This window comes from Arachis ipaensis, chromosome B02 (genome assembly GCF_000816755.2).
Source record: "Arachis ipaensis cultivar K30076 chromosome B02, Araip1.1, whole genome shotgun sequence".
Classification (NCBI taxonomy): Eukaryota; Viridiplantae; Streptophyta; class Magnoliopsida; order Fabales; family Fabaceae; genus Arachis; species Arachis ipaensis.
This window is the reverse complement of record NC_029786.2, coordinates 3,515,271-3,586,247: the sequence shown is the minus strand read 5'-3', so window position 1 is coordinate 3,586,247 and position 70,977 is coordinate 3,515,271. Positions and strand designations below refer to the sequence as shown.

The 70,977-nt window shown below is 33.2% G+C and overlaps 5 protein-coding genes and 2 long non-coding RNA genes across 13 annotated transcripts; 3 read left to right on the top strand and 4 right to left on the bottom strand.

Moving 5' to 3' along the window:
* On the bottom strand, positions 19,207-19,707 carry LOC107626637. The gene is made up of 2 exons (XM_016329532.1): positions 19,653-19,707; positions 19,207-19,562 (listed from the first exon to the last, which is right to left on the bottom strand). The coding sequence occupies exons 1-2, from the start codon at positions 19,705-19,707 to the stop codon at positions 19,207-19,209; spliced, it is 411 nt and encodes a 136-aa protein (XP_016185018.1).
* Positions 30,869-48,995, bottom strand: LOC110269136. The gene is made up of 4 exons (XM_021116789.1): positions 48,904-48,995; positions 31,148-31,256; positions 30,936-31,057; positions 30,869-30,889 (listed from the first exon to the last, which is right to left on the bottom strand). The coding sequence occupies exons 1-4, from the start codon at positions 48,952-48,954 to the stop codon at positions 30,869-30,871; spliced, it is 303 nt and encodes a 100-aa protein (XP_020972448.1). The 5' UTR covers positions 48,955-48,995.
* On the bottom strand, positions 49,772-50,441 carry LOC110268639. Its single transcript, XR_002356911.1, has 2 exons — positions 50,311-50,441; positions 49,772-50,220 (listed from the first exon to the last, which is right to left on the bottom strand). It is a non-coding gene; the product is annotated as an uncharacterized LOC110268639 (long non-coding RNA).
* On the top strand, positions 51,026-55,132 carry LOC107623281 (nuclear pore complex protein NUP62-like). 5 transcript variants are annotated; one of them, XM_016325497.2, is made up of 7 exons: positions 51,026-51,352; positions 51,447-51,569; positions 51,693-51,770; positions 52,573-52,627; positions 52,782-52,869; positions 52,948-53,046; positions 54,378-55,132. In XM_016325497.2, the coding sequence occupies exons 1-5, from the start codon at positions 51,344-51,346 to the stop codon at positions 52,799-52,801; spliced, it is 285 nt and encodes a 94-aa protein (XP_016180983.1). In that variant the 5' UTR covers positions 51,026-51,343; the 3' UTR covers positions 52,802-52,869; positions 52,948-53,046; positions 54,378-55,132. The 5 variants fall into 5 exon arrangements, with proteins under 5 accessions (XP_016180983.1, XP_016180990.1, XP_016180978.1 ...); XM_016325504.2 differs by lacking the exon at positions 54,378-55,132 and adding an exon at positions 53,559-53,938; XM_016325492.2 differs by lacking the exon at positions 54,378-55,132 and adding an exon at positions 53,511-53,938.
* Positions 57,985-61,248, top strand: LOC107623274. Of its 3 annotated transcripts, none has more exons than XM_016325474.2 (4): positions 57,985-58,377; positions 59,004-59,139; positions 59,723-59,816; positions 60,842-61,248. In XM_016325474.2, exons 1-4 carry the CDS (start codon positions 58,262-58,264, stop codon positions 61,147-61,149), a joined length of 654 nt encoding a protein of 217 aa, XP_016180960.1. In that variant the 5' UTR covers positions 57,985-58,261; the 3' UTR covers positions 61,150-61,248. The 3 variants fall into 3 exon arrangements, with proteins under 3 accessions (XP_016180960.1, XP_020970852.1, XP_020970851.1); XM_021115193.1 differs by lacking the exon at positions 60,842-61,248 and adding an exon at positions 59,964-60,197; XM_021115192.1 differs by lacking the exon at positions 60,842-61,248 and adding an exon at positions 59,949-60,197.
* LOC107626636 (nuclear pore complex protein NUP62-like) lies at positions 61,609-65,442 on the bottom strand. The gene is made up of 8 exons (XM_021116788.1): positions 65,430-65,442; positions 64,437-64,534; positions 63,987-64,109; positions 63,792-63,869; positions 62,936-62,994; positions 62,691-62,778; positions 62,514-62,612; positions 61,609-62,023 (listed from the first exon to the last, which is right to left on the bottom strand). The coding sequence occupies exons 1-8, from the start codon at positions 65,440-65,442 to the stop codon at positions 61,958-61,960; spliced, it is 624 nt and encodes a 207-aa protein (XP_020972447.1). The 3' UTR covers positions 61,609-61,957.
* LOC110268638 lies at positions 65,525-66,892 on the top strand. The gene is made up of 3 exons (XR_002356910.1): positions 65,525-65,816; positions 66,472-66,534; positions 66,661-66,892. It is a non-coding gene; the product is annotated as an uncharacterized LOC110268638 (long non-coding RNA).

Sequence of the window (70,977 nt, the reverse complement as noted above, 5' to 3'; positions counted from 1 at the left end):
TCTACATTATTACTTAATAGACCAAAAATTACAGCAGGTGGATAGCTTTTTGTCATCTTCCGAAGCAATCACTCAATATTTCCTCACAACATCCTTCATTATTTTCCTTCCATCTTTTGTTATATGTCCATTCCCGATTTCTCTATATTTAAAGATCAAATTAAAATTATGATTAAAAATCAAATATTTCAAATTTAAACAATAAATTTTAAGAGGCTAAATTGGAATAAATTAAAATAGTTTGAATACCTTACGAATAAACTATGTCAAAATATGACAAATTAGAGGATTGGAAATTGAGTGTGACTAACTTACATCCTATATATGTATATGTTATAAAAATTTGTTATAGGTGGGTATTAAACCAAGGATCTCTCACTTAGTGCAAAACCCTAAAAAATACCCTAAAAAATCCTGAAAAATCCTAAAGAATCCTAAAAACAATAAAAAAATCCTAAAAAACCTTAAAAATCTTAGAAAGTTTTAGAAAATCCTAGAAAAAACTTAGAAAACCTTAGAAAATCGTTGAAAACCCTAGAAAATCCTAGAAAAATCCTAGAAAACCCTAAATAACACTAGAAAATCCTCGAAAACCCTAGAAAACCCTAGATAACCCTAAGAACCATAAAAAAACTCTAGAAAAAACCATAGAAAACGCTAGAAAAACTATAAAAAACCCTAGAAAACGCTAAAAATCATAGAAAATCCTAGAAAAAACTTAGAAAACCCTAGAAGATCTTAGAAAACCCTAGAAAAACCATAAAAATCCTAGAAAACCCTAGATAACCCTAAAAAAATCCTAGAAAACCCTAGAAATCCATAAATAACACTAGAAAATCATTGATAACCCTAGAAATCCCTAAAAAATCTTAGAAAAATAATAGAAACCCTAAAAACCCTAGAAAATCCTAGTAAATCTTAAAAAATCCTAAAAAGTCCTAGAAAATCCAAGAAAATAATAGAAAAATTTTAGAAAAATCTATAAAACCCTAGAAAAACCCTGAAAAATCCTAAAAACCATAAAAACACCCTTGAAAGTCCTAAAAATCCTAGAAAATCCTGGAAAACTCTAGAAAAAACCTAAAAAACACTTGAAAACTCTAAAAAACTAAAAAAAAAAAAACGTTAGAAGATTCTAAAAAATCCTAGATAACCCTAGAAAACCTTAGAAAAACATAAAAAACCGTAGAAAACCCTAGATATCCCAAGAAAAACCTTAGAAAACACTAAATATCCATAGAAAACCTTAGAAAATACAAAAAAAATCCTTGAAAATCCTAGAAAACCCTAGATAACCCAAGAAAACCCTTGAAAAACCCTAGAAAATCCTAAAAATGCTAAACACCCTAGAAAAATCCTAGAAAAATCCTAGAAAACCTAAGAAAAAATCTAGAAAATCCTTGAAAACCCTAAAAAACCTTAAAAAATCCTAGAAAAAATAAAAAAAAATCATAAAAAATCCTAAAAAATCCTAGAAAACCCTAAAAATCCTAAAAACCCTAGATAGACCTAGACAAAACCTAGAAAATCCTTGAAACCCCTCAAAAACCTAAGAAAATCCTAAAAAACCTAGAAAACACTAGAAAAACCCTAAAAACCCTAAAAACCATGAAAAAAAGGTCTAGAAAATCCTAAAAACCATAGAAAACCCTAGAAAATACCTAAAAAACCCTAGAAAACCATAAAAAATCCTAGAAAACTCTAGTAAAACCCTAAAAAAACCATATATAATACTAGAGAACCCTAGAAAACCTTAGATAACCCTAGAAAATCCTAGAAAAATCCAAAAAAACCATAGAAAATCCTAAAAAACTCTAAAAAATCCAACATAATATCATTTGCAACATCCATGTACAGGTCTCCAACATTCATTAAAAGCTTTCACCTATCGTATTTTAATCTACATTGTTACTTAATAGACCAAAAATTACAGCAGGTGGATAGCTTTTTGTCATCTTCCGAAGTAATCACTCAATATTTCCTCACAACATCCTTCATTATTTTCCTTCCATCTTTTGTTATATGTCCATTCCCTAGCATTTAGCAACATGATACATATATAGAGATATCTTTTAATTTAGTCATCACAATGTGTTTTTAGATTCCCTTTATATAAATGAATATCTCAACTTTTCTTTCTTCCTTCTTTCTTTCTCTTTTTATTTCTTTCTCTTTTTTTGCTTAAATCATTTTCTTCCTTGACATCTTTTGATTGAAACTATTAATTTTGTTTTAATCCAAAATGGGACGAAAATTAGTTTAACAATATTTCTTTATATTTAAAGATCAAATTAAAATTATGATTAAAAATCAAATATTTCAAATTTAAACAATAATATTTAAGAGGCTAAATTGTAATAATTTAAATTTTTTGAATACCTTACGAATAAACTATGTCAAAATATGACAAATTAGAGGATCGAAAATTGAGTGTGACTAACTTACATCCTATATATGTATATGTTACAAAAATTTGTTATAGGTGGGTATTAAACTAAGGATCTCTCACTTAGTGCAAAACCCTAAAAAATCCTAAAAAATCCTAAAAAACCCTAAAAAATCCTGAAAAACCCTAGAAAACCCTAAAAAACTCTAGAAAACTCTAGATAACCCTAGAAAACTTTAGAAAAACCCTAGAAAACCCTAAAAAAAACCTAAGTACCCTAATAAACCCTAGAAAACCCTAGAAAATCCAAGAAAAATCCTAAAAAATCCTAAAATACCCTAGAAAATTCTACAAAACCCTAGAAAATCCTAGAAATCCTAAAAAACTAGAAAAATCCTAGAAAACCCTACAAAACCCTAGAAATTCCTAGATAACGCTAGAAAACTTTAGAAAAACCCTTGAAAATCCTAGAAAACAATTGAAAAATCCTAGAAAACCTTAGAAAAATCTAGAAAATCCTAGAAAAACCCTAAAAATCCTAAAAACCATAAAAAATCCTAAAAAAATCTAAAATTCTTAGAAAGTTTTAGAAAAACCTAGAAAAAACCTAGAAAACCTTAGAAAACCCTTGAAAACCCTAGAAAACCCTAGAAAATCTTAGAAAACCCTAAATAACACTAGAAAATTCTCGAAAACCCTAGAAAACCCCAGATAACCCTAAGAACCATAAAAAAACCCTAGAAAAAACCATAAAAAACCCTAGAAAAATCATAAAAAACCCTAGAAAATCCTAGAAAATCTTAGAAAAATCTAGAAAAAACTTAGAAAACCCTAAAAGATCCTAGAAAACCCTAGAAAAATCATAAAAATCCTAGAAAACCCTAGATAACCCTAATAAAACCTAAAAAATCCTAAAAAATTCTAGAGAAACCATAGAAAACCATAGAAAAACTTAGAATATCATAGAAAACTGTAGAAAAATCATAGAAAACCCTAGAAGATCCTAAAATATCCAAGAAAAACCTAGAAATCCATAAATAACACTAGAAAATCTTTGATAACCCTAAAAATCCTTAAAAAATCTTAGAAAACAATAGAAATCCTAAAAACCCTAGAAAACCCTAGTAAATCTTAAAAAATCCTAAAAAGTCCTAGAAAATCCAAGAAAACCCTAGAAAAATCTAGAAAATCCAAAAAAATAATAGAAAAATTTTAGAAAACTCTAGAAAAATCTATAAAACCCTAGAAAAACCATGAAGAATCCTAAAAACCATAAAAACACCCTTGAAAGTCCTAAAAACCCTAGAAAATCCTGCAAAACTCTAGAAAAAACCTAAAAAACACTTGAAAACTCTAAAAAAAACGTTAGAAGATTCTAAAAAACCCTAGATAACCCTACAAAATCCTAGAAAACCCTAGATAACCCAAGAAAAACCTTAGAAAACACTAAATATCCATAGAAAACCTTAGAAAATACAAAAAAACGTAAAAACCCCCTAAAAAAACCATAGAAAATCCTTAAAAAATTCCTAGGAAACCCTAGAAAATACAAAAAAAACTCTAGAAAATCCTAGAAAACCCTAGATAACCCAAGAAAACCCTAGAAAAACCCTAGAAAATCCAAAAAATGCTAAACACCCTAGAAAAATCCTAGAAAAACCCTAGAAAACTTAAGAAAAAATCTAGAAAATCCTAGAAAACCCTAAAAAACCTTAAAAAATCCTAGAAAAAACAAAAAAAATCCTAAAAAACCCTAAAAAAATCATACAAAATACCATAGTTTAAAAATAAATAAATTCAATTCACAGAGGAAGAGGAAAAAAAAATATTTAGATAAAATCAAACAAGAGACACAAATTTAGGTTTCAAATTGAGAAATGACAACAAATAGAAGATAAAAATGGAGAACGCATACCTAATTTTCTGAAGGAAGGAGATGTTCGTTGCAGTGCTGGCAGCAGAGTTTGCAGGCGGCGGCGGAGGCTGCTAGTGGATAGAATAGTGGCGATGTGCGTAGAAAAAGCAAAAGGTTGGAGAGGGAATACAGAGTAGAGAGCACAGCAACAGGGAAGAGAGGAGAAGTGAGCAGATCGGCATCGAGCTCAAAGGTTGCAGCCTCAACAGTAATAGTAACGGTGTACAATGAAGATATCAGAGGGATGCTGGAGAAAGAAGTGGCTGCCGTTCTGGTCTATGACAGGGTGGGAGACTGAGGGGCTGTGGAAGAAGAATATTGGAGATTTGAAAGTAGTGGATATTGTTGGGTAAGCAAAGAAAAAATGGGATGTCATAGTCGTTGGGGTATTTTTTTGGGGGTTTGTCACTCATGTATTAATTTGAAATCTTTAGATTTTTCATTTTTGTTAATAGTTTATTAGTTTAACAATATTTCTTTATATTTAAAGATCAAATTAAAATTATGATTAAAAATAAAATATTTCAAATTTAAACAATAAAATTTAAGAGGCTAAATTAGAATAAATTAAAATAGTTTGAATACCTTACGAATAAACTATGTCAAAATATGACAAATTAGAGGATTGAAAATTGAGTGTGACTAACTTACATCATATATATATATATATGTTATAAAAATTTGTTATAGGTGGGTATTAAATCAAGGATCTCTCACTTAGTGCAAAACCCTAAAAATACCCTAAAAAATCTTAAAAAATTCTAGAAAACTCCTAAAAAACCCTAAAGAATCCTGGAAAGCCCTAGGAAATCCTAAAAAACTTTAGAAATCTCTAGATAACCCTAGAAAACTTTAGAAAACTTCTAGAAAACCCTAAAAAAACCTAAGTACCCTAACAAACCCCTAGAAAACCCTAGAAAATCCAAGAAAAACCCTAAAAAATCCTAGAAAACCCTAGAAAATCCTAAAAATCCCAAAAAACACTAGAAAAACCCTAGAAAACCTTACAAAACCCTAGAAAATCCTAGATAACCCTAGAAAACTTTAGAAAAACCCTTGAAAATCCTAGAAAAGAATAGAAAAATCCTAGAAAACCTTAGAAAAATCTAAAAATTCCTAGAAAAACCCTAAAAATCCTAAAAACCATAAAAAATCCTAAAAAATCCTAAAAATCTTAGAAAACTCTAGAGAAAACCTAGAAAATCCTAGATAACCATAAAAAATCCTAGAAAACTCTAGTAAAACCCTAAAAAACCCTAGATAATACCAGAGAACCCTAGAAAACCTTAGATAACCCTAGAAAATCCTAGAAAAATCCAAAAAAAAAAACCATAGAAAAACCTAGAAAACTCTAAAAAACCCTACATAATATCATTTGCAACATCCATGTACAGGTCTCCAACATTCATTAAAAGTTTTCACCTATCGTATTTTAATATACATTATTACTTAATAGACCAAAAATTACAGCAGGTGGATAGAATATACATTATTTTAATATATATTATTACTTAATATACATTATTTTAATATACATTATTACCTATCGTATTTTCTGAAGGAAGGAGATGTTCGTTGCAGTGCTGGCAGCAGAGTTTGCAGGCGGCGGCGGAGGCTGCTAGTGGATAGAATAGCGGCAGTGTGCGTAGAGAAAGCAAAAGGTTGGAGAGGGAATACAGAGTAGAGAGCACAGCAACAGGGAAGAGAGGAGAAGTGAGCAGATCGGCATCGAGCTCAAAGGTTGCAGCCTCAACAGCAATAGTAACGGTGTACAATGAAGAGATCAGAGGGATACTGGAGAAAGAAGTGGCTGCCATTCTGGTCTAGGACAGGGTGGGAGACTGAGGGGCTGTGGAAGAAGAATATTGGAGATTTGAAAGTAGAGGATATTGTTGGGTAAGCAAAGAAAAAATGGGATGTCATAGTCGTCGGGGTATTTTTTGGGGGGTTTGTCACTCATGTATTAATTTGAAATCTTTAGATTTTTCATTTTTGTTAATAGTTTATTAGTTTAACAATATTTCTTTATATTTAAAGATCAAATTAAAATTATGATTAAAAATCAAATATTTCAAATTTAAACAATAAAATTTAAGAGGCTAAATTGGAATAAATTAAAATAGTTTGAATACCTTACGAATAAACTATGTCAAAATATGACAAATTAGAGGATTGGAAATTGAGTGTGACTAACTTACATCCTATATATGTATATATTATAAAAATATGTTATAGGTGGATATTAAACCAAGGATCTCTCACTTAGTGCAAAACCCTAAAAAATACCCTAAAAATCCTAAAAAATCTTAGAAAACTCCTAAAAAACCCTAAAGAATCCTGGAAAACCCTAGAAAATCTTAAAAAACCTTAGAAAACTCTAGATAACCCTAGAAAACTTTAGAAAAACCCTAGAAAACCCTAAAAAAAATCCTAGAACACCCTAGAAAATCCTAAAAATCCTAAAAAATACTAGAAAAACTCTAGAAAACCCTACAAAACCCTAGAAATTCCTAGATAACCCTTGAAAACTTTAGAAAAATCCTTGAAAACCCTAGAAAACAATAGAAAAATCCTAGAAAACCTTAGAAAAATCTAGAAAATCGTAGAAAAATCCTAAAAATTCTAAAAACAATAAAAAATCTTTAAAAACCCTTAAACTCTTAGAAAATTTTAGAAAACCCTAAAAAAACCTAGAAAACCTTAGAAAATCTTTGAAAACCCTAGAAAACCCTGGAAAAATCCTAGAAAACCCTAAAAAACCCTAGAAAATCCTAGAAAACCCTAGAAAATCCTAGATAACCCTAAAAACCATAAAAAAACCCTATAAAAAACCATAAAAAACCCTAGAAAACCCTAAAAAAACCCTAAAAAAACCTAAGTACCCTAACAAACCCTAAAAAACCCTAGCAAATCCTAAAAATCCTAGAAAATCCTAAAAATCCTTAAAAACACTAGAAAAACCCTAGAAAACTCTACAAAACCCTAGAAATTCCTAGATAACCCTAGAAAACTTTAGAAAAACCCTTGAAAACCCTAGAAAACAATAGAAAAATCCTAGAAAAGCTTAGAAAAATCCTAAAAATCCTAAAAACCATAAAAAATCCTAAAAAACCCTAAAAATCTTAGAAAATTTTAGAAAATCCTAGAAAAAACCTAGAAAGTCTTAGAAAACCCTTGAAAACCCTATAAAACCCTAGAAAAATCCTAGAAAACCCTAAATAACCCTAGAAAATCCTTGAAAACCCTAGAAAATCATTGATAACCCTAAAAACCATAAAAAACCCTAGAAAAAACCATAAAAAACCCTAGAAAAACCATAAAAAAACCTAGAAAACCTTAAAAACCATAGAAAACCCTAGAAAATCCTAGAAAAAACTTTGAAAACCCTAGAAGATCCTATAAAACCCTAGAAAAATCATAAAAACCCTAGAAAACCCTAGATAACCCTAAAAAATCCTAGAAAATCCTAAAAAATTTTAGAAAAACTATAGAAAACCATAGAAAAACCTAGAAGATCATAGAAAACTGTAGAAAAACCATAGAAAACCCTAGAAGATCCTAAAAAATCCTAGAAAACCATAGAAATCCCTAGAAATCCCTAAATAACACTAGAAAATCTTTGATAACCCTAGAAAACCCTAAAAAAAATCTTAGAAAACAATAGAAATCCTAAAAACCCTAGTAAATCTTAAAAAACCCTAAAAAATCCTAGCAAACCCTAGAAAATTTAGAAAATCCAAGAAAACAATAGAAAAATCTTAGAAAACTCTAGAAAATTCTATAAAACCCTAGAAACACCCGGAAAAATTCTAAAAACCATTAAAACACCCTTGAAAGTCCTAAAAACCCTAGAAAATCCTAAAAAAAACCTAAAAAACACTTGAAAACTCTAAAAAATCCAAAAAAATATTAGAAGATTCTAAAAAACCCTAGATAACCCTAGAAAATCCTAAAAAAACATAAAAAATTCTAGAAAACCCTAGATAACTCAAGAAAAACCTTAGAAAACACTCGATAACCATAGAAAATACAAAAAACCTAAAAAACCCCTAAAAAAACTATAGAAAATCCTAAAAAAATTCCTAGAAAATCCTAGAAAATACAAAAAAATCCTAGAAAATCCTAGAAAACCTTAGATAACCCAAGAAAATCCTAGAAAAATCCTAGAAAATCTTAAAAATGCTAAACACCCTAGAAAAACTCTAGAAAAATCTTAGAAAACCTAAGAAAAAATCTAGAAAACCTTAGAAAACCCTAAAAAACCTTAAAAAATCAAAGAAAAAAACTCTAAAAAACCATAAAAAATCTTAAAAAACCCAAAAAATCCTAAAAATCCTAGATAGACCTAGACAAAATCTAGAAAATCCTTGAAACCCCTCAAAAACCTAAGAAAATCCTAGAAAACCTATAAAACACAAGAAAAACCCTAAAAAATCCTAAAAACCATGAAAAAAAAGTCTAGAAAATCCTAAAAATCCTAAAAAACCCTAAAAAACCTAGAAAACCCTAGATAACCATAAAAAAATCCTAGAAAACTCTAGTAAAACCCTAAAAAAACCCTAGATAATACTAGAGAACCCTAGAAAACCTTAGATAACCCTAGAAAATCCTAGAAAAATCCTAAAAAACTATAGAAAAACCTAGAAAACTCTAAAAAACCCTACATAATATCATTTGCAACATCCATGTACAGGTCTCCAACATTCATTAAAAGCTTTCACCTATCGTATTTTACTCTACATTATTACTTAATAGACCAAAAATTACAGCAGATGGATAGCTTTTTGTCATCTTCCGAAGCAATCACTCAATATTTCCTCACAACATCCTTCATTATTTTCCTTCCATCTTTTGTTATATGTCCATTCCCTTTGTAGCATTTAGCAACATGATACATATATAGAGATATCTTTTAATTTAGTCATCACAATGTATTTTTAGATTCCCTTTATATAAATGAATATGTCAACTTTTCTTTCTTCCTTCTTTCTTTCTCTTTTTATTTCTTTCGCTTTTTCTGCTTAACTCATTTTCTTCCTTGACATCTTTTGATTGAAACTATTAATTTTGTTTAAATCCAAAATCGGACGAAAGTGATCCTAGAGATAGTGTTTCTTCAACTTCTCAACTTTTTTCAATGGATAATAATATTCTGTGTGATATGATATATTTCAATTAACAAATTAACATAGACAATAATAAAAGACAGGAATATAGTTAGTCTAACAAGCAGTCATCAATTGCATAGCTATAAAGGAGTCTCATTACGTGAATAAAAGATAAATTAAGAGTTGAAAACAATCATATGCAAGACACTTATTACATTGTATTTAATGAAGATGGATTAGTGAACCAAAATGGTAAGCAACGAAGTAAACTAAGGCCTTCATTCTTCCATTTGTCTTTAATTAAATTCAAATCACAAGCAAATTAAGGCCCCAGAATGTTAGCTAGTTAATTCTTTTATAAAGTAGCAAGGTTTAATCATACACAAGCAAATTAAGCCTCTATTTGGAAAGAACACATCACACATATTAAAAAGCTCTCACTAAATTGAATAAAGTTTAATCACACTGTATTTTTATCTCATATAGTGGCAACCCAGAACTATCCTGATAAAAAAGATAGATAAACAAAGAAATTTAAAAATTGAACTAATCCATATTCTTAACTGATCAAGTCATCAATATTCAATAATCAATTAATCAAAAATCAAGAGATGCACAAAAAAGTATAAGAAAAAATACGTCATCAATGTCCATTTCATTAAGCAAATTCTAGTGCCAAAGCTCTATCATTCGAGAAAATGACACAAAACAATCATACACAATACCATAGTTTAAAAATAAATAAATTCAATTCACAAAGGAAGAGGAAAAAAATATTTAGATAAAATCAAACAAGAGACACAAATTTAGGTTCCAGATTGAGAAATGACAACAAATAAAAGATAAAGAAGGAGAACGCATACCTAATTTTCTGAAGAAAGGAGACGTTCGTTGCAGTGCTGGCAGCAGAGTTTGCAGGCGGCGGCGGAGGCTGCTTGTGGATAGAATAGCGGCGGTGTGCGTAGAGAAAGAAAAAGGATGGAGAGAGAGTATAGAGTAGAGAGCACAGCAGCAGCGAAGAGAGGAGTAGAGAGCAGATCGGCATCGAGCTCAAAGGTTGCAGCCTCAACAGCAATAGTAATAGTGTACAATGAAGAGATCAGAGGGATGCTGGAGAAAGCAGTGGCTGCCGTTCTGGTCTATGACAGGGTGGGAGACTGAGGGGTTGTGAAAGAAGAATATTGGAGATTTGAAAGTAGTGGGTATTGTTGGGTAAGCAAAGAGAAAATGGGATGTCATAGTTGTTGAGGTATTTAAAGATCAAATTAAAATTATGATTAAAAATCAAATATTTCAAATTTAAACAATAAAATTTAAGAGGCTAAATTGGAATAAATTAAAATAGTTTGAATACCTTAGGAATAAACTATGTCAAAAATATGACAAATTAGAGGATTGGAAATTGTGTATGACTAAGTTAGATCCTATATATGTATATGTTATAAAAATATGTTATAGGTGGCTATTAAACCAAGGATCTCTCACTTAGAGCAAAACCCTAAAAAATACCCTAAAAAATCTTAGAAAACTCCTAGAAAATCCTAAAAAACCCTTAAAAATCCTGAAAAACCCTAGAAAACTTAAAAAAACCCTAGATAACCCTAGAAAACTTTAGAAAAACCCTAGAAAACCCTAAAAAAAAACCTAAGTACCTAACAAACCCTAGAAAACCCTAGAAAATCCAAGAAAAACCCTAAAAAAATCTTAGAAAATCCTAGAAAATCCTGAAAAATCCTAAAAATCCTAAAAAATACTAGAAAAACCCTAGAAAACCCTACAAAACCCTAGAAAACCTTAGATAACCCTAGAAAACTTTAGAAAAACACTTGAAAACCCTAGAAAATAATAGAAAAATCCTAGAAAACCTTAGAAAAATCTAGAAAATCCTAGAAAAATCCTAAAAACCACAAAAAAAGCTAAAAATCCTTAAAAATCCTAGAAAATCCTAGAAAACCCTAGAAAAAACCTAAAAAACCTTAGAAAATCCTTGAAAACCCTTGAAAACCCTAGAAAAATCTTAGAAAACCCTAAATAACCCTAGAAAATCCTCGAAAACCCTAGATAACCATAAGAAACCCTAGAAATACCCTAAAAAACACTAAAGAACCCTAGGAAATCCTAGAAAATCCTAAAAACCCTAGAAAACCCTAAAAAAACCAAAGTACCCTAACAAACCCTAGAAAACTCTAAAACACCCAAGAAAATCCTAGATAACCCTAGAAAATCTAAGAAAAACCCTAAAAAATTTTAGAAAACCCTACATAACACTAGAAAACCCTAGAAAACCCTAGAAAACCTTAGAAAATCCTAAAAAAATTCTAGAAAACACTAAAAAACTCTAGAAAACCCTAGAAAATCTTAGATTACCCTAGAAAATCCTAGAAAACCCCTAGAAAATTGTAAAAATCATAGAAAACACTTGAAGATCCTAGAAAAACTCTAGAGAATCCTAAAAAATCCTAGGAAACTAGAAAATTCTAAAAACCCTAAAAACCTAAAGAAACTCTAAAACCCATAGAAAACTTTAAAAAAGTCCTAGAAACCCCTAGAAAATCCTAGATAACTCTAGAAAACCTTAGAAAAACTCTAGAAAAACCCTAAAAAAAACCCCTAGAAAAACCTATATAACTCTAGAAAACACTAACAAACCCTAGAAAGTCTTAAAATATCCTAAAAACCATAGAAGAACCTAAAACCCCTAGAAAATCCTAGATAACCCTAGAAAATCCTAGGAAAACTTAGAAAATCCTAGAAAATCTTAGAAAATCCTAAAAAATACTAGAAAACCATAAAAAATTCTAGAAAAACCCTAGAAAACTAAAAAAACCCCTAAAGAATCCTAAAAAAACCCCTAGAAAATCCTAAAAAACCCTAGAAAACCCTAGATAACCCAAGAAAACTTTAGAAAAACTTTAGAAAAACTCTAGAAAACAGTAGACAAATAATAGAAAAATCCTAGAAAATCCTAGAAAATTCTAGACAAATATAAAAAACTCTAGAAAAACCATAAAAAACCCTAGAAAATTCTAAAAACCCTGAAAAACACTAGAAAATCCTAGAAAAAACCTAGAAAACCCTAGATAATCCTAGAAAATCCTATAAAATCCTAAAAACCTTAGAAAACTCTAGATAACCCTCGAAAATCCTAAAATACCCTAGAAATCCCTAAAATATCCTAGAAAACCATACAAAAACCCTGAAAAACCATAAAAAAAACCGTAAAAAAATCATAGAAAATCCTAGCAAATCCTAAAAATCCTAGAAAATCCTAAAAGCCCTAAAAAATCATAGATAACCCTAGAAAACCCTAGAAAAATATAGAAAATCCTAGAAAGTCCTAAATAACCCTAGAAAACCTTTAATAACCCTAGAAAAATCTTAGAAATCCTAGAAAAACCTAAAAACTCTAGAAAAACCTAAAAACCCTAGAAAAACCCTAAAAAGTCATAGAAAACCCTAGAAAATTCTAAAACCCCTAGAAAATTCTAGATAACCCTATAAAACTCTAGAAAAACTTAGAAAATCCTAGAAAACCTAAAAACCCTAGAAAACCTAAGATAACCCTAGAAAACCCTAGAAAAACCCTAGAAAAACATAAAAAACCCTTGAAAAATCCTAAAAAACCCTAAAAAATCCTAAAAACCTAGAAAACCCTGAAAAATCCTAGAAAACCCTAGATAACTCAAGAAAATTTTAGAAAAACCCTAGAAAATCCTAGAAAACACTAGAAAAACCCTAGAAAACCTTAGAAAATAATAGAAAAACCCTAGACAATCCTAAAAAACCCTAGACATATCTAGAAAACCCTAGAAAAATCATTAAAAAAACTATAGAAAATCCTAAAAACCTCAAAAATCCTAGAAAAATCCTAGAAAATCCTAGAAAAAAACCTAAAAAACCCTAGATAATACTAGAAAAACCTAGAAAACCCTAGAAAAATCCTAGATAACACTAGAAAATTCTAGAAAACCCTAAAAAATTCAAGAAAAATCATAGAAAATCATAGAAAAATCTAGAAAATCATATAAAACTGTAGAAAAACCATAGAAAATCCTAGAAGATCCTCAAAAGCCCTAGAAAAAGCTAAAAATCCTAGAAAATTCTAGATAATCCTAGAAAACCCTAGAAAAACCTAAAAAACCCTAGAGAACCCTAAATAACCCTAGAAAACCTTTGATAACTCTATAAAATCCTTAAAAAATCTTAGAAAAACCTAGAAAAACCCTAGTAAATCTTAAAAAACACTAAAAAGTCCTAGAAAACTCCTAGAAAACCGTAGAAAATAATAGAAAAATCCTAGAACATTCTAAAAAAGTCTAGAAAACCCTAGAAAAACCCAAAAATATCCTAAAAACCATAAAATAAACCCTAGAAAGTCCTACAAAACCTAGAAAATCTTAGAAAAACCTAGAAACCCTAGAAAAAACCTAAAAAACACTTGAAAACTCTAAAAAATCCAAAAAACCCTAGAAAAGCCTAGATAACCGTAGAAAACCCTAAAAAAACCTTAGAAAACCCTTAAAATCCTAGAAAACTATAGATAACCTTCGAAAAGCCTAGAAAAACCGCTAGAAAACACTAGATAACCATAGAAAACCTTAGATAACCCTAGAAAAACCCAAGAAAATGCTAGAAAATCTTAAAAACACCTTAAAAAACTATAGAAAATCCTAAAACAATTCCTAGAAAACCCTAGAAAACACTAAAAAACCCTAGAAAACCCTAGAAAATCCTAGATAACCCTAGAAAACCCTAGAAAAATCATAGAAAATCCTAAAAACCCTAGAAAAACCCTAAAAAAATCCTAGAAAACCCTAGAAAAAACCTAGAAAATCCTAGAAAGCCTTAAAAAAATCCTAGAAAAACCCTAAAAAATCCTAAAAAATCTTAGAAAAACTTAGAAATCCTAAAAACCCTAGATAGACTTAGACAAAACCTAGAAAATCCTAGAAACCCCTAAAAACCCAAGAAAATCCTAGAAAACCCTAGAAAAAGCATAAAAAACCCTAAAAACCATAAAAAGTCTAGAAAATCCTAAAAACCATAGAAAACCCTAGAAAAACCTAGAAAACCCCAGATAACCAAAAAAACCCTAGAAAACTCTAGAAAAACCCTAGATAATACTAGAAAACCATAGAAAACCTTAGATAATCCTAGAAAACCGTAGAAAAACCCTAGAAAATTCTAAAAAACCTACAAAATATAATTTGCAATATCTATGTACAGGTCTCTAACATTCATTAAAAGTTTTCACCTATCGTATTTTAATCTACATTATTACTTAATAGACCAAAAATTACAGCAGGTGGATAACTTTTTGTCATCTCCCGAACCAATCACTCAATATTTCCTCACAACATCCTTCATTATTTTCCCTCCATCTTATGTTATATGTCCATTCCCTTTGTAGCATTTCGCAACATGATACATATATAGAGATATCTTTTAGTCATCATAATATGTTTTTAGATTCCCTTTATATAAAAGAATATCTCAACTTTTCTTTCTTCCTTCTTTCTTTCTCTTTTTATTTCTTTCTCTTTTTTTGCTTAACCCATTTTTCTCCATGACATCTTTTGATTGTAAACTATAAATTTTTTTAATCCAAAATGGGACGAAAGTGATCCTAGAGATAGTATTTCTTTAACTTCTCAACTTTTTCAATGAATAATAATATTCTGTGTAATCTGATATATTTCAATTAACAAATTAACATAGACAATAATAAAAGACAGGAATATGGTTGGTCTAACATGCAGTCATCAATTGCATAACCATAAAGAAGTTGCACTGTATTTTTATCACATAAAGTGGCAACCCAGAACTAACCTAATAAAAAAGATAGACGAACAAAGAAATTTAAAAATTGAACTAATCCATATTCTTAACTAATCAAGTCATCAATATTCAATAACCAATTAATCAAAAATCAAGAGATGCACAGAAAAGTAGAAGAAAAAATACATCATCAATGTCCATTACATTAAGCAAATTCTAGTGCCAAAGCTCTATCATTCGAGAAAATGACACAAAATAATCATACAAAATACCATAGTTTAAAAATAAATAAATTCAATTCACAGAGGAAGAGAAAAAAATATTTCGATAAAATCAAACAAGAGCCACAAATTTAGGTTCCAAATTGAGAAATGACCACAAATAGAAGATAAAGAAGGAGAACGCATACCTAATTTTCTGAAGGAAGGAGACATTCATTGCAATGCTGGCAGCAGAGTTTGTAAGCGGCAGCGGAGGCTGCTAGTGGATAGAATAGCGACGGTGTGCGTAGAGAAACCAAAAGGTTAGAGAGAGAGTACAGAGTAGAGAGCACAGCAGCAGTGGAGAGAGAGGAGAAGAGAGCAGATCGGCATCGAGCTCAAAGGTTGTAGCCTCAACAGCAATAGTAACGGTGTACAATGAAGAGATCAGATGGATGCTGGAGTAAGAAGTGGCTGCCGTTCTGGTCTATGACAGAGCGGGAGATTGAGGGGCTGTGGAAGAAGAAGATTAAGGATTTGAAAGTAGTGGGTATTGTTGGGTAAGCAAAGAGAAAATGGGATGTCATAGTCGTTGGGGTATTTTTTGTGGAGTTTGTCACTCATATATTAATTTGAAATCTTTAGATTTTTCATTTTTGTTAATAGTTTATTAGTTTAACAATATTTTTTATATTTAAAGATAAAATTAAAATTATGATTAAAAATCAAATATTTAAAATTTAAACAATAAAATTTAAGAGGCTAACTTGGAGTAATTTAAAATTGTTTGAATACTTTAAGAATAAACTATGTCAAAATATGACAAATTAGAGGATTGAAAATTGAGTGTGACTAAGTTACATTCTATATATGTATATGTTATAAAAATATGTTATAGGTGGGTATTAAACCAAAGACCTCTCACTTATTGCAAAAACTTTAGAAAACCCTACAAAATCCTAAAAAATCCTACAAAAATCATAGAAAACCCTAAAATACCCTAAAAATTCTGGAAAACCCTAGAAAACCCTAGAAAACCCTAGAAAATTTCTAGAAAATAGTAAAAAACCTAAAAAACCCTAAAAAAATCTAGAAAACCCTAAAAAACCTAAAAACCATAAAAAAATCCTAGAAAACTTAAAGCCCTAGAAAACCTTAGAAAATTCTAAAAAATTCTAAAAAAAACCCTAGAAAATCCTAGAAAACTCTAGAAAACCCTAGATAATCCTAGAAAATCCTAGAAAAATACTAGAGAATCCTAAAGAACACTAAAGAACTCTAGAAACCCCTAAAAACCCTAGAAAATCCTAAAAACTATAAAAAACCCTAGATTACCCTTGAAAACTCAAGAAAACCCTAAAAAAAAACCTAAGTACCCTAGACAAACCCTCGAAAACGCTAAAAAAAATCCTAGAAAATCCAAGAAAAGCCCTAAAATACTCTAGAAAACCCTAGATAATTCAAGAAAACCCTAGAAAAATTGTAGAAGACCCTAAAAACCCTAGAAAAACCATAGAAAACCCTACAAAACCCTAGGAAACCCTAGACAACACTAGAAAACTTTAGAAAAACCCTAGAAAATACTAAAAAACAACAGAAAACCCTATAAAATCTTAGAAAAATCTAGAAAACCCTAGAAAAATCCTAAACAGCCCTAAAAACCATAGAAAACCCTTGAAAACCCTAGAAAAAGCTTAGAAAATCTTAGAAAACTCTGAAAAATCCTAGAAAAACCCTAAAAATCCTAGAAAACCCTAGATAACCCTAGAAAATCCAAGAAAATCCTCTAAAATCCTAGATATCCCTATAAAATCCTAAAAAACCTAAAAATACTAAAGAACCCTAAAAAACTCTAGATAATCCAAAAAATCCTAGAAAAATCCTAGAAAATCCTAAAAACCCTAGAAAACTCTAGAAAAACCCTAGAAAACCCTAAAAAATAATAGAAAAACCCTAGAAAATCTTAGAAAAATCTAGAAAACCCTAGAAACCCTGAGAAAAACCCTAGAAAACTCTGAAAAATTCTAGAAAAATCCTAAAAAATCCTAGAAAATCCTAGATAACCCTAGAAAATCCTAGAAAATCCTCTAAAATCCTAGATAACCCTATAAAACCCTAGAAAACCTAAAAAACACTAAAGAACCCTAGAAAACTCTAGATAATCCATAAAACCTAGAAAAACACTAAAAAATCCTAAAAACCCTAGAAAACCCTAGAAAACTTTAGGAAAACCCTAAAAAATAATAGAAAAACCTTAGAAAATCTTAGAAAAATCTAGAAAACCCTAGAAAAATCTTAGAAAACGCTAGAAAACCCTAGAAAAACCTTAGAAAATACTAGATAACCCTAGAAAACCCTAGAAAATCCTCGAAAATCCTAGAAAACTATAGAAAAACCCTAGAAAGTCCTAGAAAACCCTTAAAAACAGTAAAGAATCCTAAAAAACTCTAGGAAATTCAAAAAACCCTAGAAAATCTTAAAAATCCTAGAAAACTCTAAAAAATCTTAGTACCATCACAAACCCAAGAAAACTCTAAAACACCCTAGAAAACCCTTGAAAATTCAAGAAAAACCCTAGATAACACTAGAAAATCCTAGAAAAATCTTTTAAAACCCTAAAAAACTCTAGAAAAATCCTTAAAAATGCTACAAAACCCTAAAAAACCTTAGAGAATCCTAGAAAACCCTAAAAAATCCTAAAAACCCTAGAAAATCCTAAAAAAATCCTAGAAAATCCTAAAAATCCATAAAAAATCCTACAAAATCCTAGGAAACTCTAGAAAATCCTAAAATCCTAAGAAATCCTAAAACCCTAAAAAACCCTAAAAAATACTAGAAAACCCTAGAAAACCCTAGATAACCCTATAAAATCCTTGAAAAACCTATAAAACCCTAGAAAACCCTAAAATACACTAAAAATCATAGAAAACCTTAAAAAACTCTAGAAAACTCTAAAATCCCTAGAAAATCCTAGATAACCCTAGAAAACCTGGAAATCCTAGAAACCTTAGAAAACCTTAAATAACCCTAGAAAATCCTAGGAAAAACCTAGAGAACTCTAGAAAAACCTAGAAAATCCTAGAAAACTCTAAATTGCATATGATATCTTACGTTCTTTTTGTCACTTAGAACTACTTCAACTGTCAGCACTTCAGTTGCTGCTCCCAAATTGCCATATGAAATTACAGGGAAGACTGTGAAAGAGATACGTGATGCATTCCTATTCTTTTCCATGTTCCCTATTTTATGTGCATTTGGCTTAGAAAATTGAATTAATTGATAAGTTAAGAAAAGAACTGCACTTTTATTGAGTGTTAAACACGACTTACTAGAATATATTGAAAAGAAATGGAATATTACATAAATGATATAAACTTATTTCAAATGGATTTAGTGTAAAACTTATTGAAAGGAATTGGAATATTAATGCTGCTCCTACACAGCTACCCCAATTTTATGTCGCATCAAGTCCTGGTAAGTGACCCAAATAAGCCAGCTAAGGATGTTACGAAATACAATTAATCAAAGTGCACAAAGAAGATAGAGAACATACAAAGTCCTTAAAATGAAGATTTTCATCACCAAGAAATCATGTTCTCCCTGCCAACAAAAAAGTAAAATAACAGGTATAAACTACAATCTATGCCAAAATGTATAAGAACTATAATATCTATAGTAAAATCGTTCAAAATTGAAGGAAATCAAACAATTTAAGGGGCATAGAACAATAGTATGTTTTGTAACACACATTTCCATTTTTTTAATTCAATTTAAGAAACTTTAATTCAGATATGAAATGAGTTAAATCGAAAAAGAAAACTAAACACTACCAGTATTGCTAGAGTATTCAAAACCACCACACTGAGGAACCGAAGAAGGACATTCCGAAGGAAAAGCAATCCAAAGCCTCTGGAACAGAGAAGTGTGCAAATCTCTTCCTACACCACCACAGGTTGTGGACATTCTGCTCCCTCTCTCTTTCCACTTCACATCGAATTTCCCATTCTCTTCATCTTTCACAATTGAGAGATTCGGTAAGGTTTCTTCGAAGACCTGCAACATTGGCTTCCGGAGCTGTTCCTCACTGAAGCACGATCGAACCAAACGAAGTTCCATCAACAATCGCTCGATGTCAACATCACGAACCACTTTAATTGCACTGATTTGACACTCCACTGCCACAAACACACAGGTAGAGTTTTAATGAAAATAAATAGTGAAAACTTTATGCTGATCAAGAAATTTGTTATTTGATCTTGCTGTACCTTCGATTTCAAGCTCTTTGAATTGAGGTTGCTGCGTCTCGGTTTTAAGTTCCATCAATTGAGTCGATTCTTTGACTATTTTCTTCGTTCTACGCGTTGGAAATTTTGCCTTTAATATACTAAAAATAAACCTAAAAAACCCTAAAAAAATCCTGAAAAACCCTAAAAAATACTAGAAAACCCTAGATAACCCTAGAAACTTTAGAAAAACACTAGAAAACTCTAGAAAAACCCAAGAAAGCCCTATAAAAATCTTAAAAAACCCTTAAAACCATAAAAAAAACTCTAGAAAACTCTAGAAAATCCCAGAAAAAAAATCTAAAAAACCCTAGAAAATCCTAAAAAACCCTAGAAAATCATAGAAAACCATAAAAAAATCTAGAAAACCCTAAAAAAATCCTAGAAAACTCTAAAATCACTAAAGAAACCTAGAAAAACCTAACAAACTATATGAAATTCTAAAAATCCCAGATAACCCTAGAAAACCCTAGATAACCCTCGAAAACCCTAAAAAACTCTAAAAAAACCTAAGTATCCTAACAAACCCTAGAAAATCCTAGAAAACCATAAAAAATCCTAGAAAACTCTAGATAATCCTAGAAAACCCAAGAAAAACCCTAGAAAACCCTAGATAAAACTAGAAAACTCTAGAAAAAATAGAAAATCCTAAAAAATTCTAAATAACTCTAGAACACCTTTTATAATCCTAGAAAACCCTAGAAAAATCTTAGAAAACACTAAAAACCTTAGAAGAACCCTATTAAATCTTAAAAACCCTAAAAAGCCTAGAAAACCCTAGAAAAACCTTAGAAAATTCTAGAAAATCCTAAAACCCCTAGAAAATCCTAGATAACCCTAGAAAACCCTAGATAAACTTAGAAAATCCTAGAAAATCCTAAAAACCCTAGAAAACCTTAGATAATCCTAAAAAACCCTAGAAAACCTTAAAAAACATAAAAAAAACCTTAGAAAACCCTAAAAATCCTAAAAAATCCTAGAAAACCCTAAAAAACCTAGATAACCCAAGAAAACTTTAGAAAAACTCTAGAAAACCCTAGAAAACACTAGAAAAACCCTAGAAAACCTTAGAAAATAATAAAAAACCCTAGAAAACCCTAGATAAATCTAGAAAACCCTAGAAAAACCATAAAAAACCCTAGAAAACCCTAAAAACCATAGAAAACCCTATAAAATCCTAGAAAAAACTTAGAAAACCCTGGAAGATCCGAGAAAATCCTAGAAAACCCATAAAAACCCTAGAAGATCCTAAAAAATCCTAGAAAATCCTAGAAATCTCTAGAAATCTCTGAATAACAGTAGAAAAAATTTGATAACCCTAGAAAACCATAAAAAATCTTAGAAAACAATAAAAACCCTAAAAACCCTAGAAAATCCTAGTAAATCTTAAAAAACCCTAAAAAAATCCTAGAAAACCCAAGAAAACCCTAGAAAAATCTAGAAAATCCAAGAAAACAATAGAAAAATCTTAGAAAACTCTAGAAAAATCTATAAAACCCTAGAAAAACCCTAAAAAGTCCTAAAAACCATAAAAACACCATTGAAAGTCCTAAAAACCCTAGAAAATCCTAGAAAAACCTAGAAAACCCTAGAAAAAACTTAAAAAACACTTGAAAACTCTAAAAAATCCAAAAAAACGTTAGAAGATCCTAAAAAACCCTAGATAATCTTAGAAAACCCTAGATAACCCAAGAAAAACCTTAGAAAACACTAGATAACCAAAGAAAACCTTAGAAAATACAAAAAACCTAAAAACCCCTAAAAATACCATAGAAAATCCTAAAAATGCTAAACACCGTAGAAAAACCCTAGAAAACCTAAGAAAAAAAATCTAGAAAATCCTAGAAAACCCTAAAAAACCTTAAAAAATCATAGAAAAAACAAAAAAAAAAACTAAAAAAATCCTAGAAAACCCTAGATAGACCTAGACAAAACCTAGAAAATCCTTGAAATCTCTCAAAAACCTAAGAAAATCGTAGAAAATCTAGATAACACTAGAAAAACCCTAAAAAACCCTAAAAACCGTGAAAAAAATTCTAGAAAATCCTAAAAATCCTAGAAAACTCTAGAAAAAATATAGAAAACCCTAGATAACCATAAAAAAACCCTAGAAAACTCTAGTAAAATCCTAAAAAAACCCTAGGTAATACTAGAGAACCCTAGAAAATCATAGATAACCCTAGAAAACTCTAAAAAGCCCTACATAATATCATTTGCAACATCCATGTAAAGGTCTCCAACATTCATTAAAAGTTTTCACATATCATATTTTAATCTACATTATTACTTAATAGACCAAAAATTACAGCAGGTGGATAGCTTTTTGTCATCTTCCGAAGTAATCACTCAATATTTCCTCACAACATCCTTCATTATTTTCCTTCCATCTTTTGTTATATGTCCATTCCCTTTGTAGCCTTTAGCAACATGATACATATATAGAGATATCTTTTAATTTAGTCATCATAATGTGTTTTTAGATTTCCTTTATATAAATGAATATCTCAACTTTTCTTTTTTCCTTCTTTCTTTCTCTTTTAATTTCTTTCTCTTTTTTTTGCTTAACTCATTTTCTTCCTTGACATCTTTTGATTGAAACTATTCATTTTGTTTTAATCCAAAATGGGACGAAAGTGATCCTAGAGATAGTGTTTCTTCAACTTCTCAACTTTTTTCAATGAATAATAATATTATGTGTGATCTGATATATTTCAATTAACGAATTAACATAGACAATAATAAAAGACAGGAATATAGTTGGTCTAACAAGCAGTCATCAATTGCATAGCTATAAAGGAGTCTCATTACGTGAATAAAAGATAAATTGAGAATTGAAAACAATCATACGCAAGACACTTATTACATTGTATTTAATGAAGATGGATTAGTGAACCAAAATTGTAAGCAAAATCGAAGCAAACTAAGGCCTTCATTCTTCCATTTGTCTTTAATTAAATTCAAATCACAAGCAAATTAAGGCCCCAAAATGTTAGCTAGTTCATTCTTTTATAAACCAGCAACGTTTAATCATACACAAGCAAATTAAGCCTCTATTTGGAAAGAACACATCACACATATTGAAAAGCTATTCCTAAATTGAATAAAGTTTAATCACACTGTATTTTTATCTCATATAGAGGCAACCCAAAACTATCCTAATAAAAAAGATAGATAAACAAAGAAATTTAAAAATTGAACTAATCCATATTCTTAACTGGTCAAGTCATCAATATTCAATAATCAATTAATCAAAAATCAAGAGATGCACAGAAAAGTAGAAGAAAAAATACGTCATCAATGTCCATTTCATTAAGCAAATTCTAGTGCCAAAGCTCTATTATTCGAGAAAATGACACAAAATAATCATACAAAATACCATAGTTTAAAAATAAATATATTCAATTCACAGAGGAAGAGAAAAAAATATTTCGATAAAATCAAACAAGAGCCACAAATTTAGGTTCCAAATTGAGAAATGACAACAAATAGAAGATAAAGAAGGAGAACGCATACCTAATTTTCTGAAGGAAGGAGACATTCGTTGCAGTGCTGGCAGCAGAGTTTGTAAGCGGCGGCGGATGCTGCTAGTGGATAGAATAGCGGTGGTGTGCGTAGAGAAAGCAAAAGGTTGGAGAGAGAGTACAGATTAGAGAGCACAGCAGCAGCGGAGAGAGAGGAGAAGAGAGCATATCGGCATCGAGCTCAAAGGTTGCAGCCTCAACAGCAATAGTAACGATGTATAATGAAGAGATCAGATGGATGCTGGAGAAAGAAGTGGCTGCCGTTCTGGTCTATGACAGAGCGGGAGATTAAGGGGCTGTGGAAGAAGAAGATTAAGGATTTGAATGTAGTGGGTATTGTTGGGTAAGCAAAGAGAAAATGGGATGTCATAGTCGTTGGGGTATTTTTTGTGGAGTTTGTCACTCATATATTAATTTGAAATCTTTAGATTTTTTATTTTTGTTAATAGTTTATTAGTTTAACAATATTTTTTACATTTAAAGATAAAATTAAAATTATGATTAAAAATCAAATATTTAAAATTTTAAAAATAAAATTTAAGAGGCTAACTTGGAGTAATTTAAAATAGTTTGAATACTTTAAGAATAAACTATGTCAAAATATGACAAATTAGAGGATTGGAAATTGAGTGTGACTGACTTACATCCTATATATGTATATGTTATAAAAATATGTTATAGGTGGGTATTAAACCAAGGATCTCTCACTTAGTGCAAAACCCTAAAAAAAACCCTAAAAAATCCTAAAAAATCCTAGAAAACTCCTAAAAAATCCTAAAAAATCTTTAAAAATCCTAGAAACCCTAGATAACCCCAGAAAACTCTAGAAAAATCCTAGAAAACCCCAAAAAAAACCTAAGTACCCTAGAAAATCCAAGAAAAACCCTAAAAAATTCTAGAAAATCTTAGATAACCCTAGAAAATCTAAGAAAAACCCTAAAAAATTCTAGAAAATCTTAGATAACCCTAGAAAATCTAAGAAAAACCCTAAAAAATTCTAGAAAATCTTAGATAACCCTAGAAAATCTAAGAAAAACCCTAAAAAATTCTAGAAAATCTTAGATAACCCTAGAAAATCTAAGAAAAACCCTAAAAAATTCTAGAAAATCTTAGATAACCCTAGAAAATCTAAGAAAAACCCTAAAAAATTCTAGAAAATCTTAGATAACCCTAGAAAATCTAAGAAAAACCCTAAAAAATTCTAGAAAATCTTAGATAACCCTAGAAAATCTAAGAAAAACCCTAAAAAATTCTAGAAAATCTTAGATAACCCTAGAAAATCTAAGAAAAACCCTAAAAAATTCTAGAAAATCTTAGATAACCCTAGAAAATCTAAGAAAAACCCTAAAAAATTCTAGAAAATCTTAGATAACCCTAGAAAATCCTAGAAAAACCCTAGAAAATGCTAGAAAACTCTAGAAAAATCCTAGAAAACCCCAAAAAAAACCTAAGTACCCTAGAAAATCCAAGAAAAACCCTAAAAAATTCTAGAAAACCCTAGAAAATCCTAAAAATCCTTAAAAACACATGAAAAACTCTAGAAAACCCTACAAAACCCTAGAAAATCCTATATAACCCTAGAAAACTTTAGAAAAACCCTTGAAAACCCTAGAAAACAATAAGAAAAATCCTAGAAAACCTTAGAAAAATCTAAAAAATCCTAGAAAAACCCTAAAAATCCTAAAAACCATAAAAAATTCTAAAAACCCTAAAAATCTTAGAAAATTATAGAAAACCCTAGAAAAAACCTAGAAAACCTTAGAAAATCCTTGAAAACCCTAGAAAAATCCTAGAAAACCCTAGAAAAACCCTAGAAAAACCCTAAAAAATACTAAAGAACCCTAGAAAATCCTAGAAAAACTCTAAAAACCCTATAACACCTTAAAAAAACCTAAGTACCCTAACAAACCCTAGAAAACCCTAGAAAACTCTAAAACACCCAAGAAAATCCTAGATAACCCTAGAAAATCTAAGAAAAACCCTAAAAAAATTTTGAAAACCCTAGATAACACTAGAAAACTCTAGAAAATCCTAGAAAATCCTAAAAAACCTAGAAAAATCCTAGAAAACCTTAAAAACCTTAGAAAACTCTAGAAAACTCTAAAAAATCCTAGAAAACCCTAATAAATCTAAGATAATTCTAGAAAATCTAAGAAAATCCTAGAAAATCTTAAAAATCATAGAAAACACTAGAAGAACCTAGAAAAACTCTAGAGAATCCTAGAAAATCCTAGGAAACTCTACAAAACCCTAAAAACCCTAAAAAACCTAAGAAAATCCTAAAACCTTAGAAAAAGCCTAGAAAATCCTAGAAAACCCCTAGAAAAACCTATATAACCCTAGAAAACACTAACAAACCCTAGAAAGCCCTAAAATATCCTAAAAACCATAGAAGAACCTAAAACCCCTAGAAAATCCTAGATAACCCTAGAAAATCCTAGAAAAACTTAGAAAATCCAAGAAAATCCTAGAAAACCCTAAAAAAGCTAAGAAAACCATAAAAAATCCTAGAAAAATCTTAGAAAACTCTAAAACCTCTAAAGAATCATGAAAAAATACTAGAAAATCCTAAAAAACCCTAGAAAATACTAGACAAATAATAGAAAATTTCTAGAAAACCCTAGAAAAACCATAAAAAAAAACCCTAGAAACCCCTAAAGACCCTAGAAAATCCTAGATAATCCTAGAAAATCCTAGAAAATCCTAAAAACCTTAGAAAACTCTAGATAACCCTAGAAAATCCTAGAAATCCCTAAAAAATCCTAAAAAATCATAGAAAAACCATAAAAAACCGTAAAAAAATCATAGAAAACCCTAGCAAATTCTAAAAACCCTAGAAAATCCTAAAAACCCTAGAAAATCATAGATAACCCTTGAAAATCCTAGAAAATTCTAGAAAATCCTAGAAAATTCTAAATAACCCTAGAAAACCTTTGATAACCCTAGAAAACCCTAGAAAAACCTTAGAAAATCCTAGAAAAACTCTAGTAAATCTTAAAAAATACTACAAAGTCCTAGAAAACCCTAAAAAATTCTAAAACCCCTAGAAAATCCTAGATAACCCTATAAAACTCTAGAAAAACTTAGAAAATCTTAGAAAACCTAAAACCTTTAGAAAACCTAAAAAAACCCTAGAAAAAAATAAAAAAAAACCCTTCAAAAATCCTAAAAAACCCTAGAAAATCCTAAAGAATCCTAGAAAATCCTAGATAACTCAAGGAAACTTTAGAAAAACCTTAGAAAACCTTAGAAAATACTAGAAAAACCTTAGAAAACCTTAGAAAATAATAGAAAAACCCTAGACAATCCTAAAAAATCCTAGACAAATCTAGAAAATCCTAAAAACCTCAGAAAACCCTAGAAACCGCTAAAAAATCCTAGAAAAAACCTAGAAAACCCTAGATAATCCTAGAAAATACTAGAAAACCCTAGAAAAACCCTAAAAACCCTAGAAAACCCTAGATAAACTTAGAAAATCCTAGATAACCCTAAAACTCTAGAAAACTCTTTTTTGCTTAACTCATTTTCTTCCATGACATCTTTTGATTGTAAACTATTAATTTTTTTTTTAATCCAAAATGGGACGAAAGTGATCCTAGAGATAGTGTTTCTCGAACTTCTCAACTTTTTTAATGAATAATAATATTCTGTGTGAGCTGATATATTTCAATTAACAAATTAACATAGACAATAATAAAAGACAGGAATATGGTTGGTCTAACATACAGTCATCAATTGCATAACCATAAAGGAATCGCACTGTATTTTTATCACATAAAGTGGCAACCCAGAACTAACCTAATAAAAAAGATAGATGAACAAAGAAATTTAAAAATTGAACTAATCAAAAATCAAGAGATGCACAGAAAAGTAGAAGAAAAAATACGTTTCCAATATCCGTTTCATTAAGCAAATTCTAGTGCCAAAGTTCTATCATTCTAGAAAATGACACAAAACAATCATACAAATTACCATTGTTTAAAAATAAATAAATTAAATTCACAGAGGAAGAGAAAAAAATATTTAGATAAAATAAAACAAGAGACACAAATTTAGGTTCCAGAATGAGAAATGACAATAAATAGAAGATAAAGAAGGAGAACGCATACCTAATTTTCTGAAGGAAGGAGACGTTCGTTGCAGTGCTGGCAGCAGACTTTGCAGGAGGCGGCGGAGGCTGCTAGTGGATAGAATAGCAGCGATGTGCGTAGAGAAAGCAAAAGGTTGGAGAGAGAGTACAGAGTAGAGAGCACAGCAGCAGCGGAGAGAGGAGAAGAGAGCAGATCGACATCGAACTCAAAGGTTGCAGCCTCAACAGCAACAGTAACAGTGTACAATGAAGAGATCAGAGAGATGCTGGAGAAAGAAGTGGCTGCCGTGCTGGTCTATGACAGAGCGGAAGATTGAAGGGCTGTGGAAGAAGAAGATTGGTGATTTGAAAGTAGTGGGTATTGTTGGGTAAGCAAAGAGAAAATGGGATGTCATAGTCGTTGGGGTATTTTTTGGGGAGTTTGTCACTCATATATTAATTTGAAATCTTTAGTTTTTTCATTTTTGTTAATAGTTTATTAGTTTAACAATATTTCTTTATATTTAAAGATAAAATTCAAATTATGATTAAAAATTAAATATTTAAAATTTAAACAATAAAATTTAAGAGGCTAAATTAGAATAATTTAAAAAGTTTGAATACTTTAAGAATAAACTATGTCAAAATATGACAAATTAGAGGATTGAAAATTGAGTGTGACTAACTTACATCCTATATACGTATATGTTATAAAAATATCTTACAGGTGGGTATTAAACCAAAGACCTCTCACTTAGTGCAAAACTCTAGAAAACCCTAGAAAATCTTAAAAAATCCTACAAAAATCATAGAAAATCCTAAAATACCCTAAAAATTCTGGAAAACCCTAGAAAACCCTAAAAATCCTAGAAAATCGTAGATAACCCAAGAAAACTTTAGAAAAACACTAGAAAACCCTAGAAAACCCTAGAAAAATCCTAAAAAACACTAAAAAAAACCTAAAAAACCTAGAAAAATCTAGAAAACCCTAGAAAAACCCTAAAAATCATAAAAAACCCTAGAAAACTTAAAGCCCTAGAAAACCCTAGAAAAACTCTAAAAAATCCTAAAACACCATAGAAAATCCTAGAAAAGTCTAGAAAACCCTAGATAACCCTAGAAAATCCTAGAAAAATCCTAGAAAATCGTAAAGAACACTAAAGAACTCTAGAAGCCCCTAAAAACTCTAAAAAATTCTAACAACCATAGAAAACCCTAGATAACCCTTGAAAACTCAAGAAAACGGTAAAAAAACCGAAGTACCCTAACAAATCCTCGAAAACCCTAAAAAAATCCTAGAAAATCCTAGATAACCCTAGAAAATCCAAGAAAAATCCTAAAAACCCTAGAAAACACTAGAAAAACCCTATAAAACCCTAGAAAATCCTAAAAACCCTAGAAAAACCTTAGAAAATCCTACAAAACCCTAGAAAATCCTAGACAACACTAGAAAACTTTAAAAAAATCCTAGAAAATCTTAAAAAAATCGAAAAACCCAATAAAATCCTAGAAAAATCTAGAAAACCCTAGAAAAACCCTAAACAACCCTAAAAACCATAAAAAAAACCCTTGAAAATCCTAGAAAAAACCTAGAAAATCTTAGAAAACTCTAGAAAATTCTGAAAAAATCCTAGAAAAACCCTAAAAAATTCTAGAAAATCTTAGATAACCCTAGAAAATCCTAGATAACCTTATAAAACCCTAGAAAACTTAAAAAAACACTAAAGAATCCTAGAAAACTCTAGATAATCCAAAAAACCCTAGAAAAACCCTAGAAAATCCTAGAAAACTTTAGAAAAACCCTAGAAAACCCTAAACAATAATAGAAAAACCCTTGAAAATCTTTAAAAAATCTATAAAAACCCTAGAAAACCCTAAAAAATCCTAAAAAAACCTAGAAAACCTGAGAAAACCCTAAAAAACTCTAAAAAACCATAGAAAAACCCTAGATAATCCTAGAACACCCTAGAAATTCCTCAAAAATGCTAGAAAACTCTAGAAAAACCCTAGAAAATCCTAGAAAACCCTTAAAAATACTAAAGAACCCTAAAAACTCTAGAAAATCCTAAAACCCCTAGAAAATCTTAAAAACCCTAGAAAACCTAAAAAAATCTTAGTACCAAAACAAACCCTAGAAAACTTTAAAACACCCTAGAAAATCCTAGAAAATCCAAGAAAAGTCCTAAAAAACCCTAGATAACCTTAGAAAATCCTAGAAAAACCTTAGAAAACCCTAAAAAACCTTAGAAAAATCTTAAAAAACGCTACTTAACCCTAAAAAAACCTTAGAAAACCCTAGAAAACCCTAAAAACCCTAGAAAATCCTAGAAAAACCCTAGAAAATCCTAGAAAATCTTAGAAAAATCCTAGAAAATCATAGAAATCCATAAAAAATCCTACAAAACCCTAGGAAACTCTAGAAAATCCTAAAACCCTAAAAAACACTAGAAAACCCTTGAAAACCCTTGATAACCCTATAAAATCCTTGAAAAACCTATAAAACCCTAGAAAACCCTAAAATACACTAAAAATCATAGAAAACCTTAAAAAACTCTAGAAAACTCTAAAATCCCTAGAAAATCCTAGATAACACTAGAAAACCTGAAACACCCTAGAAACCCTAGAAAACCTTAAATAACCCTAGAAAACCCTAGAAAAAACTTAGAAAATCCTAGAAAATCCTAGAAAACCCTAGAAAACCCTAAATTGCATCTGATATCTTACGTTCTTTTTGTCACTTAGAACTACTTCAACTGTCAGCACTTCAGTTGCTGCGATTGCTGCTCCCAAATTGCCATCTGAAATTACAAGGAAGACTGTGAAAGAGATATGTGATGCATTTCTATTCTTTCCTTGTTCCTTATTTTATGTGCATTTGGCTTAGAAAATTGAATTAATTGATAAGTTAAGAAAAGAATTGTACTTTTATTGAGTGTTAAACACGACTTACTGGAATATATTGAAAAGAATTAGAATATTACATAAATGATATAAACTTATTTCAAATGGATTTAGTATAAAACTTATTGAAAAGAATTGGAATATTAATGCTGCTCCTACACAGCTACCTCAATTTTATGTTGCATCAAGTCCTGGTAAGTGACCCAAACAAGCCAGCTAAGGATGTTACAAAATACAATTAATCAAAGTGCACAGAGAAGATAGAGAACATACAAAGTCCTTAAAATGAAGATTTTCATCACCAAGAAATCATGTTCTCCCTGCCAACAAAAAAGTAAACTAACAAGTATAAACTACAATCTATGCCAAAATGTATAAAAACTATAATATCTATAGTAAAATCGTTCAAAATTGAAGGAAGTCAAACAATTTAAGGGGCATAGAACAATAGTATGTTTCGTAACACACATTTCCATTTTTTTAAATTCAATTTAAGAAACTTTAATTCAGATATGAAATGAGTTAAATCAAAAGAGAAAACAAAACACTACCAGTATTGCTAGAGTATTCAAAACCACCAAACTGAGGAACCGAAGAAGGACATTCCGAAGGAAAAGTAATCGAAAGCCTTTGGAACAAAGAAGCGTGCAAATCCCTTCCTACACCACCACAGGTCGTGGACATTCTGCTTCCTCTCTCTTTCCACTTCACATCGAATTTCCCATTCTCTTCATCTTTCACAATTGAGAGATTCGGTAAGGTTTCTTCGAAGACCTGCAACATTGGCTTCCGGAGTTGTTCCTCATTGAAACACGATCGAACCAAACGAAGTTCCATCAACAATCGCTCGATGTCAACATCACGAACCACCCTAATTGCACTGATTTGACGCTCCACTGCCACAAACACACAGGTAGAGTTTTAATGAAAATAAATAGTGAAAACTTTATGCTGATCAAAAAATTTGTTATTTGATCTTGTTGTACCTTTGATTTCAAGCTCCTTGAATTGAGGTTGCTGCGTTTCGGTTTTAAGTTCCTTCAATTGAGTTGATTGTTTGACCATTTTCTTCGCTCTAGGCCTTGGAAATTTTGCCTTTAATATACTAAAAATAACCCTAAAAAAGCCTAAAAAATCCTGAAAAACCCTAAAAGATCCTAGAAAACCTTAGATAACCCTAGAAACTTTAGAAAAACACTAGAAAATCTTAGAAAAATCCTAGAAAACAATAGAAAACCCAAGAAAGTCCTAGAAAAACCTTAAAAAACCCTAAAAACCATAAAAAAAATTCTAGAAAAACCTAAAACCCTAGAAAATCCCAGAAAAAAACCTAGAAAACCCTAGAAAATTCTAGAAAACCCTAGAAAACACTAGAAAAACCCTAGAAAATCCTAGAAAAGTCTAAAATCACTAAAGAAACCTAGAAAACCCTAACAAACTATAGAAAATCCTAAAAACCCTAGAAAACCCTAGATAACCATAGAAAACCTTAGAAAACCCTAGATAACCCTAGAAAACCCTAGAAAACCCTAAAAAAATCTAAGTATCCTAACAAACCCTAGAAAATCCTAGAAAACCATAAAATACCCTAGAAAATCCTAGATAATCCTAGAAAATCCAAGAAAAATCCTAGAAAACCCTAGATAACACTAGAAAATTCTAGAAAAATCCAAGAAAACCCTAGAACACCCAAAAATCCTAGAAAAATACTACAAAGCCCAAAAAACACTAGAAAATCCTAAAATACCCTAAAAACTATAGAAAATTCTAAAAACCTTAGAAAATCCTATAAAATTCTAAAACCCCTAGAAAATCCTAGATAACCCTAGAAAACCCTAGAAAAATCTTGAAAACCCTAAAAAATCCTAAAAAATCCTAAAAAATACAAGAAACCCTTAGATAACCCTAGAAAACCGTAGAAAAACACTAAAAACCCTAAAAACCCTAGAAAAACCCTAAAAAACCCAAAAAAATCCTGAAAAACTCTAGAAAATCCTAGATAACCTTAGAAAACTTTAGAAAAACACTAGAAAACCCTCGAAAATACTAGAAAAACCTTAGAAAACTCTAGAAAACAATAGAAAAATCCTAGAAAACCCTAGAAAAATCTTGAAAACCCTAGAAAAATTCTAAAAACCATAAAAACCCTATAACAACCTAAAAGCCCTAGAAAACCCTGGAAAATCCTAGAAAAACCCTAAAATATCCTAGATAACCCTAGAAAACCCTTGAAAAAAACCCTAGAAAATCCTAGAAAAATCATAGAAAACCTTAGAAAAGCCAGAGAAAACCCTAGAAAATCCTAAAAAATATAGAAAACCCGAAAAAACCCTCGAAAATCCAAGATAACCCTAGAAAACCCTAGAAAACCTTAGATAACCCTAGAAAACTCTAGAAAATCCTAAAAAATCATAGAAAATCCTAAAAACTCTAGAAAAACTCTAAAAAAATCCTAAAAAACTGTAAAAAGTCCTAGAAGATTCTAGAAAACCCCAGAAAATCTTAGAAAGACTCCTAAAAAACCCTAGAAAACAATAGAAAAACCCTAGAAAAATCTGGAAAACCCTAAAAAAAAACCTAAAAACACTAAAAGTCATAAAAAGAATATGGTTGGTCTAACAAGCAGTCATCAATTGCATAGCCATAAAGGAGTCTCATTACATGAATAAAAGATAAATTGAGAATTGCAAACAATCATATGCAAGACACTTATTACATTATATTTAATGAAGATGGATTAGAGAACCTAAATGGTAAGGCAAACCGAAGCAAACTAAGGCCTTCATTCTTCCATTTGTCTTTAATTAAATTCAAATGACAAGCAAATTAAGGCCCCAAAATGTTAACTAGTTCATTCTTTTATAAAGCAGCAAGGTTTAATCATACATGATAAACCATTATTTTATGATTTATATTGTGTTCAAATGAGTGGTTTTATCAAGTCTTTCACCCACTTATTCATATGATTAGCATGATATTACAAGTCCTTCCCAAAGTTGTTCTATGGTTCAAAAACTTGCTTCCTAGAGATCTTTTAGTTGTGAATTTGTATTCTCTTTTATACCATTCGATGCTGTGATCTGTGTATTAAGTGTTTCAGGTTTCATAGGGCAGGAATGGCTTAGAGAATGGAGAGGAAGCTTGCAAAAATGGAAGGAACACAAGAAATTGAGGAGATGACCAGCGAGAAGCGACGCAGACGCCTGGCTCACGCGGCCGCGCGAAATGGATAAAATCATAGCAACGCAAACGCGTGACTGACGCGAGCGCGTGGACTGGTATCTGCACGAATGACGCGATCACGTGGACGACGCGGTCGCGTGACATGCGCGATCTGCAGAATTAACAGAAATCGCTGGGGGCGATTTCAGGCCATATTTTGACCCAATTTTCGGCCCAGAAACACAGACAAAAGCAAGGGAACATGCAGAGACTCAACACACATACACATTAGGATAGTTTTTAGTTTTTAGATATCGTTTTACTCCTCCTCTAGGTTTTCTCCACATTCATAGGATTTTAGATTTTTGCTTTTGCTTTGGATATTGAAGAGTCATCACCTCCGTGGAAGAACTATTCTAGTTTGTTTTCCCCATTCTCTTACTCTTTTTTAGCTACTTATTCCTTTTGCTTGGATATTTATGTTACAGTTAGATTTATCAATACAGTTTATCACTTTCCCCTTTATTAATTCCGAATCTTTATTTTATTAATCATGTCTTATTCTATTATTTCTGCAAGCGTTTTATTCATGTCAATGGAGTCAATGGAGTAGACCTCCCACTTGACATGGGGGTTGATTAAAAGGAAACCCCCGAGTTGGAAAGCTTAATTGGTAATTGGGCGTTGTTGGCCTGTTCTTTATTTACCAACGCTAAACCTTCCCAAGGGAGAGGGTTAGGACTCGTGAATAAGAGCTGGCTTAACTACTTGACTTCCCTTCATTCGTTGAGGGTTAACTAAGTGGAAACAACAACCTATTACTAATTAAGTGAACGCTCAAGTGAGTAATTAAACTGGAAGTTGTTGGCTAACTTTGTACTTACTAACGCTAAACCTCCCCAAAGGAGAGGACTAGGAGTTGCAAGTAAGAGTTGGCTCAATCACTTGACTTTTCCTTATTTAGTAAGGGTTAACTAAGTAAAAACAATGACCTTTCTAATACTACACCGGAGAGATTCCAACAAGGGTGGAGCTCCCAATTGATCATTCCCCCAGTCAAGGCCTTTTAATTAGAATATATAATCTTCGCGTAATTACAATCATTTATTTTCTGTCACTTAACTCTCAAAAATTCTTGGAAAATTCCTGATTAATGAATTAGCACCCTAGTCTGCAACTCGTTGGGAGACAACCTGGGATTCATACTCCCAGTATTTTTACTTTAAACTTTGTGACAACCCTTTTTAAAATTGATTAAGCGGATTTTAGTCGATTGAGAACTATACTCACAACGTTGTTTTCTCTAGAATTTCTTAATCGATCAATTTCCGCCACGTCAATTTTTGGCGCCGTTGCCGGGGAGTTGCAATAGTGTGCTACTTCTTGGTTGGGATTTATTTATCTGTATTCTATTTTATTGTGTTTTCGTTACCATGAGCTATGTGTTTCTTCCATTGAATGATGCGTTCACTGCCTGATCCGAGCTTAGCCGCTTTTGATCCTGAAATTGAATGAACTATTTCACGTATTAGGCGAGCTCGACGTCGGTTAGCCTCTGAGGGTGGTGGAGTGATTGTCATCGATTCACCAGCCTCATCTGAGGGCGACTCTGAACCGCCATTTGAGGAAGAAACAAACCCCTCTACTACTGATTCGGTTGATTCACGTGCAGGTAACATGGCAGCACCTAGAAGAGTTACTATCCAGGAAGCTGGAGCCCCAGATTTTACACTGCATCCGTATCAAGTGCATCACCCAGCGGTAGCTGCAGATTTTGAACTAAAGACTGCACTACTCAACTTGATGCCCAAGTTTTAAGGCTTGCCTGCTCAAGAGCCTATCAAGCACCTTAGGGATTTCCAGGCAGCCTGTTCTACTGTTAGGCGTAATGGTGCAGATGAAACTTCTATTCTATTAAAAGCCTTCCCGTTCTCTCTTGAGGAAAAGGCGAGAGAGTGGTACTACACTCAACCTGGAGTGACTGTTACTAACTGGGATACGCTTAGAAGAGAATTCTTGGAAAAATACTTTCCAGCTGAAGTTACTGATAGATTAAGAAAGGAAATTTCCATGATTATTCAAAGCAAATCCGAGACTCTCTACGAATATTGGGAGCGCTACAACAATCTCCTGGAAGCATGTCCCCACCACATGATTGACAAGTTAGTGTTGCTCGGCTACTTCACACAGGGCATGAAGCCTCAAGATAAGACCACATTGGAAGGTGCTAGCAATGGGTCTATGAAAAAGTACAAGACCACTGATGAAGCATGGCAATTGATCAGCGACTTAGCTGAATTCATTAGGAATCACAGGCATAAGCAAGGCCACTCAAAAGTTGTTGCAGAGGTATCCTCTAATAGGGAAACTACTGCTCTAACCCAGAGTATATGTGAGATGACCAACTTACTGAAGCAGATGCAGTTAAATCAACAACAAGCTCAACAAGCTCAGCCTCCCCCACCACAACAAGGCCAACAGTTGGTTTCACAAAGAGTATGCGGGATCTGTGCTGATTATAATCATTATACTGATGAATGTACGCAGCTCCAACAGGAAGACAACACTGTGGCAGCCACTTATAACTTCTATGACCGCCTAAATCAAGGATACAATCAAGGTGGCAACTATAATCAAAGTGACAACCACAACCATGGATGGCAGGACAATTCCAACCAAGGTTGGAGAGATAATTCTAACCATGGTTGGAGGGACAATTATAACAGAGGAGGCAGAGATAACAATGGAAACCAGAGGTGGAATAGCAATAACACCATCAGACAGCAGAATCAGAATCAACCTTACTGGGCACCTCACCAACGACAGCCTCAAGGATTACCGCACAACCAACAACAAGTTCCTCAGATCACTTATTCTAATTCTTCATCACACGACGAGATGCTCCGTTCTATTGCACAAGGACAGCAAGACATGCATACACAACTGAACTCTACTATAAATGGTCTAACTGCTACTTTACAAGCTCTCGTCTCTCGGTTAGATTCACCACCTAATTCCACTAATCAACCTTCAAGCTCCAATGGAATTCCTTCTCAAGCCCTACCTAATCCCAAGGGTGGCATCAAAGCCATCACTCTGAGGTCCGGAACCACATTGCAGGAGAGGAACCAAGAGGAGCCAAGTTCACCAGAACACGTCCCAGCTGAGGATGTGGTGGAAGTAGAAGATGCGGAAGAGGAAGAGGACATACGGGACATAGTTGAAGAAGAAGTAACTCAACCACAGGATGATACACCAAAGGATATAAAGGCTGAAAGCAACGCCCTCCCTATCCCCTTCCCACAACTTGCAAGGAAGCCTAGAAAGCAGATGGAACTTGATCCCAAGATAGTAGAAATATTCAAAAAGGTTGAGGTAACTGTTCTCCTTTTTTATGTTATTCAGCAAGTACCTAAATACATAAAGTTTCTAAAAGATTTGTGCATACATAAAGATAAACTTCATGAATTAGGAACCATTCCTTTAGGTAGCTCCATATCTGCTTTAATGGAAAATATACCTGAAAAATGTAGTGATCCAGGCCCATGTATGGTTATCTGTACCATTGGAGGCGTAATCTTTTCTGACTGCATGTGTGATTTAGGAGCGTGCATGAGTATTATGCCCTTGTTTATATATAATGCTTTGAGGCTACCTCCCTTAAAAAGGTCGGCAGCTCGTTTTGTGTTAGCAGCTAAAAGCATTATTACAGTGGTTGGAATTGCTGAAGATGTGTTAGTGAGCATTAAAGGGCTCACATTTTCCATTGACTTCTATATCTTGGAGATGCCCCAAAATGACTCAGGAAAGCCATCATCAATCCTGCTTGGGCGACCGTTCTTGAAAACTTTGAAGTTCAAGCTGGATGCCTTTTCGGGAACCTATTCTTTTGAGATAAATGGTAGGACAGTGAGCTTCAATCTGAATGAAGCTATGAAGCATCCTCTGGAAGATCATTCCATATTTCAATGCGACATTATTGATGAAATTGTAGCTGCAGTTCACCAGGAAGAAATGGAGGAGAAACACATGGAGAAGATCCAAGTGTGGGGACACCCCCTGAACATGCTAAAGATTCCTTGCCTTTCTCACCAGTCCCAGATAATCCAGAGCCCAGCCATGAGCAGAAAATGGAATTAAAGCCTCTTCCTTCACACCTCAAGTATGCTTACCTTGAGGACAAGCAGAAGTTTCCAGTTATCATTGCAAGAGAGCTCACTTCCCAACAAGAAGAACAACTACTTAGTGTATTGAGGACGTATAAGAAAGCAATTGGGTGGAGCTTGGCGGACATAATAGGAATCAGCCCTCAAGTTTGTCAACACAGAATATTCTTAGAAAAAAGAGCAAAGTATGTCCGTCAACCTCAAAGAAGATTGAATCCAACCATCCTAGAAGTTGTCAAGAAGGAAGTAACCATACTACTTGAAGCAGATATCATTTACCCCATTTCAGATAGCGAATGGGTCAGCCCAGTACAAGTGGTGCCCAAGAAGTCTGGGGTCACAACAATAAGAAACGAGCATGGAGAACTTCTAACAACAAGAGTGCAGAATTCATGGAGAGTCTGCATTGACTATAGGCATCTCAACCTAGCCACTCGCAAGGATCATTACCCCTTGCCATTCATTGATCAAATGCTTGACCGCCTGTCAGGTAAATCTCATTACAGCTTTCTAGATAGTTATAAAGGTTATTTTCAAATCTATATAGCCCCTGAAGATTAGGAAAAGACTACTTTTACTTGTCCTTTTGGGACCTATGCTTATAAAAGAATGCCCTTTGGCTTATGCAATGCACCAGATACTTTCCAAAGGTGTATGATGAGTCTTTTCTCTGATCTCATTGAGAATTGTATGGAAGTTTTTATGGATGACTTTAGCGTCTATGGTGATTCATTTAGCCTTTGCTTGGATAGTTTATCTAGAGTATTAGAAAGGTGTGTTAGTTCAAACCTTGTTTTAAATTATGAAAAGTGTCATTTTATGGTAAAACAGGGAATTGTTCTAGGACATGTTGTTTCTGATACTGGTATCTCTGTGGATCCAGGAAAGGTGGATGTTATTTCTAGTTTACCTTACCCCTCCTCTGTGAGGGAAGTCCGTTCGTTCCTTGGCCCATGCAGGTTTTTACAGGAGATTCGTAAAGGACTTCAGTACGATAGCATTACCTTTATCCAGACTACTGCAGAAAGATATCGAGTTCAAGTTCAGTGAGGATTGTAAACAAGCATTTGATAAGCTGAAGACCGCCCTGACTCAAGCCCCAATTGTGAGAGGACCAGACTGGAATCAACCATTTGAAATCATGTGCGATGCCTCCAATCATGCAGTGGGAGCAGCACTAGCTCAGCATGACGGTAACGATCCTTTTGTAATTGCTTATGCATCTAAGACTTTAGATGGTGCTCAATCTAATTACACTACTACTGAAAAAGAGCTTCTAGCTATTGTTTTTGCTCTGGATAAATTTCGAGCCTATTTACTTGGTACTAAGGTAGTAGTGTACTCATACCATGCAGCTCTAAAATATTTATTGGCTAAAAAAGAGTATAAACCAAGGCTAATACGTTGGATACTGCTGCTGCAAGAATTTGATTTAGAAATTAAGGATAGGAGTGGTAACCAGAATTTAGTGGCAGACCACTTGAGTCGCCTTGAGCACATCAAGGATGACTCCATTCCTATCAATGACACTTTCCCATTTGATAGCTTACAGACAGTATCTGAAGTAGTTCCTTGGTATGAACCTGTAGATTATCTAGTTAGTCACACTTTCCCTCCAGATTTTACCAAGCATCAAAGAGACAAGGTGAAAAGTGAGTCTAAATATTATATATGGGATGACCCCTACTTGTGGAGGTGTGGTGCTGACCAGGTAATTAGAAGGTGTGTGCCTCAATCAGAATCCCAGTCCATTTTAGAGGCCTGCCACTCATCTGAGAGTGGAGGACATTTTGGCCCTCAAAGAACAGTTAGAAAAGTTTTAGACTGTGGTTTCTGGTGGCCTACTCTCTTTAAAGATGCTGCTAACCTTTGTAAATCTTGTTCCCCTTGCCAAAGGTTTGGTAATATATCCAAGAGGGATGAAATACCTCAACAAAGCATGCTTTTCTGTGAAATTTTTTATGTTTGGGGCATTGACTTCATGGGTCCATTTCCAAATTCTAATGGTCACCTTTATATACTGTTAGCTGTAGATTATGTTTCTAAATGGGTGGAAGCAATTCCTACCCGCACTGATGATGCTAACACAATTGTTTCCTTTGTTAGAAACCATATTATTCATCACTTTGGATCACCACAAGCAATCGTGAGCGATTAAGGCACTCACTTTTGTAACAGGAGACTAACAAGATTACTGAAGAAGCATGGGATAATTCATAAAGTATCAACAGCCTACCACCCCCAGATTAATGGGCAAGCCGAGGTATCTAACAGAGAGATAAAACGCATACTGCAGAAGATAGTCAAGCCTCATAGGAAGGACTGGAGCACCAGGCTCCAAGACACGCTGTGGGCATATCGGACAGCATACAAGACACCAATCGGGATGAGTCCTTTCCGCTTAGTTTATGGAAAGGCCTGTCACCTCCCAGTTGAGATAGAACACAAAGCCTTCTGGGCGGTGAAGGAATGCAACATGGATCTTGCAGAAGCCGGAGCTGAGAGGAAGTTGCAACTGCAAGAATTAGAAAACCTTCGACTAGAAGCTTATGAGAACTCCAGGCTGTACAAAGAGAAGGCGAAGGCTATGCATGATAAGAACATCAAGAGGATGGAGTTCCAACCTGGGGACTTAGTCCTCCTTTACAACTCCAGAATGAGGCTCATGCCAGGCAAGTTGAGGTCCAGATGGGACGGTCCCTATCGAGTAGAGAAGGCAGAGCCATACAGAGTCTTTCACTTGAGCCATCCTTCAAGCTCTGAGCTTATCAAGGTCAATAGACATCACTTGAAGTTATATCATGGCGAGAAGATGAAGAAAAAGAAGGAGCTAGAGATTTTCCTCCTGAAAGATCCACCCACAGCAGAAGACTGAGCTAGTGAAGCGTCCAACTTAAGGACGTTAAAGCAGAGTGCTGGGTGGGAGACAACCCACCATGGTATGATCTTTCCGTTTAAGTCTTAGTCCTCCTTTTAATGGCTCTTCTCATAACTTCTGCATATAGCCTACAATTGCATTAGCATCTGCATATTGCATTCTGCATAAAAAAAATGGTTGGCACGCGACAGCGTCGATGACGCGTCTGCGTCAGAGGAAAATTAGGAAAAAAAAGGAAATTAAACAGCAAGTTACGCGAGAATGTGGCTGGAGGCGTGCCTTAGGCACAAACACACCCACGCAAACGCGTCCCTGACGCGTCCGCGTCGTTTGCGAACCCAGCCCATCACGCGATCGCGTCACCCACGCGACCGCATGATCCCGCGAAATCGACGTAAAAAGGGTGTATGGTAGAATGTTAGGCTGAAATCGGGCTGGAACCATGCTTGTAGCACAAGCCCTACCACGCGAACGCGGACTCCACGCGTCCGCATCGTTTTTAAAATATAGCCATTCACGTGACCGCGTCACCCACGCGACCGCGTCACCCAAAAATTTGGCAAAAATGAATATCGAACAGAGTTGCGCGACCACAAGGCTGCTCTCGCGCTAGTAGCACGAATCACTTCACGCGAACGCATGACCCACGCGTCCGCGCCACTTCAAAAACACGCTACCCGCGCGAACGCGTGATCCACGCGACCGTGTCACCTACGCCGCACAGCTTCTCCAGATCCGGCCAAATATCTTATCTTTTCTTTTCCCAAATCCTAATCTTTTTTTCCTTCTTCTTTCGTTCTTCTCCCTTTCCTCCTTCTTTATTCTTTCTCATTTTTTTACTTTCTCCTATATTTCACATCCATTAGCAAGGTTCTTTTCTCCTTCCCTTTTTACTTTTCTATTATTATTCTTATTTTTTTTATATTTTCTTTTATCTATTTTATTTTTATTTTCTTCTTCCCTCCTCTTATCTATGTTTTCCTTTTCTTTTCTTTTAAACCCTTTTTATTGGTGTTGCATATTTATTTGGGTATCTATTCTCTATATTTTGCTTGTGGATTATTAATGAATTGTTTGACAATTAATATTATTTCTTGAAAGGGTTGCTTGCATGTTCAAATTTAATACTTTCAACAACATATTTACCATGCATGCTACGTGTTTGTGAAAAAGCCCGTATGGCGTTATGGAATTTTTTAAATTACTTTATCCTACTACTCTACCGCCTACTTTTCACAAAACCCCTTTCCATATTTTATTAATTGAATTTAATTGTCAATACAAACAGATTGTTAGTTTGAAACACTTGATAACCAAATTAGGCAATTAATGCTTGATATATGCTACTCATGCCTTTGCCGGCATGCTAATAAACATCTTGCATTTGCCATACTATGCCCTAGCTATATTTCTATTAATGAACTGATTGCATGGAATCGCGACCATGTCTTTCGTTCTTTATTTTCCTTACCTGGGCATTGGTTATCACTTATAGTGTCCTCTCCATTGCTCTAACCCTTAGCTTTAAAAGTTACTTTCTTTTTCCCTTTTCAGGATGGCCACCAAGAAAAGAAAGGAGAAAATCAATCCCAAACCACCAGCAAGAAGAGGAACAAAATGAGCATTAGTGGCAGAGCCATCTTCAACAGCGGTAAAACCCTCAACAAAAAGAATCAAGAGGATTATTAAGGTGGATGAAAAAGAAAAAGCCTTCCGAGCAAAGGACATTGCAAGGTTTACTAACCGTTACTGCGAGCAGATGTTCCCCATTCTGGCAGAAAGGAATTATAATAATGAACACCTTCTCATCCTTCCATCCCAAATTGCCGAATTTGTTGAGCCCCGCATTGAGCGAAGACACTGGGGATTCCTACAGAGACAGCTACGGCAGGTTAATCTTTCATGGGTAGTTGAATTCTACTCCAACTTTCACACGCCAACACTGCAGTCTGTCTATGTCCATCAGAAGCAAGTCCCCATCACTGAAGAGGCTATTCAACAAGCTTTAGATCTTCCCCCCGCCCCAGCAGGCTTGGACGCATTTCAAAAAGCCGCACTCAAGCGCGAGACATACCAATTTGACTGGGACGCAGTTCTCAAAGTTATAGCTCAACCTGGTAGCAGTTGGATCTTTGGATACCATCGATCCAGACCTAAAGGGATCTCAGCTTCTGCACTTACCTTGGAGGCTCGAGTATGGGTACAAATTATGTCCCATTACGTCTTTCTGAGCACTCACGAATCCTCCTTCACTGCAGACATGGCTGTTCTACTCTGGTGTATCCTTACAGACCAACCTCTGAACTTACCAAGACACATCCGGCAGGCCATGGGCCACATACAAATTGCGGGCAACCTACCTTTCCCTGCCTTAGTTTCAGACCTAGTCTCTGCCGCCGGAGTATCCTCCAGAGCTGGGGACACCAAAGCCATGCTTCCACAGGATGATCAGTACGTCCCTAACGGAAAATATATCAGACTTATAGCAGCCACTACCAGCCAGCCTACAGAACCGGCTGACGACATTCCTCATTCCACACCACAAGCACCTTCAACAGATCAGCTGCTCCATCAGATACTTGAGAGGTTGGACCGGCAAGAACAGAAAGCAAAGCTAAGAGAGCGCCGTAACCAGCGCCGATTCACATACCTCAAGGAGCTGCTCACGGGAAACCACCCACCAAAAGAAGATCCGGACTCCACTTCATTTACCAGCACAAGGAGCCATGACGGTCCCGACTGTGGAGATACTGCTACCAGCCCACCTTTGTTCCTGACAGATGGCACCGAGGACGGTGCAAAGCCTTAAGTGTGGGGAGGTCGGTCAGTACCTGACTTCCGGAGGTAATTTCTCTTCCCTAACATCAATAAAGTAGGATATTTAGTTAGTTTTCTTTAGCATAGGATAGATTGTTTAGAAATAGGATTATTTGCATACATATTCTATTTAGTTGAAATATAATAAGTTTCTCTTAAGACCCTATTTTTGAAAATTTTCACTAATTTAAATCAAAACTTCTTATGTAAAATTTGTTTGAAGTTATATTTAGAACATAGTTTTTGAGCCTAAGAACACACAACCTGTGAGATTTGAGCTTATTTATATGGTTACACTATTTAACCATAAATATTTTATTCCTGTGTGTTTAACTTCTCTATGATTATAATCTTTATTTTGTTTCATCCTATATGTCCCATGTTTAATATGTTCTATACATGCATAGGATTGAGGCCATTATTTGTTTAGCTCACTTATCCCAAATAAGCCTACCCTTTAAATCACCTTTGTTAGCCATTTTGAGCCTTTTAATCCCATTTGTTCTATGTTTTACCACATTACTAGCCTTAAGCGGAAAAATAATTAAATACCCCAAATTGAATCTTTGGTTAGCTTAAGATAGAAATTGTGCGTTGATTAAGTATGGGAAGACTGTGGGAACATGGGATAATGAGGGAATGTATCATGTTTCTAATTTTGAATATTGGGAAATTTGGGTACCTACTCATGTAAAACAGAAAAATAAAAATCCCTATGCATTGATATGTTATTTTAGTTTCTGTGTCCTAAAAAAAATTTAAATAAGGGGACAAAAATCACCCCAATTCTAAGTCAAGTTAAGCTCCAAGATCAATGCATAGGTAATAAAAATCAAAAGAAAAGTTGATACATGAGTATGTAATACGAAAATGAAAAATTTCTGGGTAGCTAGGCGTGATTCTAAAGTTATAGAGAATGTATGTATACTAGGTGAGAGCTTAGGTTAGTCAAAGATTCATATTTTAGCTCACTTAGCCATATATATATATATCCTCACCTTTACCTTAGCCCCATTACAACCTTAAAAAGACCTCATGATGTTTGCATTGGCACTTTAAATATTGTTGATTGGTTAGGAGTAAAACAAAGTTTAGAAAGCATGATTAAAGAAGGATAGAGTGATTACCCTATACACTAGAGAGATTAGAGTGCACACACACCATCAGTGAGGGTTCAATGCTTGATTCTATGTTCCCTGCTTTCATGAGCTGTCTTCTTACAAATTTACTTGCTTTTACTGTATGATTCTAATTAGTGGAATCTGATCTATATTTGTCTTAGAGAACTTATTTGTTTTTAACCGAATGGACAAAATCATATAGTTACATTCAAATATATATATAGGTTGCATTGCATTACATTACATGAGTCTTACATGTCCCTATTCATTCATATTTATCTCCTTCAACTAAGCATGAGGACATGCTAATGTTTAAGTGTGGGGAGGTTGATAAACCATTATTTTATGATTTATATTGTGTTCAAATGAGTGGTTTTATCAAGTCTTTCACCCACTTATTTATATGATTAGCATGATATTACAAGTCCTTCCCAAAGTTGTTCTATGGTTGAAAAACTTGCTTCCTAGAGATCTTTTAGTTGTGAATTTTTATTCTCTTTTATACCATTCGATGCCGTGATCTGTGTATTAAGTGTTTCAGGTTTCATAGGGCAAGAATGGCTTAGAGAATGGAGAGGAAGCTTGCAAAAATGGAAGGAACACAAGAAATTGAGGAGATGACCAGTGAGAAGCGACGCGGACACCTGGCTCACGCGGCCGCGCGAAATGGAGAAAATCATAGCAACGCAAACGCGTGACTGACGCGAGCGCGTGGACTGGTATCTGCACGAATGAGGCGATCGCGTGGACGACGCGGTCGCGTGACATGTGCGATCTGCAGAATTAACAGAAATCGCTGGGGCGATTTCGGGCCATATTTTGACCCAGTTTTCGGCCCAGAAACACAGACAAAAGCAAGGGAACATGCAGAGACTCAACACACATACACATTAGGATAATTTTTAGTTTTTAGATCTCGTTTTACTCCTCCTCTAGGTTTTCTCTACATTCATAGGATTTCAGATTTTTGCTTTTGCTTTGGATATTGAAGAGTCATCACCTCCGTGGAAGAACTATTCTAGTTTGTTTCCCCATTCTCTTACTCTTTTAGCTACTTATTCCTTTTGCTTAGATATTTATGTTACAGTTAGATTTATCAATACAGTTTATCACTTTCCCCTTTATTAATTCCGAATCCTTATTTTATTAATCATGTCTTATTCTATTATTTCTGCAAGCGTTTTATTCATGTCAATGGAGTAGACCTCCCACTTGACATGCGGGTTGATTAAAAGGAAACCCCCGAGTTGGAAAGCTTAATCGGTAATTGGGCGTTGTTGGCCTGTTCTTTATTTACCAACGCTAAACTTCCTAGGGGAGAAGGTTAGGACTCATGAATAAGAGCTGGCTTAACTACTTGACTTCCCTTCATTCCTTGAGGGTTAACTAAGTGGAAACAATAACCTATTACTAATTAAGTGAACGCTCAAGTGAGTAATTAAACTGGAAGTTTTTGGCTAATTTTGTACTTACTAACGCTAAACCTCCCCAAATGAAGAGGACTAGGACTTGCAAGTAAGAGTTGGCTCAATCACTTGACTTTCCCTTATTTAGTAAGGGTTAACTAAGTGAAAACGATTACCTTTCTAATACTACACCTGAGAGATTCCAACAAGGGTGGAACTCCCAATTGATCATTCCCCCAGTCAAGGCCTTTTAATTAGAATATATAATCTTCGCGTAATTACAATCATTTATTTTCTGTCACTTAACTCTCAAAAATTCTTGGAAAATTCCTGATTAATGAATTAGCACCCTAGTCTGCAAACTCATTGGGAGACAACCTGGGATTCATACTCCCAGTATTTTTACTTTAAACTTTGTGACAACCCTTTCTAAAATTGATTAAGCGGATTTTAGTCGATTGAGAACTATACTCACAACACTGTTTTCTCTAGAATTTCTTAATCGGTCAATTTCCGCCACGTCAATACACAAGCAAATTAAGCCTCTATTTGGGAAGAACACATCACAAATATTAAAAAGCTCTCACTAAATTGAATAAAGTTTAATTACACTGTATTTTTATCTCATAAAGAGACAACCCAGAACTAACCTAATAAAAAAGATAGATGAACAAAGAAATTTAAAAATTCAACTAATCCATATTCTTAACTTATCAACTCATCAATATTCAATAATCAATTAATCAAAAATCAAGAGATGCACAGAAAAATAGAAGAAGAAACACGCCATCAATGTCCATTCAATTAAGCAAATTCTAGTGCCAAAGTTCTATCATTCCAGAAAATGACACAAAACAATCATACAAAATACCATAGTTTAAAAATAAATAAATTCAATTCACAGAGGAAGAGAAAGAAAAACAAATATTTAGATAAAATAAAATAAGAGACACAAATTTAGGTTCCAAAATGAGAAATGATAACAAATAGAAGATGAAGGAAGAGAATGCATACCTAATTTTCTGAAGGAAGGAGACATTCGTTGTAGTGCTGGCAGCAGAGTTTGAAGGCGGCAGCCGAGGCTGCTAGTGGATAGAATAGCGGCGGTGTGCGTAGAGAAAGCAAAAGGTTAAAGAGAGAGTACATAGTAGAGAGCAGATCGGCATCGAGCTCAAAGGTTGCAGCCTCAACAGCAACAGCAACAATGTACAATGAAGAGATCAAAGGGATGCTGGAGAAAGAAGTGGTTGCCGTTCTGGTCTATGACAGAGCGAGAGACTGAGGGGCTGTGGAAGAAGAAGATTGGAGATTTGAAAGTAGTGGGTATTGTTGGGTAAGCAAGGAGAAAATGGGATGTCATAGTCGTTGGGATATTTTTTGGGGGATTTGTCACTCATGTATTAATTTGAAATCTTTAGATTTTTCATTTTTGTTAAATAGTTTATTAGTTTAACAATATTTCTTTATAATTAAAGATAAAACTAAAATTATGATTAAAAATCAAATATTTAAAATTTAAACAATAAAATTTAAGAAGCTAAATTGGAATAATTTAAAATAGTTTAAATACTTTAACAATAAACTATGTCAAAATATGATAAATTAGAGGATGAGAGATTCAGTGTGACTAACTTACATCATATATATGTATATATTATAAAAATATGTTATAGGTGGGTATTAACCCAAAGACCTCTCACTTGGTGCAAAATCCTAGAAAAATCCTAAATAACCCTAAAAAATCCTAGAAAACCCTAAAATATCTTGGAAAACCATAGAAAACACACAAAAAAATAATAGAAAACCCTAGAAAACTTTAGAAAAACACTAGAAAACACTAGAAATGCCTAGAAAAACCCTGGAAAATAATAGAAAAATCCTAAAAAAAATCTAAAAAACCATGAAAATCCTAAAAACCATAGAAAAATCCTAAAAAACCTAGAAAACCCTAGAAAATCTCAGAAAATTCTAGAAAACCCTAGATAAGACTAGAAAAACCTACAAAAATCCTAGAAGATCCTAGAAAACCCTAAAAAACACTAAAGAACCCTAGAAAACCCTAAAAAATACAAAAAAAAACCCAAGAAAATCCTAAAAACCCTAGAAAATCCTAAATAACCCTAGAAAACTCTAGAAAACCCTAAAAAAACCTAAGTATCCTAACAAATCCTAAAAAACTCTAGAAAATCTAAGAAAAACCCTAAAAACTCTAGAAAACCCTAGATAATCCTAAAAAATTCTACAAAATCCTAGAAAACCCTAAAAAATCCTAGAAAAATCCTAGAAAACCCTAAAAAATCCTAGAAAAACTCTATAAAACCCTAAAAATCCTAAAAACCCTAGATAACCTTACAAAAATCTAGAAAACCCTAGAAACCCCTAAAAAATCCATGAAAATTCTAGAAAACCCTAGAAAAACCCTAAAAACCCTAAAAAATTCTAAAAATCCTAGAAAATTCTAGAAAAAACCTAGAAAACCCTAGGTAACCTTAGAAAACCAAAGAAAACCCTAGAAAGACCCTAGAAAATCCTAGATAACCTTAGAAAATTCTAGAAAACCTTAGATAACCCTAGAAAACCTTAGAAAATTCTAGAAAACTCTAAAAAATCCTAGAAAACCCTAGATATTCCTGAAAAATCCTAAAAACCCTAGAAAATTCTAGGTAACCCTAGAAAATCCTAAAAAAATCTAGAAAACCCTAGAAACCCCTAAAAACCCTAGAAAACCTTAGATCACCCTAGAAAACCCTAAAAAAATCCTTAAAATAATAGAAATCCTAAAACCCCCAAAAAAATCCTAGAAAACCCTAGAAAATCTTAGAAAAATCCTAGAAAATCCTAAAAAATCCTAGAAAAATACTAGAAAAACGTAGAAAACAATAGAAAGCCCTAGAAAATCCTAGAAACATCTAGAAAATCCTAGAAAAATCTTAAAAAATCCTAAAAATCATAAAACACTAGAAAACCCTAAATACGCTAGAAAACCCAAGAAAAACCTATAAAACCTAAGAAAAAACCTAGAAAACCCAAGAAAACCCTAAAAAGCCCTAGAAAACCTTCGATAACCCTAGAAAATCCTAGATAACCCTAGAAAACCCTAGAAAACCCTAAAAAACTCTGGAAAACCTTATAAAACCCTAGAAAAATGAACAAGATATAGCAATCGTTTCAATTAGAACATTTGCTTTATACCATATATAGCTTCCATGTTATTTTCCTTGTAAACACCAAGAGGTGATCCATGGACAGAGAAGCATCTCGCCAGGTTTCGGCGGCCTAAGGGTCTTTGGTGTTATCCCAACAGATAAGCGTTGACTACTCACCTGCAAAAGGTAACAAAGCCAAATCAATCACAGCTGTTTAAAAAATAGCCTCAGCAATGAATACTAGAGTTCATAAAGTCATCCATAAAAAACAGATGGTAAAAAATAAAAGGAGGAAATACAGACATTGGGAGTCTAAAGACCTTCTTGACTTGTGAGAGTTTGAGCTTCACATGGCTCCTCAAAAACCTATGTAACAAATATTCGATCAATTCATATTATCACAATACATTGCAATCACTAATTAGTTGTTATTTGCAACCTGATTAAGTTAGTCATAATAGATTTAGCAGCGTATGCAAAGAAACTAGTAATAGAGGTAAGTTCTCTTCCATCTGTACATGAAACGATCCTAAATGAATAACAACATTTCTCATTCAAATCAATTCATGGATGCTTCAGCACATGATGGAAATGAGAATGGAAGTGCTATATTAATGCTGCTCTTACACAGCTATCCCAATTTTATGTCGCATCAAGTCCTACGTAAGTGACCCAAACAAGCCAGCTAAGGATGTTACAAAATACAATTAATCAAAGTGCACAGAGAAGATAGAGAACATACAAAGTCCTTAAAATGAAGATTCTCATCACCAAGAAATCATGTTCTCTCTGTCAACAAAGAAGTAAACTAACAGGTATAAACTACAATCTATGCCAAATGTATAAGAACTATAATATCTATAGTAAAATCGTTCAAAATTGAAGGAAGTCAAACAATTTAAGGGGCATAGAACAATAGTATGTTTCGTAACACACATTTCCATTTTTTTAATTCAATTTAAGAAACTTTAATTCAGATATGAAATGAGTTAAATCGAAAGAGAAAACAAAACACTACCAGTATTGCTAGAGTATTCAAAACCACCAAACTGAGGAACCGAAGAAGGACATTTCGAAGGAAAAGCAATCGAAAGCCTTTGGAATAGAGAAGCGTGCAAATCTCTTCCTACACCACCACAGGTCGTGGACATTCTGCTCCCTCTCTCTTTCTACTTCACATCGAATTTCCCATTCCCTTCTTCTTTTACAATTGAGAGATTCGGTAAGGTTTCTTCGAAGACCTGCAGCATTGGCTTCCAGAGCTGTTCCTCACTGAAACACGATCGAACCAAACGAAGTTCCATCAACAATCGCTCGATGTCAACATCACGAACTACCCTAATTGCACTGATTTGATGCTCCACTGCCACAAACACACAGGTAGAGTTTTAATGAAAATAAATAGTGAAAACTTTATGCTGATCAAGAAATTTGTTATTTGATTTCGTTGTACCTTCGATTTCAAGCTCTTTGAATTGAGGTTGCTGCGTTTCGGTTTTAAGTTCCTTCAATTAAGTTGATTGTTTGACCATTTTTTTCGCTCTACGCCTTGGAAATTTTGCCTTTAATATACTAAAATTAACCCTAGAAAGCCCTATAAAAATCCTAGAAAATAATAGAAAAACCCTAGAAAACAAAAAAAAAACCCTAGAAATACCTTAAAAAATCCTAAAAACCATAAAAAAAACTTTAGAAAACCCTAAAACCCTAGAACACCTTTGAAACCCCTAGAAAACACTAGAAAATCCTAAAATCACTAAAGAACTCTAGAAAACCCTAAAAACCATAAAAAAATCATTGAAAATCCTAAAAAATTTTAGATAACCCTAGAAAACTTTGGAAAAGTTCTAAAAAACCGTAGAAAATCCTAGAAATTCTAGAAAAACTCTAAAAAAATCCTAAAAAACCATAAAAAGTCCTAGAAGATTTTGGAAAACCCTAGAAAATCTTAGAAAAATTCCTAAAAAAACCTAGAAAACAATAGAAAAACTATAGAAAAATCTGGAAAACCCTAAAAAGATCTAAAAAACACTAAAAATTATAAAAAATTCCTAAAAAGCCCTAAAAAAAAACTTAAAAAAATCCTAGAAAACCCTAGACAACCCTAAAAAATTCTACAAAATTCTAAAAAATCATAAGTTGCATCTGATATCTTATGTTCTTTTTGTCACCTAAAACTTCTTCAATTGTCAGCACTTCAATTGCTGCTGTTGCTGAAACCAAATTGCCATGTGAAATTACAGAGAGAAGACTGTGGAAGAGATACGTGATGCATTCCTATTCTTTTCCATATTCCCTATTTTATGTGCATTTGGCTTAGAAAATTGAATTAATTGATAAATTAAGAAAAAATTTGCATTTTTATTGAGTGTTAAACACGACTTCCTGGAATATATCGAAAAGAATTGGAATATTGCATAAATGATATAAATTATATGTTCAAATCATTGTGTAAAGCCCTTATTTAACTGATATCGATTCCAGTGATGATAGAGGTCGGGTATTTCCAACAGAGTTGTTTATAGAATTCTGAACTAGATATTTCTTTCTTTTGCCCTGACCATTTTGGGATCCTGTAATCTTCTGTAGATTATCAAAGAGTGGAATACTGAGTTGCAAGAGCGTACTGGAAAATTTAGGAAACAGGCTAATGCTATAGCTGAGCGGGATCGTAGAATTTTGAAGAATCGTGATGTTCTATTGAGGCTTGAGGTTTCTCTCTCTGCTGATAATCTTTTTCTTTTTCTACTTTTTTTTTTCTATTGTACGCTACATGAAACAGCTTACATTTACCAATTATTTCTCTATGGCTTATATAAAATGTTTTTAATTTAGATCGAAGCGGCAAAAGTAGTTGAGACACAGTCAAACATGGAGCGGCAATTGGAGTTAATTGAGACTCATCAACAGGAGGTATTTTGAGAAGTTCTTTTCCCCATTTCTAAACAGTTTTTGGCGAGCTGCATTTAATGTGTGTTTGGCCTACTATTTATTTTAGTTGTTGTGATGTGCTGTTCATACAAGATTTTGCATGTGATTTTTTCTAGTTCTTTTATCTTCAGCAACTAGGATCTTTGTTTTTTTTTTTTTTTTTGGTAAATTTCTCTAACATTGGGGCTCGAAACTAGCTTCTCTTCTGTTTGAAGTTAATTTTACTTAAGCATCTTTGCATTTTTATCGTATGAAGGAATTAGTTGTTTGCTTGTCTTTTTGTCATCAAGCTCATGGAGGATGGATCGACACAATCTACAAAGCTGATACTAATTATATAAAAATATATTACTTCCTGTTGTATATTTGCATATTGGGAATTAACATACTAGTAAGAAGCTATAAATTTCATGGTTTTTACAAACTCAACAAGCAGGCAACATTTATTGATTTCAATCAGATCGTTGACATAAAGTGAATTAAACCTAGGTAGCTTGATTATTGAAGCAATTAGAATTTAGAAATAGAAAAGATTGAAATTGATAGACTCAAAATCGGAACATTTAATTTTCATTATGCTAGAAGAGTTTAGTCACTTCATCTAACTTTTATCTGGTTATCCAAATTGTTTTCTCTACATCTGAAGAGTAAGTTACTATGCTTATATAAAAATATTTTCATATTGATTTTATCATTTAACAGTTTCATCGCCCAAAAAGATAAAAAAGGAATTGAAATGAGTTGTGTTCTGAATGAATTCTTTTGTTGTCATTCCTGTATTTAGGTTGACAAGGCTTTACAAAGCATGGAGGAAGATGAAGCTGCTTCTACAAGAGAATGTTAGTTAATCCTAGTTTGTTTGGTGATTAAGTAGTATCTGGGTCCAGTGAAGGCTATTAGTAATTTTTGTTGTAATATGAATTGTAATTTTGACACCAGTACCTCTCATTCTGTCATTTCTTTGATTTATTTTTCCAATACATTGATTTGCAGGTATGAGCAGTCTGAACTGATAGAAAGGGAACTAGAGCAGATGACAGAACAGATCAAATTCATCATCCAATCTCTTAACTCAAACCAGGTAAAGGTTGTCAGTTTCAGTTGATTTGTTATTACACACAGAACTTAAAAGCGATGCTTACTTTATTGTGACATTCAGGGTGGAGAGCTTGATGCACTTGATGGAATGACTCCATTAGATGCAGTAGTTCGAATTCTAAACAATCAACTAACCTCTCTGATGTGGATAGATGAAAAGGTCAGTATTTTCCACCATGCCATTGTTTGGTGGAACTTTTTGTTGCTTCTACTTGTTAGGTATGCTTATTATTGGGTGTGTTCATTTGGGAGTGAAGTCAAGCTAACACCCTTATAATAGGTTGGATACTATACGCACCTGAACTTAGTTAAAAGCTTAGGTATTAGTTAAGATCATTCATGCTCTTTAATCCGACGGGATTGAAGTTCGATGTGCATATAAGTATTGTCTTCCCAGTATTTGGAATTTATAATAAATTTTCTCCGAAAAACAAAACAAACAAAGATCTGTAAACATGATTCCTCGACTCAAATATTCTCTAATTGTGGTTATGGTGTGTTTTTTTCGGAAGAGAAGGTGGATTCCTTGAAAACCTAATTTGCGCCTGTTTCTTCTGTCCTGTGTTTTTGCCTTATAACTGAATACAAGTGCTGTGATTTTGATCAATCCTTCTCGGGCTGAAGAATTTTCATCCCGCATTCAGAAGCTTGCTAACCAAGGTTCTGCTTCAGATCGTGAACTGACGGGTCCAAGAATCTGGATGTCCTGATATGTCGATCTTGTAAGGACCTGTTCAAAATTTAGATGAAATTCCAGCAGATAAACACACGGATTTGTGAGAGGAGGTTATTGTGCCTTTTGTGTGAGATTTGAGATGTATTGTTTGAGTGATTGTTACCATTAAATTTTCTGTTGGCCTAAATATTATTTTTTTACATATACTGTTTTTAATAGAAAAAAAATATAAGTACATTTAATATCTAAATAGGTAATGAACAAAATAATTAAAAGAATGAGAGACAAGCTTTTTCTTTTGAAAAGCTTATGTTCTTTCCTCAACATTTGTTATCATAGTATTCTTGACTATACATGAGGAAAACTCAAGAAAATCTTACATAATGTGGTCAAAAGAGATTTACGTATAAACAACTTCATTTGTAGACATATGATAGGACTCAACAACATCGATTGATCCATGTAACTAACTCAACCTAATGAGATAAAGTTGCTTTGTTGTAATATTTTTCGTTCGAACATCCAAATAAAGGCTTTTAGTTCATTCAAATAAACTAAATATCATTTAATGTTAGAATCATTAGTGGTTTAGTCTCCAGTTTATTTTAAAGTTTTTAATTCAAGAAGTATCTAAACTGAATATATTTTTGTTAGTTGTTTCAATTATCTTCAAAATCTAGCGATCTGCAAATACGAGTCTGTATCTTGCAGAATGCATTTTCTGGTTGATTGACACAGCAACTTAATATTTGTATTATAAAATCAAATACAATGAGAAAGCTAATACATACACTCTCAAATGTCTCGGTGCGCAGACTAGTGTCTTATGTACAAGAAATAGGTGTGACATGAATGAGGCAAAAGATTGATGTACGAGATGTCGAGATTATCCAAACAAATCGAAACAACCACCAATGAAACAGAGGATTACAATGCAGAGACGACCTGAGTTTCTCGTGCAGCACTGCCGGATCTACGTGTTGCTACTTCGGAGAATGAAAGAAATCATTTATCAGTGACTGGAAGTTTTCTATCAGTTCCCAGACTTTTCCTTTTATGAGCTGTAGTATCCAGCTTAACAGATACATGGCGAGCTCATTTTCTTCAGAATTCTGAGGCGTCTTGTTCTCATCTAGATGAAAGAATACAACGTGGAATGAGTCAGTTGGTTAGAGGCTGAAGCAATCTAGGATTTCAATATTTCATGAAACAGACATTGGCATTTGGCAATATTGGTGTCGTTCGTTCAACATAGCTTCTTTGTGACAGTTTTCACTTAGCCACCACTAGTAATTATTATTGTTATTATTATTCAAAATACTCAAATGCCATGCCAATGACTCACTAGTCAAGTGGCAAAGTCAACTAGAAAAGAAGGTGTGCATGGATAAACATCCAGTGGGGAAACAAACTGTTTTGATGCGTGGCTCCCTAAGTTATGAGTAAACACTCTTTATAGGTTATATCAAGAGGCCAGAAGGATTGGTTTCCGCTATGTTGGTAAACCCAGCAAAGGTAATATAAAGAAAAATGTCAAAAGTAAAAAAGAAAGAGAAGTATTTGGAAGTCAGCAACTTTTAGTATTTTTGACTATCATTTGACAAGCACAAATACTAAATTGTCTTTAACAAATAAATTTTACTAGTTCATGTGTTTAAAACTCTAAAAAATGTGGGGACAAACTATTGATTCATGTGTGTAAAACTCTAATAAATATAGATATAAATTATATGCTTTTTGTATGCAAAACTTTTATAAATATGGGGACGCCTTTCAAGTACTGGCAAAAAATGATAATATTTGCTATCCATATAGCATTGCTAAAAAAGAAATACTCAACTGCAATTGCTAGCCGCTGCATCTTAGTGATTTAATTTTGTTTAGCTTCTTCATTTTATAAAATAAGAGGGGGTCTTGGAGCAACTACGAGTTCTCTTCGTGGCGGCGAAGGCAAAGGGATGGAGTCCCATTGAGAAGAATGAACAAAGTGAGGATCTCGACGATCCACCGAAGGGGTTTTTTGTTTTGAGATTCGGTTTTGGTTTTGGGTCAAAGTCAAAAGCAAAATGTATGCTCTTGTTTGAATTTTTTTTTAAATAACGTCACATTCCGTCTCTTCGCACCATCCTCCTATTTCTTCTAATTGGTTGTCGTTCAGACCTACCTACTAGGCATTCACAGCGCGCCGTCGATCCGTCTACACAGATCTCCGCCGCTGCCAGAAGGAGAGCCGTCGCGAGGTGCGCATTCGGCTGCAAGTACTATTGTATTGCTTTACACGTGTAGCCGCCGCAACCGCTCTCTCGCAATCCTATGCCACTGCCACCGCTGTATCGCGACTTCAATGTCCCCCGCAGCTATTGTTTAGTTATTTGTTTCTTATCAACCAAGTCGTATGTTCATTTTATTATGTATGTGAATGGTTCTTTTCATTCTAAAGTGAATATTTATTTAGGTATACCATTGGTATTTTACTTGATTTGCTTGATTCTACATGTACATGCTTCGCAGGTTTCTTTTGTTATGTGGTTTGGATTAGATTTAGTTTAATTTTGCTTGAATTCAAGTTGGGTTTGAGTTACGCCATTTAAGCATGGTGCACGGGTGGTATTTTGGTCCAACTTGTTAGTTGTTTCTTATCAACTAAGACGGATGTTCATTTTACTATATATGCGGATGGTTCTTTTCACTAAGATATGAATATTTATTTAGGTCATACCATTTAGGTGAACGAAGCAACCCGGCACGCGACGGAAGTGCCGAAGACATGACGCAGCGGCGTGGAAGAAAGGCCAGAGGTGCAGCGTTGGAGCAGCGGCGGAACAAAGCCTCTGGCTCGGCGACGATGCAACATCACTTCCTAGGCTTTGAAATGGGCAGAGTAGCAGTGCGCGAAGAATGGGGAGAAGACGCGACTGCGCGGCGATGACACAGCGGCAGTGGTGTGGCGTCCGAGCAACGGCGAAACTGCAATTCTCTTAGTGGGTTAGCAACGGCAGGCGAGGGTGGCATTAGAAAGCTTCGTTTTCAGCAATAGGGAAGGCGGCGATGAGGTGATGCGGTGAAAAAACATAGTTGACATTAGGGGTAGGTGAAAACAGGATTCAGGTTAAGAAAGAAGGTAAAATGAAAAAGTAAAATTAAAAATTCGGTGGAGTAATTATATTGGATATTATTTTTATGTTTAGTAGGTAGTAAATTGTTTACGTTGTTCATAATTTTTGTTGTCTACATAAATATATGATATTATCTGTGATAATTAATTTATGGCATCATTTATATTCACTTGTGACATAAAATTTAAAAAATATTTGTGTATTTATTTCCATTCAAACTTTAATTATGTGTTGATTGATTAATGTATAATTTGATGTGTTAAAAATATATAAATAGTTTGTCTAAAAAGGATAATTTGTCCCAAAAAAATGTTTGATTATGATATTTAGAGTATTTTATCATATAAAAAGTATGACGGTCTTCCTTCTCCTCCTCTTCTTCCTCTTTTTTCATCTTTTTTTTTCATCATTGTCATTATCACCACCATCATACAACCGCATCCATTTCCTCTTCCTCATTCTCTTCCTGTTTTTTTTTTATTTGAATTTTTTTGATCTTTTCCTTCATTTTCTTCTTCCTCCTCCATCATCATTATCGTCATCACCAACAACACCAACATTTTGCTAACATTTTTATTGATTTTGATTCTCTATGGTGATCGAATGAACCGAAAATATTATCAAAACAAAACCATTGTATAATACCAAATGAACCGAAAATGGTCCATTATATAAATTCGAATTCAGAAACACCTTCATCTCGAATGAACCGAAAATATTATCAAAACAAAACCATTGTATAATACTAAATGAACCGATAATTGTCCATTATATAAATTCAAATTCGATGATAACGATAACGACGATACGTATTAGAAGAAGACAATGACGATAACGATGATAATGATGATGATGATGGATGAGAAAGATAAAAAGGAAGAAGAAGACGAAATTCCAATAGGAGGAGGAGGAGGAGGAGGAGGAGGAAGTGTTGTTGGTGACGACGGTAACGAAATTGAAAAATAATAAAGAAAAAAGAGGAGAAGAAGAAGAAGACATAGCATCCGGAGTGAAGAAGAAGAAGAATAACGTGAATTTGCGAAGAAGAAGAAATGCAAGGGGGAAGAAAACGGAAAAAAACGTGTAACTTAAATCACTTGGATGAACTTTGATGTAAAATTCCTTGAATGTGGAGAATTACTCAAAATACATCTTTTGATGGTTATTAAAAGAGCATTTTTAATACATGATTTTAGTTTAATTTATTTTGAGTATTATAAAATATTACATTAGAATTTATAGAATTATATGTTATAAATAATAGAATAAAATAATAAATAAATTCTTAAAAATTTATACTTGTCAAATGACACCAACCCGATCACAACGTAGCATCCATAGATAAGAAAAGAGAGTAAGCAGCGACAATCATTGCTCACCTCAACAACCTTGAATCTGGAAATTCAGTCTGTGATGGGTGGTGGAACCATGCCTCAGCGTCGTTAAGCTCAAATCTGGAAAAGCTTTCTCCTCCGCCGCCAACTTCATCTTCATTTTCTTCTCCTAATAATCTCAAGCCTCCAAACGCAAACACTGCTTTATCTACTTCTATCTCTCACAGCAATGAACCTAGTAGAGAGCTTATGCCGGTGGATCCGAAAGAAGTTGCCAAAAAAGCCAACAGTAGTCTCTATGATCACGTCTTTGAAACGGTTCCATCTCAACGGGAAGTTGAGGATCCCATATCAGCTCTTCTAAAGTGAGTTCTACATAGTTCTCAATTTCTTATTCTTACCTAATGTTTGCATTCTGGGAGTTTCTTTTGTTACTTGAGCTGCTTTTACATAATTTGAACTTGTTAGTTCTGGATATTGCTTATTTTTGGAAATATTTGTGGGGAAATTACCATGGCTTAGGTTTCGAGTATGGTCAGACATGTTGATGGATAATTTACTAATTTTCCAGTGTTCTGGGGATTTAAATTTGAAGATTTTAGTCATTAAATTGGTTCCCGTTTTAATCTTAAACAACAAATGAAATACCAAATCGGTCAGAATATCATATGGTACACTTTGCTACTTAACAAGTTTTTATTCTCTAAAAATTCTTGAAAACTAATTCCGTGTTTTTTTGTAGTCTTGAAGGAGTAGTATGTCTTATGATAAGATCTAGCTAAGGAGGGATGAATTTGTTTGGAAATAAACAAAAATTCCAATTTATTTAGTCTATTTCCTACCTGGACTATTTTGTGTATTTCCCGGTCAAAAGACTTAGACTGTACTTCTTCATGTGGTTTCAATTTTTCTAGAATTAGTGTATTACTGACTTGCGCAAACTACCATAACGATTAAAATCTCAAGTATCCTTTTCAAATTGATTTGTCAGTTTTATAGAAGCGGTATCATCCTCGAGCTCAAATCGACAAATCACAAGCTCTTCTGATTCGAGGATATTTATGTCTGAGGGATATAAACGATTATATGATGCAATCCAGTTGCTGCAAACTGATCCATCAATTAAGGTTCCATTTTGAAGTTTTACAACATTTGAAAGTTTTTTTATGCTTCTCAAAGTGAAACAGTACAAATTTACATAGTGGTAACTACGTATATAACCATAATCCAACATGGATATGATTATGAAAATGAGAATAATTTTAGATTTTTAGGCAATTGGGTAATTTTCTACCCGGTGTAATTCAGTTTTACAAAATCATCATGTACGACAAAAAAAAAAACAGCTTGATCAATATACAATAAGTAATAGATATTGAAAATAAATAAATAAAATGAATATGGCTTCATTCCTTTGCGTTCTGTAAAATTATTTTTTTAAATTGTCAATTTTATGAAATTAGTTTCTATAATAATTATCTTGTTTTATGGGTGATAAATTTGTTATTTTAAAGACATACTTTTATGGGTTCTTACTTTTCCACATCTTGGAATTTTTTCATTTATATACAGATCATCTCATTATAATTAACGCTATTTGCGATTATTTTCTTCAAAATTTGTTATTATTTATGCATTTATTATTAAAATTTTTATGACCTCTGTTAGATTTGTTCGTTAACTTTGTATGGGACTACAATTTCCTAGTAGAGATTAGTGGTGTCGCTGTCATCTGATAAAGCTATTTGGGATGCTGTCATGAGCCATGTGCAGCATCAAAAGCTCCTAGAGATGCCTGATTCAGGTCTTTATTTCTACTTATATGCATATTTATTTTATAAAATGAAACTCAACCCTGTGCACAAATATTCCGCTTTATGCAAATTCCAGGAAAGTGTATAATGTATTTTAAATTTTTAACTGATAAACGGATTAGGGACTGATTTCACAGTTTGAATTTGACCTCAAAATCACACGGAGAGAACTCGTAGTTGCTCCAAGACCCCCTCTTATTTTATAAAATGAAGAAGCTAAACAAAATTAAATCACTAAGATGCAGCGGCTAGCAAGTACAGTTGAGTATTTCTTTTTTAGCAATGCTGGATGGATAGCAAATATTATTATTTTTTGCCAGTACTTGAAAGGCAATAATTTATACCCATATTTATAAAAGTTTTGCATAAATTAGTAAAATTTATTTGTCAAAGATAATTTAGTATTTGTGCTTGTCAAATGATAGTCAAAAATACTAAAAGTTGCTGACTTCCAAATACTTCTCTTTCTTTTTTACTTTTGACATTTTTCTTTATATTACCTTTGGTGGGTTTACCAACATAGCGGAAACCAATCCTTCTGGCCTCTTGATATAACCTATAAAGAGTGTTTACTCATTTGTGCATGCAGCAACCCATTGGCCAGCGGCAAACCCTTAAATGGAACTCAGTACCGCGACGGATTAATCCTTGACCTGTCGGGTTGGGGGATACCGTGGGAAACCAAAAAAAAAAAAGAGTGTTTACTCATAACTTAGGGAGCCACGCATCAAAACAGTTTGTTTTCCCACTGGATGTTTATCCATGCACACCTTCTTTTCTAGTTGACTTTGCCACTTGACTAGTGAGTCATTGGCATGGCATTTGAGTATTTTGAATAATAATAACAATAATAATTACTAGTGGTGGCTAAGTGAAAACTGTCACAAAGAAGCTATGTTGAACGAACGACACCAATATTGCCAAATGCCAATGTCTGTTTCATGAAATATTGAAATCCTAGATTGCTTCAACCTCTAACCAACTGACTCATTCCACGTTGTATTCTTTCATCTAGATGAGAACAAGACACCTCAGAATTCTGAAGAAAATGAGCTCGCCATGTATCTGTTAAGCTGGATACTACAGCTCATAAAAGGAAAAGTCTGGGAATTGATAGAAAACTTCCAGTCACTGATAAATGATTTCTTTCATTCTCCGAAGACGCAACACGTAGATCCGGCAGTGCTGCACGAGAAACTCAGGTCGTCTCTGCATTGCAATCCTCTGTTCCATTGGTGGTTGTTTCGATTTGTTTGGATAATCTCGACATATCGTACATCAATCTTTTGCCTCATTCATGTCACACCTATTTCTTGTACATAAGACACTAGTCTGCGCACCGAGACATTTGAGAGTGTATGTATTAGCTTTCTCATTGTATTTGATTTTATAATACAAATATTGAGTAAGTTGCTGTGTCAATCAACCAGAAAATGCATTCTGCAAGATACAGACTCGTATTTGCAGATCGCTAGATTTTGAAGATAATTGAAACAACTAACAAAAATATATTCAGTTTAGACTTTAGATACTTCTTGAATTAAAAGCTTTAAAATAAACTGGAGACTAAACCACTAATGATTCTAACATTAAATGATATTTAGTTTATTTGAATGAACTAAAAGCCTTTATTTGGATGGCCGAACGAAAAATATTACAACAAAGCAACTTTATCTCATTAGGTAGAGTTAGTTACATGGATCAATCGATGTTGTTGAGTCCTATCATATGTCTACAAATGAAGTTGTTTATACGTAAATCTCTTTTGACCACATTATGTAAGATTTTCTTGAGTTTTCCTCATGTATAGTCAAGAATACTATGATAACAAATGTTGAGGAAAGAACATAAGCTTTTCAAAAGAAAAAGCTTGTCTCTCATTCTTTTAATTATTTTGTTCATTACCTATTTAGATATTAAATGTATTTATATTTTTTTTTCTATTCTTTTAAAAACAGTATATGTAAAAAAAATAATATTTAGGCCAGCAGAAAATTTAATGGTAACAATCACTCAAACAATTCATCTCAAATCTCACACAAAAGGCACAATAACCTCCTCTCACAAATCCGTGTGTTTATCTGCTGGAATTTCATCTAAATTTTGAACAGGTCCTTACAAGATCGACATATCAGGACATCCAGATTCTTGGACCCGTCAGTTCACGATCTGAAGCAGAACCTTGGTTAGCAAGCTTCTGAATGCGGGATGAAAATTCTTCAGCCCGAGAAGGATTGATCAAAATCACAGCACTTGTATTCAGTTATAAGGCAAAAACACAGGACAGAAGAAACAGGCGCAAATTAGGTTTTCAAGGAATCCACCTTCTCTTCCGAAAAAAACACACCATAACCACAATTAGAGAATATTTGAGTCGAGGAATCATGTTTACAGATCTTTGTTTGTTTTGTTTTTCGGAGAAAATTTATTATAAATTCCAAATACTGGGAAGACAATACTTATATGCACATCGAACTTCAATCCCGTCAGATTAAAGAGCATGAATGATCTTAACTAATACCTAAGCTTTTAACTAAGTTCAGGTGCGTATAGTATCCAACCTATTTTAAGGGTGTTAGCTTGACTTCACTCCCAAACGAACACACCCAATAATAATACTAAGCATACCTAACAAGTAGAAGCAACAAAAAGTTCCACCAAACAATGGCATGGTGGAAAATACTGACCTTTTCATCTATCCACATCAGAGAGGTTAGTTGATTGTTTAGGATTCGAACTACTGCATCTAATGGAGTCATTCCATCAAGTGCATCAAGCTCTCCACCCTGAATGTCACAATAAAGTAAGCATCGCTTTTAAGTTCTGTGTGCAATAACAAATCAACTGAAACTGACAACCTTTACCTGGTTTGAGTTAAGAGATTGGATCATGAATTTGATCTGTTCTGTCATCTGCTCTAGTTCCCTTTCTATCAGTTCAGACTGCTCATACCTGCAAATCAATGTATTGGAAAAATAAATCAAAGAAATGACAGAATGAGAGGTACTGGTGTCAAAATTACAATTCATATTACAAAAAAAATTACTAATAATAGCCTTCACTGGACCCAGATACTACTTAATCACCAAACAAACTAGGATTAACTAACATTGCATCTCTTGTAGAAGCAGCTTCATCTTCCTCCATGCTTTGTAAAGCCTTGTCAACCTAAATACAGGAATGACAACAAAAGAATTCATTCAGAACACAACTCATTTCAATTCCTTTTTTATCTTTTTGGGTGATGAAACTGTTAAATGATAAAATCAATATGAAAATATTTTTATATAAGCATAGTAACTTACTCTTCAGATGTAGAGAAAACAATTTGGATAACCAGATAAAAGTTAGATGAAGTGACTAAACTCTTCTAGCATAATGAAAATTAAATGTTCCGATTTTGAGTCTATCAATTTCAATCTTTTCTATTTCTAAATTCTAATTGCTTCAATAATCAAGCTACCTAGGTTTAATTCACTTTATGTCAACGATCTGATTGAAATCAATAAATGTTGCCTGCTTGTTGAGTTTGTAAAAACTATGAAATTTATAGCTTCTTACTAGTATGTTAATTCCCAATATGCAAATATACAACAGGAAGTAATATATTTTTATATAATTAGTATCAGCTTTGTAGATTGTGTCGATCCATCCTCCATGAGCTTGATGACAAAAAGACAAGCAAACAACTAATTCCTTCATACGATAAAAATGCAAAGATGCTTAAGTAAAATTAACTTCAAACAGAAGAGAAGCTAGTTTCGAGCCCCAATGTTAGAGAAATTTACCAAAAAGAAAAAACAAAGATCCTAGTTGCTGAAGATAAAAGAACTAGAAAAAATCACATGCAAAATCTTGTATGAACAGCACATCACAACAACTAAAATAAATAGTAGGCCAAACACACATTAAATGCAGCTCGCCAAAAACTGTTTAGAAATGGGGAAAAGAACTTCTCAAAATACCTCCTGTTGATGAGTCTCAATTAACTCCAATTGCCGCTCCATGTTTGACTGTGTCTCAACTACTTTTGCCACCTCGATCTAAATTAAAAACATTTTATATAAGCTATAGAGAAATAATTGGTAAATGTAAGCTGTTTCATAGAGCGTACTATAGAAAAAAAAAAGTAGAAAAAGATTATTAGCAGAGAGAGAAACCTCAAGCCTCAATAGAACATCACGATTCTGCAAAATTCTGCGATCCCACTCAGCTATAGCATTAGCCTGTTTCCTAAATTTTCCAGTACGCTCTTGCAACTCAGTATTCCACTCTTTGATAATCTACAGAAGATTACAGGATCCCAAAATGGTCAGGGCAAAAGAAAGAAATATCTAGTTCAGAATTCTATAAACAACTCTGTTGGAAATACCCGACCTCTATCATCACTGGAATCGATATCAGTTAAATAAAGGCTTTACACAATTATTTGAACATATAATTTATATCATTTATGCAATATTCCAATTCTTTTCAATATATTCCAGTAAGTCGTGTTTAACACTCAATAAAAATGCAGTTCTTTTCTTAATTTATCAATTAATTCAATTTTCTAAGCCAAATGCACACAAAATAGGGAATATGGAAAAGAATAGGAATGCATCACGTACCTCTTCCACAGTCTTCTCTGTAATTTCACATGGCAATTTGGGAGCGGCAACAGCAGCAAGTTCTAGGTGACAAAAAGAACGTAAGATATCATATATAACTTAGGATTTTCTAGGATTTTCTAAAATTTTAAAGTTTTTTAAGATTTTTCTAAGCTTTTCTATGATTTTTTAGGTTTTTCTAGGTTTTTTTTAGGATTTTCTATGAGTTTTTTATGATTTTTAGTGTTTTTTAGATTTTTTTTAGGGTTTTTCAGATTTTTCTATGGTTTTTCTATTGTTTTCTAGGGGTTTTTAGCAATTTTTTTAAGATTTTTTAGGATTTTCCAAAATCTTCTAGGACTTTTTATGGGTTTTAGGATTTTTTTTAGAGTTTTTCTAGAGTTTTTTGGATTTTCTACGGTTTTTTAGAACTTTTCTAGAGTTTTCTAAGGTTATCTAAAGTTTTCTAGGGTTTTCTAAATTTTTCTATTGTTTTCTAGGGTTATCTAGGATTTTTTAGGATTTTTTATGGTTTTTCTAAGGTTTTCTATGGTTTTTCTAGGATTTTCTAGGATTTTTTAGGGTTTTCTAGGATTTTCTAGGGGTTTTAGGGCGTTATAGGGTTTTTTTTATGGTTTTTAGGGTTTTCTAGGGTTCTTTAGTGATTTTAGGGTTTTCTAGGATTTTCTAGGGGTTTCAAGGGTGTTCTAGGGTTTTAGCGTTTTTTAAAATTTTTTTTATGCTTTTTAGGGTTTTTTAAGGTTTTTCTAGGATTTTCTTAGGTTTTTCTAGGGTTTTTCTATTATTTTCTAGGATTTTTCTAGAGTTTTTTAGGGTTAATTTTAGTATATTAAAGGCAAAATTTTCAAGGCGTAGAGCAAAGAAAATGGTCAAACAATCAACTTAATTGAAGGAACTTAAAACCGAAATGCAGCAACCTCAATTCAAAGAGCTTGAAATCGAAGGTACAGCAAAATCAAATAACAAATTTCTTGATCAGCATAAAGTTTTCACTATTTATTTTCATTAAAACTCTACCTGTGTGTTTGTGGTAGTGGAGCGTCAAATCAGTGCAATTAGAGTGGTTCGTGATGTTGACATCGAGCAATTGTTGATGGAACTTCGTTTGGTTCGATCGTGTTTCAGTGAGGAACAGCTCTGGAAGCCAATACTGCAGGTCTTTAAAGAAACCTTAACTAATCTCTCAATTGTGAAAGATGAAGGGAAATGAGGAATTTGATGTGAAATGGAAAGAGAGAGGGAGCAGAGTGTCCACGACCTGTGGTGGTGTAGGAAGAGATTTGCACGCTACTCTATTCCAGAGGCTTTCGATTGCTTTTCCTTCGGAATATCCTTCTTCGATTCCTCAGTTTGGTGGTTTTGAATACTCTAGCAATACTGGTAGTGTTTTGTTTTCTCTTTCGATTTAACTCATTTCATATCTGAATTAAAGTTTCTTAAATTGAATTAAAAAAAAATGGAAATGTGTGTTACGAAACATACTATTGTTCTATGCCCCTTAAAATGTTTGACTTCCTTCAATTTTGAACGATTTTACTATAGATATTATAGTTCTTATACATTTTGGCATAGATTGTAATTTATACCTGTTAGTTTACTTCTTTGTTGATAGGGAGAACATGATTTTTTGGTGATGAGAATCTTCATTTTAAGGACTTTTTATGTTCTCTATCTTCTCTGTGCACTTTGATTAATTGTATTTTGTAACATCCTTAGTTGGCTTGTTTAGGTCACTTATGCAGGACTTGATGCGACATAAAATTGGGGTAGCTGTGTAGGAGCAGCATTAATATAGCACTTCCATTCTTATTTCCATCATGTGCTGAAGCATCCATGAATTGATTTGAATGAGAAATGTTGCTATTCATTTAGGATCGTTTCATGTACAGATGGAAGAGAACTTACCTCTATTACTAGTTTCTTTGCATACGCTGCTAAATCTATTATGACTAACTTAATCAGGTTGCAAATAACAACTAATTAGTGATTACAATGTATTGTGATAATATGAATTGATTGAATATTTGTTACATAGGTTTTTGAGGAGCCATGTGAAGCTCAGACTCTCACAAGTCAAGAAGGTCTTCAGACTCCTAATGTCTGTATTTTCTCCTTTTATTTTTTACCATCTGTTTTTTATGGATGACTTTATGAACTCTAGTATTCATTGCTGAGGCTATTTTTGAAACAGCTGTGATTGATTTGGCTTTGTTACCTTTTGCAGGTGAGTAGTCAGCGCTTGTCTGTTGGGATGACACCCAAGACCCTTAGGCTGCCGAAACCTGGCGAGATGCTTCTCTGTCTATGGATCACCTCTTGGTGTTTATAAGGAAAATAACATGGAAGCTATATATGGTATAAAGCAAATGTTCTAATTGAAACTATTGCTATATCTTGTTCATTTTTCTAGGGTTTTCTAGGGTTATTCAAGGATTTCCACAGTTTTTTAGGGTTTTCTAGGGTTATCTAGGATTTTCTAGGGTTATCTAAGGTTTTATAGGTCTTTTTAGGGTTTTATTAGGTTTTTTCTAGGGTTTTATAGGCTTTTATAGGTTTTTATAGGTTATCTAGGGTTTTATAGGTTTTTTCTAGGGTTATTCAAGGATTTCTAGAGTTTTTTGGGTTTTTTAGGGTTATTTATGATTTTCTAGGGTTATCTAAGGTTTTATAGGCCTTTTTAGGGTTTTCTTAGGTTTTTTCTAGGGTTTTATAAGTTTTTCTTCGGTTTTCTAGTGTATTTAGGATTTTCTAGAATTTTTATGATTTTTAAGGTTTTTTAAGATTTTTCTAGGATTTTCTAGATTTTTCCATGGCTTTCTATTATTTTCTAGGTTTTTCTAGTATTTTTCTAGGATTTTCTAGGTTTTTTTTCTAAGATTTTCTAGGGTTTTCTAGGAATTTTAGGGGTTTTTAGGGTTTTCTAGGGTGATCTAAGGTTTTCTAGGATTTTTAGGGGTTTTTAGGGTTTTCTAAATTTTTTTAAGGTTTTCTAGGGTTACCTAGAATTTTCTAGGGTTTTTTAGGATTTTTCAGAGTTATCTAGGTTTTCTATGATTTTTTAGGGTTTTCTACGATTTTTATAGGGTTTTCTAGGGTTATCTAAGGTTTTCTAGAATTTTCTAAGGTTATCTAGGATTTTCTAGGGTTTTTAAGATTTTTTATGGTTTTTAGGGTTTTTAGGGTTTTTCTAGGGATTTCTAGAATTTTCATGGATTTTTTAGGGTCTTTAGGATTCTTAAGGTTTTTAGGGTTTTGTAGAGTTTTTCTAGGAGTTTTTAGGGTTTTCTAGGATTTTTCTAGGATTTTTAGGGTTATTTTAGGGTTTTCTAGAGTTTTCTAGGTTTTTTCTAAGGTTATCTAGGGTTTTCTAAGGTTTTTTAGGATTTTCTAGGGTTATCTAGGGTTTTTCTAGAATTTTTTTAGTGTTATCTAGGGTTTTCTGGGATTTTCTTGGGTTTTCTAGGATCTTCTAGGATTTTCTAGGATTTTTAGGTTTTTCTAGGGTTATCTAGGGTTTTTTAGAGTTTTTTAGGATTTTTCTAGGGTTTTTTAGGGTTTCTAAGGTTTTCTAGGATTGTCTTGGTTTTTCTAGGGTTTTCTACGATTTTCTAGGGTTTTTAGTTTTTTTAGGGTTTTTTTTATGGTTTTTAGGATTTTTTAGGATTTTTCTAGGGTTTTCTAGATATTTTTAGGGTTTTCTAGGATTTTTCTATTGCTTTCTAGGGTTTTTCTAGGGTTTTCTAGGGTTTTCTAAAGTTTTCTAGGGTTATCTAGGGTTTTCTAGGATTTTGTAGGGTTTTGTAGGATTTTTCTAGGATTTTGTAGAATTTTTTAGGATTATCTAGGGTTTTCTAGAATTTTTAGGGTTTTTCTTAGATTTTCTCGGGTTTTTTAGGGTTTGTTAGGATATTTCAGTTTTTTTAAGATTTTCTAGAGTTTTGTAGGGTTATCTAGGGTTTTCCTGAATTTTTTAGGATTTTTCAGGATTTTTTTGGGTTTTCTAGGTTTAATTTTAGTATATTAAAGGAAAAATTTCCAAGGCGTAGAGCGAAGAAAATGGTCAAACAATCAACTCAATTGAAGGCACTTAAAACCGAAACGCAGCAACCTTAATTCAAGGAGCTTGAAATCGAAGGTACAGCAAAATCAAATAACAAATTTCTTGATCAGCATAAAGTTTTCACTATTTATTTTCATTAAAACTCTATCTGTGTGTTTGTGGCAGTGGAGCGTCAAATCAGTGCAATTAGGGTGTGTCGTGATGTTGACATCGAGCGATTGTTGATGGAACTTCGTTTGGTTCGAATGTGTTTCAGTGAGGAACAGCTCTGGAAGCCAATGCTACAGGTCTTCGAAGAAACCTTACCAAATCTCTCAATTGTGAAAGATGAAGTGAACGGGAAATTCGATGTGAAGTGAAAAGAGAGAGGGAGCAGAGTGTCCACGACCTGTGGTGGTGTAGGAAGAAATTTGCACGCTTCTCTGTTCCAGAGGCTTTCGATAGCTTTTACTTCGAAATATTCTTCTTCGATTCCTCAGTTTGGTGGTTTTGAAAACTCTAGCAATACTGGTAGTGTTTTGTTTTCTCTTTCGATTTAACTCATTTCATATCTGAATTAAAGTTTCTTAAATTGAATTAAAAAAAATGAAAATGTGTGATACGAAACATACTATTGTTCTATGCCCCTTAAATTGTTTGACTTCCTTCAATTTTAAACGATTTTACTATAGATATTATAGTTCTTATACATTTTGGCATAGATTATAGTTTATACTTGTTAGTTTACTTCTTTGTTGACAGGGAGAACATGATTTCTTGGTGATCATTTTAAGGACTTTGTATGTTCTCTATCTTCTCTGTGCACTTTGATTAATTGTATTTTGTAACATCCTTAGCTGGCTTGTTTGGGTCACTTACGCAAGACTTGATGCGACATAAAATTGGGGTAGCTGTGTAGGAGCAGCATTAATATAACACTTCCATTCTCATTTCCATCATATGCTGAAGCATCCATGAATTGATTTGAATGAGAAATGTTGTTATTCATTTAGGATCGTTTCATGTACAGATGGAAGAGAACTTACCTCTATTACTTGTTTCTTTGCATACGTTGCTAAATCTATTATGACTAACTTAATCTGCTTGCAAATAACAACTAATTAGTAATTGCAATGTATTGTGATAATATGAATTGATCGAATATTTGTTACATAGGTTTTTGAGGAGCCATGTGAAGCTCAGACTCTCACAAGTCAAGAAGGTCTTTAGACTCCCAATGTCTGTATTTTCTCCTTTTATTTTTTACCTTCTGTTTTTTATGGATGACTTTATGAACTCTAGTATTCATTGTTGAGGCTATTTTTTAAACAGCTGTGATAGATTTGGCGTTGTTACCTTTTGCAGGTGAGTAGTCAGCACTTGTCTGTTGGGATGACACCCAAGACCTTTAGGCTGCCGAAACCTGGCGAGACGCTTCTCTGTCTATGGATCATCTCTTGGTGTTTACAAGGAAAATAACATGGAAGCTATATATGGTATAAAGCATATGTTCTAATTGAAACTATTGCTATATCTTGTTCATTTTTCTAGGGTTTTCTAGGGTTATCCAAGGTTTTCCAGAGTTTTTTAGGGTTTTCTAGGGTTATCTAGGATTTTCTAGGGATATCTAAGATTTTCTAGGGCTTTTTAGGGTTTTCTTAGGTTTTTTCTAGGGTTTTATAGGTTTTTCTTAGGTTTTCTAGCGTATTTAGGGTTTTCTAGCATTTTTATCGTTTTTAGGATTTTTTAAGATTTTTTTAGGATTTTCTAGATTTTTCTAGGGCTTTCTATTGTTTTCTAGGTTTTTCTAGTGTTTTTCTAGGATTTTCTAGAATTTTCTAGAGTTTTTCTAAGATTTTCTAGGGTTTTCTAGGAATTTTAGGGGTTTTTAGGGTTTTCTAGGATTTTTAGGATTTTTTAAGGTTTTCTAGGGTGATCTAGGATTTTCTAGGGTTTTTAGGGGTTTTTAGGGTTTTCTAAATTTTTTTAGGGTTTTCTAGGGTTACCTAGAATTTTCTAGGGTTTTTTAGAATTTTTCAGGGTTATCTGGGTTTTCTAGGATTTTTTAGGATTTTCTAGGATTTTTATAGGGTTTTCTAGGGTTATCTAAGGTTTTCTAGAATTTTCTAAGGTTATCTAGGATTTTCTAGGGGTCTTTCTAGGGTTTTCTTTGGTTTTCTAGGGTTACCTAGGGTTTTCTAGGTTTTTTCTAGAATTTTCTAGGGTTTTTAAGATTTTTTATGGTTTTTAGGATTTTTCTAGGGGTTTCTAGAATTTTTATGGATTTTTTAGGGTTTTTAGGGTTTTTAGGATTCTTAGGGTCTTTAGGGTTTTGTAAAGTTTTTCTAGGAGTTTTTAGGGTTTTCTAGGATTTTTTTAGGCTTTTTTAGGGTTATTCTAGGGTTTTCTAGAGTTTTCTAGGTTTTTTCTAGGGTTTTCTAAGGTTATCTAGGGTTTTCTAAGGTTTTTTAGGATTTTCTAGGGTTATATAGGGTTTTTCTA

Coding starts and splice junctions, on each gene's coding strand:
- LOC107623281 (XM_016325497.2), top strand. Junction 51,570..51,692: donor ATGTTCTATTGAGGCTTGAG/GTTTCTCTCTCT, acceptor TTTTTAATTTAG/ATCGAAGCGGCAAAAGTAGT. Junction 52,628..52,781: donor AGCTGCTTCTACAAGAGAAT/GTTAGTTAATCC, acceptor ATTGATTTGCAG/GTATGAGCAGTCTGAACTGA.
- LOC107626637 (XM_016329532.1), bottom strand. CDS start 19,707: ATGGAACTTAAAACCGAGACGCAGCAACCTCAATTCAAAGAGCTTGAA. Junction 19,563..19,652: donor CAAAGAGCTTGAAATCGAAG/GTACAGCAAGAT, acceptor TGTTTGTGGCAG/TGGAGTGTCAAATCAGTGCA.
- LOC107623274 (XM_016325474.2), top strand. CDS start 58,262: ATGCCGGTGGATCCGAAAGAAGTTGCCAAAAAAGCCAACAGTAGTCTC. Junction 58,378..59,003: donor CCCATATCAGCTCTTCTAAA/GTGAGTTCTACA, acceptor TTGATTTGTCAG/TTTTATAGAAGCGGTATCAT. Junction 59,817..60,841: donor CCTAGAGATGCCTGATTCAG/GTCTTTATTTCT, acceptor TCTTTCATCTAG/ATGAGAACAAGACACCTCAG.
- LOC107626636 (XM_021116788.1), bottom strand. Junction 64,110..64,436: donor CAGAGAAGACTGTGGAAGAG/GTACGTGATGCA, acceptor AATCTTCTGTAG/ATTATCAAAGAGTGGAATAC. Junction 62,613..62,690: donor AATCTCTTAACTCAAACCAG/GTAAAGGTTGTC, acceptor TGTGACATTCAG/GGTGGAGAGCTTGATGCACT.
- LOC110269136 (XM_021116789.1), bottom strand. CDS start 48,954: ATGGATCACCTCTTGGTGTTTACAAGGAAAATAACATGGAAGCTATAT. Junction 31,058..31,147: donor CAAGGAGCTTGAAATCAAAG/GTACAACAAGAT, acceptor TGTTTGTGGCAG/TGGAGCGTCAAATCAGTGCA. Junction 30,890..30,935: donor TCCGGAAGCCAATGTTGCAG/GTCTTCGAAGAA, acceptor TGAAAGATGAAG/AGAATGGGAAATTCGATGTG.